The following is a 69,835-nucleotide window of genomic DNA, read 5'->3' as shown; positions in this document are numbered from 1 at the left end:
ACCAGAGCTATGTAGTATTGTGGTTGCACTATTTTACTGGCTGGTTCTCCATGTTCCAATTAATGCAATGATCTTAAAGTTATCACCATAACAGTATTCCAGAACATGAAGTAAAACAAGTGTAGCATAGTTTCCAAGTTATCCGACCATAAACTAAGTAGAAGCAACTAGCGTAGCCACAACATAAAGTAAACAATCCAGGTTTAATCGAGAAAGTTCAACAGAAAGCTAGGCATATCCTTAATTTGGGATCCATCATACTATAGACACATGCATGCACACAAAGTAAATCTGTGTATTTAGAAAGTTATTAGAACTGGAATATGATCAAGGACCACTTGCCTTCTTCAGAGCATTGATGCTGCTTAGGGGCGTCTTCGAAACCTTGCTCTTGCGGATCCTCGAACTGCGCACCGTCTATCGCCACACATAAGTACATACAAGCAAGCAAGTATAATAAATAAGAAACAATATACCAAACAATTTAAACAGAGCAAAACAACATTATAAAGCTACTGTACACGTTGCAAGGATCGCGTGAGCGCGAGAATCGATGAAAACAGAGTTAAAACAGAGAAGTTATGGCTAAAACATGATTCTAGGGGCTTATTTGTAAAAGATTTGAAACTAAAAGGGCTCAGAACAAACAAACCAACGGTAAAACATAAATAAATCTAAGATCTAGGGTTTAGATTGAGAAACCGAGGAGCACGGGTTGATTTCAGTAAAACTCACGGGCTAACGTGCAAAAGGGTCTAGGGTTGACTGGTACAGGGTTGTTTGACCATGGTTACACCGTGGGGTCTAGATTGAATGTCTAGGAAAGGCTGGCGGCTCGGGCTTGCGGCGCTGGACACCAGCGGCGAGCTGTGCGATGGCGGCAGCGGTGGAGCTCGTTGGAGTTGGCCGAAATCGGCGCTCCGGGGATGATTTCGCGCGGGGAAAAGCCGAGAAGAGAGAAAACGAGATGGGGAATGTGTTTAGGGACTTTGGATGGGGCGCCGGGGCTGGGGAAAGGCGGACGATGGCGAGACACGGCACGGTGGTGACGGAGAGCGATTGCGCGTGCGAGGAGACAGGGAAAAGAAGGAGGGAAAGTCGTCGGCAATGCTTACCACCGTGCGAAGCTCCTGCAGCACTGGCTCGACGGTGGAAGGCGGCGGAGTGACGGTGCAGCGGTGAACCTGAGCTCAAAGAAGGTGGCAGCATGAGCAAGCTAGGGTTTTGCGACGAGGGACGGCGGCTGCGGCTTTGATGGGATCCATGGCTGCGGGGGCGGTGCCTTAAATAGGGGCAACTACAGGGCCTCAACGTGTGGGCTCGAGGCGCGTGAGGAGGCAGGCCACGGCCAGACTCGGGCATGAGTCCGAGCCTGGTTCGAGCTTGAGGATGGGCCCGACAGGCGGGTCCTGCCTGGCGATGAGGAAGAGAGGGAGAGAAGAGAGGGGAGCGGGTTGGGCCGCTGGGCCGGGGCAGGGGGTGAAGCGGTCAGCTAGGCCGTGCGGGGGAGAAAGAAAAGAGAAGGGGGTTGGGCCGGCTGGGCCACTCAGGAAAAAAAGAAAAAGGAAGGGGGAGTTGGGCCGGGCCAAGAGGAGAAAGAATGAGAGAGAAAAAGAAATGCATTCAAATACATATTTAAATTCAAAATAAGCAATAAAACAATGCAATGTTGCATGAAATGCACAAGACCTATATTTCCTTATATTTCTTTTTATGGCTAATTAAATTATCTCTAATTTATGGTAAATGTTCTAAAATTAAAAGAAATTGAATGAAAACCTTATGGATCCTGCCAAACCTGGCAAAATTTACTTAGGGTTCCTAATTCAAAATTTAGGGTGTTACACTTGTTCGATCAGGATACAATGCTGCAGGATCTTGGTGTGACTCTGCTTGTAGAGCTCCCCCTCGATGATGATGAAGGACTTAGTGTGGCGTGCGAGCCGTCGGGCCTACATCTTGTCAGCCGGGAGCACCTCGCGGGGATAGGGCACGCTCCAGTCGGCCAGAGGGTCGGGCCCCGCTGCTGGTTCCACGTTAAGCTCCTTGACCTCAAGGTTGGAAAGGGTTGGCCTGTTCCGGCTCCTCGTAGCGGATCGAGGGCTTGTATTGATCGCTAGCAAAGATGCCGGACAGAACGAGCTGGCGGCTTAATGCCCTTTTCGCCAACGTGTCGGCTGCTTCGTTGAGCCGTCTTGGGATGTGGTTAAGTTAGAGACCGTCGAACTTGTCCTCTAGCCGACAAACCTCTTCGCAACATGCAGCCACCTTGGGGCTGAGGCAGCTTGACTCTTTCATGACTTGATCAACAATAAGTCATGAGTCACCCTGGACCTCAAGATGTCGGATGCCCAGCTCGATGGTGATGTGTAGGCCGTCAATGAGCACCTCGTACTCAGCCACATTATTTGAGGTAGGGATGGCCAACTCTTACAACTAAAGAAATGCAGGTGCAGCCAGCTCGGGAACGTAGACCTCCCAGCACGTGAGCTTCTGGCGGTGCCTAAACTCGTAGGCGGCCGGCCCGCCAAATATCATGAGGCAGCCGTCGCGGGCGGGAAAGCCGTCATCCTTCCCCTCGGCACCGTCTTCCTCTGGCTCGGGCTTCTTCCTCTGCTCCCCCATCTTGGAGCCCCCGGACAAGTATTTCTTCAGCAGGGTGCATTCCTTGCACAGGTGCTTAACGTGAAGGCGTGGTTCGAGCATGGCTTCTCCAGCATCTTCTCGAAATGATCGGGGGTTTCCCCAGCGGCTGCCTTACCTCCCTTACGGTCGGCAGTGGCTACCAGGGTACCCCCGTTGTTCCTCCTGTTCTTCTTCTTCCCTAGCCAGTTCAAGGCACCCTCACCGGCGTCTCGTCGCGCTTCACCTTCCCCTTGGCATGGTCGAAGATCGCTCCAACCGCCTCCTCGCCCGAGGTGTGGTCGTCGTGATGTCGAGGAGTTCCTTAGTGGTCCTACGAACGCCCCGATAATGTCAGTGCCAGCGACGTTGGGCAATGCGTTGCACTCCCTAGAGAAGTGCCGAATGTACTCATGGAGAGTCTCTCGCGGCTTCTACCGGTAGTTCTTGAGGTCCCATGGGTTACTGGGGTGTTTGTAGGTGCCCTGGAAATTCCCCATCAATATCTCCTTCAAGTTCGACTAGTTGAGGATCTGGTTGGAGGGGAGATTCGAGCCATGTTGGTGCCAAGTCGACCAGGAACACTAGCTGGTTGCGGATGATGATGTAGTCACTATCTGCCCCACCGGCCCGACAGGCGAGCCGGTAATCCTTGAGCCACAGGCAGGGGTTCATCTCCCCAGTGTACTTTGAGATGTTCGTCGGGGAACAGTACCATGGCGGGAACGCCGCGCTGCGGATGCATGAGCTAAAAATCCTAGGACCCGATGGATCGGGGCTCAGGCTTCGGTCCTCGGAGCTATCTTAGCGTCCGCCGCAGCGAGGGTGATATTCTCAGCTCGCAACCACTAGTTCATCCTCATTCCCGCGCTTGCGGGCGTTGAGAGTGAGGCACGCGTCGCGGTCAGTGCCGACGCGTCCCTGAACGGGGGCATTCGCTGGACCTTCTCCCCCGCGTGGGCCTTGATGGATGGACACGTCCCTGACACCCCACACCATAGGGGTTGCTGGCTGGCATTGGCCCGCATTACCGAGACATCGAGCTCTCTGCCTGTTGTCATGCCACGCGCTCAAGTAGCATACGCAGCTTGTGGTCGGCGCGATGCACCTTGGACGCCACAGGTTCTGGGAGTCCTTCAAGCAGAGCCACTGCGGCAGCGACGTTCTGGCTCACCTAGGCAAAGAGTGGGAGTCCCTCGCCATCCTCGAGGATCCTCCGATTGACACCACGGGCGTTGGCACATGCCGCCCACCGCCTCTGTGGTGTCCGATCTTGAGCTCGAGCTTGGCATATTCTTGCTCTAGCTGGAGGCGCGTCTCCTCGAGCTCCTTTTGCCGCTCCCGCAGCTGCTCCAGCCGCACGCGTGGTGAGGCTTGGTTTCTCTTCCGGGCTCACCGTCGAAGGCGTCCTGGGGAGTGTCCATCGTGGGCGCTTTCGACGTGCCCCTCAGGAGGGTCTGCCACGAAGCACTAGCGCGAGGGGTGATGGCTTCCCCCGCTGGAGTTGGAGTCAGAGATCACCTCCGATTGCCCCGCGAGGAGGTCGTGGAAGGATTCTAAGATATAATCTGTCATCCCCACGAACTCGCTATCCGTGGGGAGCGAATCAAAACGCAACGCTATGAGGCGTTGTATATCCTGGGCCGCGTTGTGCTAGTTGTTGGAACGCTCCCGATCAAGATCTCTAGGGAGAGAGGTTCTCCTCCGAAGAGCTGCACCATCACATTGGCGAGCGAGAAGAGAATACAGTACAAGTCATCCTGGGTCGATCGAGGACCCAGGAAGGTGTGGAGCTGTCGCCCCATCCTCTCGCAATCGAAATCGAAAGGCCCACTGCCCTCCGAGGCGCAATCCTCTGGGGTGCTCAGCCACAACCCCTCAAAAGCCTCAACGACGGGGTCGAGGTTGCTGGTGCGAGGGGGTTGGACCGGAACATGAACCAGCTCCAGCCCTCCTTCCATGGTGATGATAAAGTCCAGGCTCCTAAAGCGTGCGAGCGCGCCCGGGGCCCATCCTCCGGCGTGGTTGGCCATCCGCAGCCTAGTGGAATCGACGAGACGCGCAAAAGCTCCCTACCTGGCGCGCCAACTGTCAGTGTTTCGAACCGCTGACTAGTGAATTTGTGTTTGCGTGTTTGGCTCGGATGGTGTGCAAAGAAGACACAAGGGTTTATGCTGGTTCTGGCGGAATGTCCCTACGTCCAGTTCGGCTGCTTGTGTTCTTGCACTGGTTTGCAGTAGGGGTTACGAACGGTCGAGAGAGGGAACGGGCTCCCAAGTCTCTAGTTGCAAGGTGTCGTGTGTGCGCGTGAGTGTCTGAGACTTCAGTTCCCCCTACGGGGATCCTCCCTTTCCCTTTTAAAAGCCAAGGGGCAAGGGTCGGATACATGAGAGAGAGAGTAAAAAGAGGAGGGTCGACAGGATCTCGCTGCTCTCCTTCCCTTTACGTAGGCCCCATGGGCCCTATAGATGACGCCGGTGGTGTCCCTGCACCGGTCCCTGGCGAGACGTGCGACGTGTGCCTTAACAAGACAGGAGGCACGGGCCCCCAGCGTGCACGGCGGGCGATGTGCCTTTCTGACAAGATGGACGGCGTGAGCCCCTAGCGCGTTTTGCGGCTTAACCCCCAGCGTAGCGGGCGGCGGGGCTCGCCTTGATGGACTGTCACCTCCGGAGGTAATGTCGAGGCGTGCCTTCGCCTATTCCCGTGTTAGAGGCTTGACCTTTGACGTGAGCCTTTACTCTCGCGATGCCCTAAGGGTCCCACGTCCCTGAGATGGGTATGGCCACATCCGTACACTCGGGGTCGGGCGAGGCCGAGCTCGTGCCCCGGGGTCAGGTGAGATGGGGCCACGCCCTCGGGGTCGGGCGAGGCAGCTCACGCGCCGCGTCTGGGCCTGATGCTAGGCCGTCGACATTCCTTCAGCCGGTGGGCCGTCCTTGGCCGCGTGGCTGCCCGGTTAGGCCGTCCTGCACAGTTTAGGAGGACTAATCTGTGATTGGCTCCCTAAAGACCGTACTTTGGGGGATTCATGATGCTCGCCCCCTTTACTCATAGGGGTAGGGTTTGCTACGTACGTTCATAGGGGTGAGTGTACATCTGTTGTACTGTGTAATCGCAAAAGTATCCAGGTGAATAGTTTAGTCCACAAAGCGAACAAATAATTTAGCATCACTAGTAATAATTGTTCAAAAAGAAAAAAAAGCGCCCCACACACACAAACAATCTTTTCTATATGCATATCAGTATATGTCCGTATTGCGTAGAACAAACAAATAATTTTAAATGTAGAACAAACACTTCGAATAAATTATTCATATAATTGAAAAAATATATATATACGTAGTAAACAAGTGTGTACAAATAAAATAAAGAGAAAATAGAAAAATATACCTCTACTATTACTAAAGTAAGCAACGATTCCTTGTTTATCGATCAGAGTTTTGATTAGAATCAGAACCCGGATAATCAACACACGTTTCAGTTCTAATCGGAGTCTTATCTATAACTGCACTTTGCCTAATCGAGTTCCATCTAGGCACGAGTCCCTAGTGCGCCAGCTCCATATAAGCTTACACAGTACCAACCAAGCCTTGCATAGGTATGTACGGAACCGGTGAGACAAGAAGGTGCTTCAAAGCTGGCATATGAGCTGTTGATGGCAATTGGTGCTTAGTGACACACGAGAACTTCGAGAAAGGGTATCTCGTACTTGGGTGGGAGTGGTCGCTCCTCGTGCCATAATGTATATATTGTTCTTCGGTCATAGCAACATATGTGCATATTTGCTAGCATTCTCTAAAAGAGTAAAGAAGAGTAAAGAAAAAAGCAGGAGTAAATTGACATGGCCTAGCCATATATATAAAAGTTCCTATAATCAATAGTCATTCAATTTGGTAGGGGCAGTTGGCTATTTTCTCACTCAACAGGCTTGGGGTTCAAATCCTATTCTCTGAACTATTTCTATGGTTTTGCTGAAAAGAAAAGGGGAAAAAAGATAAACGTGGATCGAGCTGTATCAGCAATACGAAACACATATGGGCTAAATTCTTCCTTTCTTCACGCATGGATGATAGTTGGTCAATTTATAGCCTGAGTGATATATATAGTCCTATTCTTGTAGGCAGCACAACGAGGGTGCGGTTATATATCGCAAGAGCCAATAAAATTAACAATCTCGGTTCGGTGCATTAGTCCTGAGATATAGAGGAGCCGGTGCATGCATGCAAAAAAATAAAACTGATGGTGTCATCCCTCATGCAAGAAAGTTTAGATCTAAAAAAAAACTATAAATCTTAAACAATGTATCCAAATTAAATTTGAACTGCACCATTGAGCTTCTTGCAACAAAATCTACAAAATAAGACCCCACTTGACTATGTTTAATAATTTTTTAATAATAGTTTTTATTATATTTGAAAAATTTTACAAGATATGTACATCTGGACAAAATCTACAAGTTTACGCATTAAATAAATTATACAAACTCACAGAACAAAATATACAAACTTACAGAACAAATATATAAAAATCTGGAATAAATTATATGAACTCACCGAACAAATTAATTTTTATACATAACAAATTATATAAACTCATTGAACAAAAATATATATATAGAACAAAGAATTAACAGAATAAATATATGCAATATTTTGAACAAAATTATTATTAAAGACGACCAATTAGTCCACGATGCAAACAAATAGCTTAGACTTTAGAATAAATTAATTTACAATAAAAATAAATATGTATATATAATTAATATTTTTATTTTAGGTAAAAATATAGGTTGAATATGCAAGAAAAGGAAAATTAAAAAATAAAAAGAGAAAGACAACAATATAAAATTAGAAAGGAAAGAAGAGATAATAAATAGAGTAAAAAGAAATAAATATTGAAGGTAAAGAAAATGGAAATAAAAATTTACATAAACATAGCATATTAGTATTAAAAATAAAAATAAAAGATAAAGAAAAAATATAAGAAGAAAGAAAAGAAAATAATAGTAATAGCGAGAACTATAGAAAAGGAAATAAAAATGGATAGGAAAAAAAGAAAGAGAAAGAAAAAATAAGAATAAAGAGAGAAGGAAAAGGAAAGATAAAGAAAAAATAAAAAAAGGGAAAGAAGAGGAAAGATAAAGGAAAAAAAGAGAAAAGAGTGAAGATAACAGGAATTTCTTCCCTACGCATTTAGGGTGGACTAATCAACCCTATAAAAAAGAAAACAAAGGCCGACCAGTTTAGTCATGGATGCATGGTTGCGTTTCTCTTGGATGGCACATGGTTTTGTAAACAAAGGCAATCTTCAGACCTGCAAGATTAGATCTGACTTCTCACTTTCTTGATTAAACTAAGTACAAGTAGTGCATATGGAGGAGCATTAGAGGAAGCATGATCACGTGCAAAAGCAATACAAAAAGAAAACATTCAATAATTGCTCGAGTCAAATGATGGCATCTTATCCTACATTAATTTTTGTTGCTGGTGTCGAGGGTCAGACCCCATATTCTATATAGGTCCAACTCTACTACCTCTAGCTTTGTATCTTCAAAGATGTCCTTTAGCTTTATTAGTTGACGACCTGACCTGCCGGCCATTGGTATCCTAGTCGGTCTGCAAGTGGTTTTATAGTAGTATAAGATGCAGGCAGGCTGCTTTGACAAGACTTCCCTCTGAACTGAAGCCCAATAGCTGAATTCAATAATCTTCCCCGTTGATTATTCAGATCTCAGATGCTGTGGCTGTTGGTCGATCGTGTTGATGGTTGGCTCGAGTTGGAGGTGCTGGTTTGCCATTTGGAGTGCTCCCTCCGTTCCACTTTATAAGTATTTCTAGAATGCTGCACACCGAATAGCAGTAGGAAATATTCTATGTGCCCTCAAAAGTCTGACAATAGTACAAGTTCACTCCCTCAAAAGTCAGATAGTAGTACGTTGTCACTCAATTATCTATTCAGAGAATAATATTAAGTAATGGCCACCAGTATATGCATTAACTCCTACCAGTCCAACGTTTGTACATGCACCTCCTTTATTCGAGTGGCCGGTAACAAAAAGTTCTACACACATTTCAGTTGCCGCCAGTTTACAAATTTCAGTTCTAAACAAATTCATATTTACCAAAATTTTGATCCACTGGAGGCAACTACGGAGTAAAGTTTATAGCTTATAAATAAGACCACTTCATCTCTTTTTTCCTCACTCCATCTCGTATCTTGCTGAGAGCCATGTCATTTGATCTCAATAATCCCCCTTTCTTTGATGACAATGAAGATGGACCAGCAGCAGGAGCAAGTGGTGGTGGCCTCCCGGACCTAAACTTCCCAGCAAGATCAGAAGAGGGTGGGGTTACATTCTCAACTTTTGTACTTTTTTTCAGCTAATGAACAGAATCTTCCTTGTTACCTGTTGTCCTTTTGGTAAAAAGCTTTCTTCCTCCTTGTCCTAGATTTTGATGATGATGTGGACCCTTTCAATGTTTCTGCTAAAGCAGCATGTTTTAATTATTCAGGTATAATACATGCAAACTGTACTTAATTTTAAAACTACCTTAATCAGCACAATTCGAGTCTTACATTCATTTACTGCCACCATGAAGATGACGAAGATCCTGTGTATGGCGAAGATTTTCATGTCAACTTAGGGGAAGGCAGTCTCCAAGGACCCAGTGTTGAAGCACATGATCAGCATGCAAATACAAATATTGTGAGAAGAAGAAAGAATCTGACAGAAAAGAAAAGACATGATATTTATGAAGAATTGCTTCTAATGAGCAACAATGGCAAACTGAAAAAAAAACAAGCACCACAGTAGTGGCTCAGTTGTTTAATGTCAATAGATGTCAAGTGCAAACTATATGGAGGGAAGCAAAGAAATGTCGTGCTGCAGGTGTTCCAGTAAATCTTTGTTAAAAAAGAAAGCAAGCATGTGGCCGCCATAAGGTTCAAATTGATTTGTCTCAAATTTTGACAATACCTTTGAACATGAGAACCACACTCAAGTCTCTAGCTGAAGCATTAGGTGTGAAGAAGACTACCCTCTACCGCTTGTTCAAAGCAGGAAAACTACGCCGCCACACGAACACTATCAAGCTATGTTTGAGAGATGATAACAAAAGGGAGCGACTAAAATATTGTGTGGCAATGGTAGATGCTTTATCAGTTTCTAGTGAGCCAAAGTTTATTGATATGAAGAATATTATTCATATTGATGAGAAATGGTTCAACACAACAAAAAAAGCAAAGAAGTTTTACATGCTGCCGGAGGAAGAAGATCATTTGAGAACAATTCAAAACAAGAATTCTATTCCAAAATGTATGCTGCTATGTGCTGCAGCACCCCCAAGATACAATAGTGCAGGAGTGTGCTACTTTGATGGAAAAATTGGCATATGGCCATTTGTGCACAAGGTGTAGTCCTAGTCACAATTAGCAATAGAGTGTGTTTGTTTATTTCCAAGTACTTATTTTCTGTACAATATGTTATAGGAACCAGCACAAAGGGGTAGTCGAAATAGACCCAAAGGTACTTTAATCACAAAAACCATCAATGTTACTAGGGATGTCAGCAGAAGTTACCTGATTTGTAAGGTTCTTCCAGCTATTGTTGCATCTTGGCCGCGTGAGCATACAAGAGAGACAATCTTGATATAACAAGATAATGCGCGTGTTGGGTTTTATCCGGCTGCCCACCGAGGGGTATACCCAAGGTGGTAGGTTTTAGGTTGGGGTGCGCCGAGATCAGGAACTCGAAGGTGCAGACAACACAAGATTTAGACAGGTTTAGGCCGCAATGTGCGTAATGCCCTACGTCCTGTATGATGGTTTGTATTGCCTTGGGGTTGATCTGGTGATCTTCTGTTTTGAGGGGGTCCCTACCTGCTCTTATATATCTGGGGGGACATGGTTATATGAATCCTAACCTGATACTAGCTTAGGAATCGTACTCAAGTACAACTCGAGTAGTTTCCTTCTGTATCGACTAGTTCTACTCCGCATGCGGGTAGAATACAACATAAATAAGGTACAGGACACGTCCAATTCCCTAACCCAATATGGACTCCTTGATGTACACAGCCCCGTGGCCCCGGGTCTGACAAGCCCCCGAGCTCTTCGTAGCTGAGTACTGCAGGCTCTTCGAGTACTTCTGAAGTAGTCTTCGACTTCTTTTGAAGCTCTGTGTTGAAATCCTTCTTCGAGTACTCGTTTGGCTGCATCGAAGCTATGTGGTGCTCATGCCCCGAATTCCCTCTTTTACATGGGGTGCGATGAATAATCTCACTCCATATAGAGTAGCCCCTGAGCCTTAGGTTGAATCGAAGAATCAGGCTGAGGGTCAAATTAGTCTTGAGTCTTCTTTTCTTATTTTTCAAGTACTTTCGAAAAATAAGTAGTCGATGCCACATGTCTCACAGCCCCCGAGTCTTGAATCCAAATTTCTCAAATTTTGGAAAAAAGGATCCAAAAGTCGTGGCAAAAATGTTCCCTGTTAAGAAAATATAGTCCAAGATGATGTAATTGGCAGAAATTGAACTTGAAATTCGAAAAAACCTCTTTTTTCGGGACAATTAACCCTGAAAAAATGGTTAATCAAATAACTGCCCAAAAATTCACCAAAAAACCGCTCGTATTCCAAGTATTCCCCTTGTGCAACGCTTCAACTTTTGCACAGTAAACCACTGCCTGACCACTGGTTATTTAACCCCGCAGTTAGTTAGGGTTTTTTTCGTGCTCCCAGATCATACACCGCCGCCAGAGAAAAAATAAAACCCCATTTAGATCTCACCTTGCCATCGCCCCTCAACCGCCCTGCGTAGTCGAAGTCCTTCGAGCCTGCGACCGTAGCCCCCGAGCATTGTGCGAACAACTCGTGGCTTAACAGATTCAAAATGGCACCGAAAAAAACCAACCAGAAGGACTTGAAAGAAGCGCAAGCGGCAACCGGCGAGTGGACAATTAGTAAGTGTTCTCGCCACAATCTCGCAAATTTGGTGTTGGGGGGCCTTCTTCAGGAAAGGGATCTCATCAATTGGCGCCTTCCCTTTCGCGACCCCTTCCCCATGGAAAATGTCGACGAGATTGTCTCTTTTTGTTCTTTTTCTAAACGGGGATTGGCCCTCCCCACTTGTTCGTTCTTCCGTGGCCTTCTTTATTTCTATGGGATTGAGCTACAACACCTCAACCCTAACTCAATTTGCCACATCTCAATTTTCATCCACTTCTGTGAAGCCTTCCTTGGAATTGAGCCCCATTGGGCTCTTTTCCGCTATCTTTTCCGCATGAAGCCCCAGCCCACCTCAAAAGATCCATCTGCAATAGGGGGCGCTGGCATCCAGCTTAGGCAACATGCCAGCGAGAAATACATATCTTACAAATTCCCGTCCAATGTCCCCGGATGGAAACAGCAATGGTTCTACATTGCGAACCATGCCCCCCAACTCCCTGCGCGTTCAGGCAGATCTCCTGTTCAGCGCCCTGAATGGACCCTGGAGCCTGCTGAGGCAGAGATGGACCAGGTGAAGGAGCTGCTTGAGTTGATCACTGCACACAAGGAGGCGGGGGTAACCGAGGCATCTGTAATTATGTCATTCTTCAAACGCCGAATCCAACCCATCCAACAGCGCCACACATTAGGATTCGAGTACATGGGTACTGAAGACCCATCTCGTATGTGCGCAGAGGAGCTCGGAGACGACGCAGCGCTTGTTCGCGTCAAGCGAATTCTACTGGACGTGGAAACCGTCCCATACGTTCCAGCAGGATTTTCAGCCCAGAACCGGCCACCATCAGTAAGTAGTCGACCTCCCAACTTCTTCTTTGATGTTGTGAAGTATAATTGACTGATAAACTTGTCACAGGATCGAACGGCGTTATACCGGAATTACCCGCCGCAACCCGATCTGCCCCGACCCTATCACTTGTTGCCCAGCGCCGCGGCCGCAGCAGAAAAAGCGAAGACCGCTGGCAATGAGTCGACCGAGAGCGGCAGGGCAAACGAGAGAAGGGCGCAAGCAAACAACTTCTCCGGATCATCCGTGGAGTGGTCCGACGACGCGCCTCTGATCCCCCAGCGGCGTCGAGAGATGCAGAAACGCAAAGCTGGCGCCGCTGACCTCGCCAGGTAAGTGCCTATCAAGCTGTGAAGTTATCGAGTTGTTCTGATGAATACTGATAACACTGTTTTGTAGTCCTTCGTCTTCTTTGCCCAGCCCCCAGCGACGGAAGGTAGTCGAAATACCCTCAACCGGGGATGATGCACCAGTGGTCGTGTCTGCAGGAGCTGCTGGGGCGGACCCGTCGTCCTCTCCTGCAAACGACGTAACCATCACCGTGGCGGGTGCCGCGCCGGGGCAGCTCGCGCCCTCGGACAGGACAGCCCTGCTACCAGCAATGAGTGTCGTGGTCATCACCGCGGCGAGCGCCACGCCGGGGCCACTGGTGCCCTCGGCTGGTACGCCTACACCTCCGGCTGCAAGCGCCGTGGTGAAGAGGCCGTTGAAACTAATGTTGAGGAAACCAACGATAATCCGATCCCAAGTGTAAGTAATGCTCTGGATCTTGCCCTTAGCCATGTATGGTAATCACAGTAATGATGCTTTACTATTGTCTTGAACAGATCAGCAGCGGCAGTGATGCTGGACGAGCCAGAACTCGAGTTGGCTCCTCCAGCTCCCGAGCCCTCGCCCGAGCAAGCCGACGCACCGGAACCAGCAGAAGGTGCAGATGTGGCCTTGGCTGACTCACCGCCGCCTGAGCTCCAGCACGCGGAACTCGAAGCTGGTGGCGATGAGCAAGTCGAGGCCGCCGTTCCCGCGCCCGCTGAGGTTACAGGTAGATGACCCAGCTGCCTTCTGCCGTAATCGTCGCTGTGTTAAACACCTGTCCTTTGCAGAGACCACGCAGCCGTCAGTCTTGGAGGGTGCATGTACATCTGGCGAAGCAACCGTGTAACCAACCCCTGGAGGAGAGATCAACGACGCACTCCAAGTGACGCACCTCCCAGGGGACGACTTAAGCCGCGTGCGATAAATGATCAAGGCGATTAATGGCCGACACGGAGAAACAGTTCGTCGACTGCCTCCAGCAGATCAAGACTCTGGGCGAAGAGAAGGGGCAGCGCCAGAAGGAACTTGACGATTTAAAAGCAGCAGCCCAGGAACTCGTAGAGATGTTGGACCCTCGGGAAGACGGCGCTGAAGATGAGCCACCACTGCTGGATCGACTTCGCGGAGCACCGCAAAAGATCCTCAACTTCGTCACCGAGGCCACCACAACATACGTGGGTCATGCTTTAGGCCTTGTAAAATCCTTCTGGCCAAAGGCTCGGCTGGAAGTACTCGCAGGGGGCACAGCTGCTGATTGTACTGATGAAAACTTCCGCGAGTACTTGCTAGAGGTCTGGCCAGTAGCTGAAAAAATTGTAGAAAACATGGTCCAGGATTGAACCCTCAGTGTTTATGACTTTTGTAATATAAGAAACCACCTTTGTCCTCCTGTAGCCTTATATGAAGTCTGAGAGCCCCGTCTGCTCTGTAGTGGGGACATGCTACCTCTGAGTGCAGCGACTTAGAAAGTAATCGATATAGCTCTTCACGTGAGCTCATTGGGCAAGCTAGAGAAAATCCAACCAAGGGGATCCAACGTGCCTGGAATGTGCGGTTTGTGGCGCGACGACAAGGATGCCCGTAGCAAATAGTCGAAAACTACCCTGAGTGCGACGACTTCAGGAGTAGTCGATGTAGCCCATCATGTGGACATGTCAAATAAGTTAGATAGAACCCGAGCCAGACGAGCCTAACCAGTTTGAAAGAACACGATTGTCATCGCGACGACCCATATGCCTGTAGCAAGTGGTCGATTTGTATAAAACTTGAGCGTGGCCAAAGCCTCCGCATTGTATTCAAGAATTTACATTTCGGGTTATGTGGCACAGAGCCGCCATATTGACCCAGAAAAGAAAAATGTTCCTTTGGTGCGTACAGGAATTGACAACGAGTCTGCTTAGGGGTAGAACCGTCGCAGGTGTTGGATATTCCATGAATTGGGTACATCCTAACCGTCGGGGTATTGTAGTCGATAAGATCCTGGTCTTGTGACCCTCTTGATGATGAACGGTCCCTCCCATCTTGAACTAAGCTTGTGCAAACCCGACTCATCCTGAACGCGGCGAAGGACGAGGTCGCCTATGCTCAACGACCGTTCCTTAATGTTGCGATCATGATATCGCCGGATCCCCTGTAGGTAACGGGCTGACTGAACGAGAGCAGAGCAGCGAGCCTCTTCGAGAGAATCTAGCTCCAGTTGTCGTGCTTCGTCCACCTCGCCTTCGTTGTACATCTCGACCCTTGGGGATTTCCACATGATGTCTGCTGGAAGGATCGCCTCGGAGCCGTAGACAAGGAAGAACGCGGTCTGCCCTGTGGCTTTGGACGGTTGAGTCCTGAGCCCCCAGATGACATGTGGCAACTCGTGAATCCACTTCCCGCCTTCTTGCTATTGGCATCGTAGAGTCTTTTCTTGAGGCCGTCAATGAACAAGCTGTTTGCCCGCTCGACTTGCCCGTTTGCCCTTGGGTGTGCCACGGAAACGTACTTGACCTCGATGGATGAATTTTCACAGAATTTCCAGAATTGGTTGGCCGTGAAGTTTGAACCCAAATCAGTGATAATAGTGTTGGGGAAGCCGAAACGATGCAAGATATCAGAGATGAAGTCGACCACCCTGTCTGGAGTAAGTTTGGCGATCGGTTTGAACTCGATCCACTTGGTGAACTTGTCGATAGCCACCAAAACATGAGTAAAGCCTCCTGGCGCCATTGTGAAGGGCCCAATCATGTCGAGGCTCCAGCAAGCGAACGGCCAGGAAGGCGGTATAGTAATGAGGCTGTGGGTCGGGACATGAGTTTGCTTGCCAAAGAACTGGCAGTTCTGACATCTTCGCACCAGATCCTCGGCGTTGGACACGGCGGTGGGCCACCAGAAACCGGCTCTGTATGCTTTGCCGACCAGTGACTTTGACGCTGCGTGGTTGCCGCACACGCCCTCATGTATCTCCCGCAATATGTCCAGACCTTCTTCTGTTGTGACGCACTTCATGAGCACTCCAGATCGTGCGCCGCACCGATAAAGTTTGTCTTCGACTAGGACGAACCCCTTGCTCCGGCGCATGACACGGGCGGCAGCAGCGCTCTTGGGGTCCATCCCTGCCGGTAATACGAGATCTCGGATGAAGTCGATAAAGGGTCCTCTCCAGTCCTCGCCAACCAGCATAACCTCCCGTTCTGGCTGTACAGAGCCAGTGCCGGTGGAGACCTGTGGTGAAGGGCTGATGGACGGTTGCTTCAACTCTTGTACAAATACCCCTGCTGGGACTTGTGCTCGGGTTGACCCTAGCTTAGACAAGGCATCAGCGGCAACGTTGTGCTCCCGCAGCACATGATGAATTTCTAGGCTAGAAAATTTGTTTTCTAGCTTGCGTACCTCCTGTACATAGGCTTCCATGGTCTCCTTGTTGCAGTCCCACTCCTTGTTGACTTGCTGAACGACCAAAAGTGAATCGCCATATACAAGTAGTCGTTTGATCCCTAGTGATATCGCCAAACGAAGCCCGTGAAGCAAGGCTTCATACTAGGATTCATTGTTGGATGCCTCCCAGAGGATTTGGAGAACGTATTTGAGTTGTTCGCCTCTTGGAGAAATGAATAAAACTCCAGCGCTGCCGCCATCAAGCTTGAGAGAACCATCAAAGTACATGGTCCAATGCTCTGGCTTGTCCACTGGATTTGGAACTTGATTTTCCCTCCACTCCACCAAGAAGTCGACTAGAGCTTGGGACTTGATTGCAGTGCGTGGCTTGAAGTCGATCGACAAAGCCCCCAGTTCTACTGCCCACTTTGAAATACGACCCGTGGCGTCCTGGTTATGTACGATATCCGCCAGCGGGTAGTCTGTCATCACAGTGATCTGGTACTCTTCAAAGTAGTGGCGTAATTTCCTTGAAGTGATTAGTATGCCGTAGAGAAGCTTCTGGACTGCCGGGTACCGCACCTTAGACTCTGAGAGTACTTCACTGACAAAGTACACGGGCCTCTGCACGCCAAAAGCATGGCCCTCCTCGTAGCGTTCGACGACAATGGCACTGCTGATAACGTGGGTTGTCGCCGCAATATAAAGTAAGAGGGTCTCACCCGGCAATGGAGCTGTGAGGATCGGGGGCGACTGTAGGTGTTGCTTCAGGTCCTGCAGGGCTCGCTCGGCTTCCTCTGTCCAGTGAAACTTGTCCTGGCGCTTTAAGAGTTTGAAAAAAGGTAGTCCTCTCTCCCCGAGCCGGGAGATGAATCTGTTAAGAGCTGCCATGCACCCTGTAAGTTTCTGCACATCTTTGATTGTGGCAGGTGCCCCCATATCAGTGATGGCGGTGATCTTATCAGGGTTGGCCTCGATGCCCCGGTTACTGACTATGAACACGAGCAATTTACCCGATGGAACGCCGAAAACACACTTGGTCGGATTGAGCTTCCATCGGTACTTCCTTAGGCTGGCGAAAGTTTCCTCCAGATCCGCGATCAGGCCCTCGGGACTTCTGGTCTTCACGACCACGTCGTCCACGTAGGCCTCCATGTTCCGGTGTAACTGATCAGCGAAGCACATCTAAATTGCACGCTGATAGGTAGCGCCAACGTTCTTCAACCCGAAGGACATGGTTTTATATGCATAAGTTCCAAACGGGGTGATAAACACGGTCTTGATCTGATCTTCTTCCTTGAGTGCAATCTGATGGTACCCTGAATAACAATCAAGGAAACATAACAGTACGCAACCTGCGGTTGAGTCGACTACCTGATCGATGCGAGGGAGCCCAAAGTGATCCTTAGGGCAATGCTTATTGAGATCGGTATAATCGACACACATTCTCCATTCTTTATTCTTTTTCAACACAAGAACAGGGTTAGCTACCCACTCTGGGTGGATTACTTCTTTAATGAATCCAGCCGCGAGGACTTTAGCTATTTCCCATTTGATAGCCTCCCGTTTATCGGGGGCAAAATGACGAAGTCGTTGCTTCTTTGGTATAGCTTGTGGATACACATTAAGACTATGCTCGATCAGCTCCTTGGGCACCCCTGGCATATCCGATGGTTTCCATGCGAATATATCTCGGTTAGCCCATAGGAAATTGATGAGCGCGAGTTCCTATTTGTCACCCAAGCCCGCGCCGATGATGGCTGTCTTGGATGAGTCGCCTTCTTGGAGTTGGATCGAATTGAGGGCCACATCGCCTGTCGACTTGACGCCTAATTGGCTCGCCTTCTTCGTCGGGATGTCCAGCTCGGCTTGAGAAAGTTGCTGTGCGCCGCGAGTACTTCTCCGGAAGCATCTGGCACGCGGGAAGTCGATGCATACTGGATGGCCTCTTGGTTGCAATCATAGGACTTCTTCAAGTCGCCTCGGAGCGTGAGCACGCTGCTGCGTCCTGGCATCTTGAGAAGTAAGTAGACGTAATGCGGCACCGCCATGAACTTAGCGAGCGCCGGCCTCCCCAGTATAGCATGGTAGGAAGATTCGAAGTTGGCCACCTCGAACTTGATGAACTCGGTTCGGTAATTCTCCCTCGTCCCAAAAGTGACTGGGAGAACGACCGTTCCAAGCGGGTGCGCGGCATTGCCAAGGACAATACCGTAAAAAAGGAGCCTTGCTCGGAGTAAGCTTGTTGGTCAGATCCAGACCCATCTTCTTCAGCGTACTGGCGAAGATAAGATTAAGTCTGCTCCCACCATCGATGAGAACCCGAGTGAGCTTAACTTCTGCGACCACGGGGTCCAGCACCAGTGGAAACTTCTCAGGCTCAGAAAAGCTGGTCCACTGGTCGGCACGGGAAAATGATATGGGGACCTCCAACCATCGGAGTGGTCGTGGTACCGCCGGCTCGATGGATAGAATTTCCCGTAGCAGCAACTTCTGTTCTCGCTTGGAACAAAAATCTTCATCCCCACCAAAGATAACATTGACGGTCTTGGAGGCATCCTGAAATTTGGCCGTCTCAGACTTATCTTCTTGGTCCTTGTCTTCGGGCTCTTTGCCCGTCGACTTGTTCTTCTTGCCGTTTCCAGGGGAGCCAAAGGTGCGCTTGAGCTGAAAGCAGTCGATCGCTGCATGTTTGGAGTTGACGCACCATGGGCACTTCTTCTGCAAGAGTTTCTCAAACTGCTCCTGCGTGGTCGACTTCTTGCCCCGCAAAGGACGTTCCACAGCTGCGACGAGATCGTCTGGCTTGCGTTTTCAAGAAGAACCCGAAAAGTCCCGCTGGCCTTTGTCAGCCCGGTTGTCGTTGTTGCGCTTCTGGTTGAGGTCGGTGCATCTTGGAAACCTCTCACGCATCTTTTCTTCTTGTTAGGACCAGTCGTGCATCATGTCATGTAGTCCTATAACCGTCTTTGGCCTGTTACGTCCAAAATCACGATATATACCTGGGTCCGTTAAGTCGTTGTAGAACCAGTCGATGATGTCCTCCTCCGTGATGTTGGCGATGGTGGCCCGCACGTCGAAAAAACGGCGGGTGTAGGACCGGAGGAGTTCGTTACGCTCCTGGTTGCACTGAGCGAGGTCGTGCCGGGTTCCTGCACGGGTTATCGCCCCCTGGAAGTTGTCGATGAAAACCTTCTTGAGGACCTCCCAGGAGTCGATGGAGTCGTTGGGGAGGCTTTCCAGCCAGGTCAGCAGTGCAGGTTCCAAAGCCATCGGAAAGTAGATGACTTTGGTAGTGTTGGAGCCGCCGGTCACCTCAATGGCGGTGGAGTAACAGCGGAGCCATTGTTGAGGGGCCTGCTTACCGTCATACTTGGTGATGCCGATCGGCTTGAAGCCCTCCGGGTACTTGTAGCCATTGAATCTCGTAGTGAACGCAGGAAAATGATCGCTGCCGTCAGCATCGTCCCGCTCAGCTACCTCGCGTTCCCGTTGCCTCGAGTCGATGACTGACCGGACGTCGCGCCCGTCATTGATCTTCTGGCGAAGGTCCGGTTGTTGACGTGGGCGGTTGGGCTGCCTCAGGTTGTTCGCCGGAGGTGGCTGCCGCCTCCCTCCAGTGACCTGACTCCCACCCGCACCATCATTGTTATTGCTGCGTTGGGGTCGCGGGCGATTACGTGTTGTTCGACTTGGGGCCTGGCTCCGGCTATCTCCGACGTGCTCGTCCCCGACGCGTGATGCCGGGGCCTGCTGGTCCAGCTGGACCCATGCCCGTTGGGCGTAACGGAGCGCTTGTTGAACGTTGGGATTGTTACTTCGCTCGAGTAGCGCTGTTACCCGAGCGATATTGGCCACAGGAGTCCTGAAGCCTCGTTCATCTGCAGCGGCGAATTCAGCGTCGAGTTCGCGCTGTGCAGAACGTATGCGCTCGGTGGCCCGCCTTCTACGAACCGCACGAGCTCTGTTCCTGGCACGCGCGCGTCGCGCTCGGCGTCATTCTCGTCGACAGCATCGGCAGTGTCTTCGTCTTCTGATATCCCGTCAAGCGCGCCGATGGGGATGAGGGTGTCATCGTCCCCCTCCTCCGCCATCAGCACCTGGTGGGTTGCGATTTCTTCAGAGGGGGCTTCGACTAGTTCAGTCGAGCCCTCGGTAATGGTAGCCAACGCCCTGCCCTCCTGAAAAGGTAGAGGTTCAAGGTGGGCTACCAAGCGGTCTTCATGCCCGAGTAAATCGGACAGATCCATCGCCTTCCAATGAACGATTCGTCCTTCGGAGGTGGTGGTGATCATCAGCCCACAAGTGGCCAGGTGATCCTCCGCCTCCTGACATGCGGTGGCATCGGAACCCCCGGCCTGGAGCAGAGAGTCCAAGTCCTTCTCCAACGCGGAGAAAGGAACAGTAGTGACAGACTCTGCCTCGGTTTCCCTGGCAGAATCAAAAAATGGCAACTCGTCGAGATTATCGACGAAGTCATCGAGCCTTGAGGCGAGTGTTTTTAGCTTGATGGTGTCGTCGACGATGTGCCGACGGAATCCACCTGCGCCGTTGGCAACGCAGACCCACGAGCTAAAAACAAAAGTTGTGCCCTCAGGGAGCACGGGACTGGGGAACTTGAAAAGAGCCATCGAGTTCTCCAGCGGATCTCTGATGCGCTCCCCTACCTGGCGCGCCAGCTGTCGGGTTTTATCCGGCTGCCCACCGAGGGGTATACCCAAGGTGGTAGGTTTTAGGTTGGGGTGCGCCGAGATCAGGAACTCGAAGGTGCAGACAACACAAAATTTAGACAGGTTCAAGCCGCAATATGCGTAATGCCCTACGTCCTGTATGATGATTTGTATTGCCTTGGGGTTGATCTGGTGATCTTCTGTTTTGAGGGGGTCCCTACCCGCCCTTATATATCCGGGGGGACAGGGTTACATGAATCCTAGCCTGATACTAGCTTAGAAATCGTACTCAAGTACAACTCGAGTAGTTTCCTTCTGTATCGACTAGTTCTACTCCGCATGCGGGTAGAATACAACATAAATAAGGTACAGGACACGTCCTATCCCCTAGCCCAATATGGACTCCTTGATGTACACAGCCCCGTGGCCCCGGGTCTAACAGCGCGCGCACATATAGAGCAAAATGATGAAGCATTCCAACATGCTGTAGCACAAACAGGTCTAGACATTCGGATATTTAACGAGCCTCCTAACTCACCAGATTTGAATGTCCTAGACCTTGGTTTCTTTGCTTCCTTACAGTCCAAAATATTTCTTACAAATTCTAGGAATATGGACGAGCTGATTCAGAATGTGCAAAATGAGTATGCCAGTTATGATGCATCGCTGCTTCGAAGGGTTTATCTCACTCTACAAAGTTGCACGATAGAAATCATGAAAGTTACCGGAGCAAATGGCTACAAGATTCCTCAAATCAACAAGGATGGGCTAGAGATGGCAGAAGCACTTCCTGCTGCCCTCAATGTTGACCACGAGCTATACCAAAATGTAATGCAAAGTTTATCATAAGTCTGGAAGTGGAAGGTTTCGATCATTTTGTGTACTCAGAAATATCTTTTGTGTAATCAAGTATGTAATCACTCATATCAACTGTACTGCTGTTTTCTGTACAGAATCATTAATATTGAGATGAGCATCATAGAATAATTGATATTGAGATGAGCATCATAGAATCATTAATATTGCAGGATTAGATCCTTGCAAACTTGCCACAATTACTACTACTACGAGTACTAGCAAAGCACACATTTATGAACATATTACTACAACTTAAACATGACGCATAGACACTGGCACTATTAGTACTAGCACATCGCACGGTCATAGTCCTAGTCTAATCTCTTTTACGCTTGAAATGTTGCTTCTCACCTACTTCATCGTCTGGCACTGGCTTGTCACTGGCTTCATCTCCCGGCGCCGGCTTCTGGACGTCCGACTTCTCACCGTCTTCGTCGCCTTGCACCGGCTTCTCACCGCCTTCGTCGCCTTGCACTGGCTTCTTGACGCCCAGCAGCAACCTTTCAGCACGTGGTGGCGAGGAAGGCGCCCGTGAGCCACCTATAACCTCATCCCAGAACGCGCCGTTCCCAGTCGGCACTAGCTCTGGCTCCTGGGGGAGGAACTTGAGCCCTGCCACGATTCTTCCCAGTGCCGCGGACGCGGCTCTCTTCGACGGCACGCCATCTTCCTCCACGGCCGGAGGTGCGTCTGCATCTCCGGGCTTAGAGGCCATGAATCTCGCCCAAAGCGCCTTCTCTCTTGACACGGAGCCCACAGATCTCGAGCTACGCACCCACTCCTGATGGAGTCGCTGCTCCACCCTCCGCCCTCACGCCCTCATCTACCATCGACGTTGCCATTCCAGCTCTTGAGCAGTAGGTGGATCCTCCTCGGAGGAGGGGCCATCCTCCATGGTGCGCTCCTGGTGCTTCCCTGGCAGCGGAGTGGCATGGAGTGGAGGGAAGCCGGCAAGGTGCGGAGGTAGCCCCTAGATTCGGTAGAGACAGAGCAGCAAAATGGGGAGGAGTCGTGGAGACGGGCAAGCAAGGAAGAAGACGGAGATTTTTTCTCCCATAGAAACTTGTGGCCGTGGCTGGAGAGAGAAAAAAGGTGGGTGGGTGAGATAAGCCTGTGGGGTCCACGGAATCCTAGAAATGCTTATCTTCTGGAACAACCGTTCAAAGCTAGAAATGCTTATAAAGTGGAACGGAGGGAGTAGTTAGAAAATTTACTAAGGGACGACACCTGTTTAATTGCAAGCTCCTTTTGCTGGAAGTAGAATAATGCTGACGTGGACAACAGGTCACGCCAAATTTGTTTTTGGTACATCTAACCCGGAATCCCAAGTCGTCAAATTTCAAAAATAAAAGTCGGTAAACTTGTTTCATATGTTGGACCAGAATTTCTGAATTTCAGCAACTTAAGCCAGTTACACAGTCCAGGTAGAATAATGCTGACGTGGACAACAGGTTAATGTGGGGAGCAGGCTGTGAATTCAACAACGAATCTCAAGTCGAGCATCTAGTTCGCATTTCATTCAGAAACAGAAGACGACCTAGTTCAGATGCTTTGGCTCACTGCCCTGCACTGTCTGGAATCTGTCTGCAACTCCGGAGAGCAGAATAGCAGTAGCCAATGCAAATAGTGCTGAAAAAAGAAAACACGGAGCAGAGAACGATTGACCGCTTCTGAACTAGGTCAACAGCGCCCGGCGCGTGACGACTAACAGGGAGGTCTACGTCTCTACGCGCCTGTAATGTATACACGCAGGCTGCAAGTGCAGGAACACTTCCTAGCAGCCATGCATGGTCACGGACGGACCCGTTCAAATACGTCTCCTGTTGTAACTGAAGCTGAAGGTAACCTTCAGGCTGATGTGCTTCGTCTCTGTTTTTTTCCCTTTAATTAGCATATTATAAGAGAAAGAGGAAGGATAAAAAAAAAGACCCCGAAGAGAATCAGAGCGTGGATTAATAATCAACTTTAAGATAATTACATAGGCCGACTAATTGAATCATGTCGTGGCTGCTATGTGTTCCTGACTTGGATCCCACATGGTTTTCTAAACAAATAAGAGCAAGTTGGGCTGCAAGATTAGAGCTGACTTTCTCCTTTCGCTAATTATATCAATAATGAGCTGCTACTGCTAGTGGAAATGGAGTAGCGGTAGACGAAAAATAGGAAGGGAAATTTTTTATCTGATTTAAATGCTCAGGTCAGACGACACCAACTTATCTGATTCTAATTATAAGACGTTGGCTTTGGAAGAAATAAAGTGCAATCGAGTGGTTGAACGGTTCAGCTGTACTTCATAGAGCAGTATTATGTGATGTACGTGAGCATCCATTTTCCATGCATGGACAGTTCACACGCAATAGAACAAAAGCGAGGGATCGAGCTGATGTTTCATACATGAACAATTAATTGAGAACATGGTGGAGGTTTCTTTTCAGGAAAAAAAAAAGAAGAAAAAAATAGAAAAATGGAAAAGAAACTTGATGCACGCACGGAGCAAGAGACCGAGTACTCGGAGTAGAACTATTGACCGGTTCAGCAAAGCTGCAAAGGTAACGACACGCAGCTAGCCTGCAGATGCAAGCTTAGCATTTTCTATGGACGCACTGAGACCGTTGGATGCAAAAGGCCAAAGAGGCAAGACAGCGCTGGAAGCTACTGTTCTCTTTTGGCGCCGTTGACTTGCGCTCTTCACCAAGGCCTCCTGAATAGATTCCTCATCATCAGGCTATACAGATTGTCAACGTGCTAAACTGAACGGGAGCTAAGCAATGGCGTGTGGCAGCTGGAAAGGGCTAGCTTCAACAGCTAGCTAGCTAGGGATCCAAGAAGACTAATAATCAAAATTAGCTGGAGGGGAAGACTAAGATAGTCATGGTACTTAAGCTGTATAGGTCCTTTCTAATCATGCTCGCCACAAGTTCTAGGAACCTCGATCGCTCCATTTTTTTTCCAGTGGGTTGACTTCAAAGCCAAGCTTGCTCCACGTTACAAAAGTCTGCCCTTTCTCTACCATAATCTAGAAAAGAGCTCAATACAAAATGGTCGCATCCGTATCGTTATTTCCAAAGTGTCCGGACTCTCTTGGTCGATTTGGCGATGTTTTACACGGGGCCCCTAATGTTTTGCCGTAATTTGAACCATGTATATATGGACAATTTATGGCAGGAGGGTTCAAGAAAACGTAAAAAGGGTACACAAAGACCTTAATACTCTAGAAAAATGTGTTGCCTTCAACAAAGTTTAAGTTTGGGCTTTTGGCCACTACTATTTATTTGAACATGCTAACGCAATGATATATAACCCGTGTCATTATGAAACCATTTATACCCGCAAAAATTATTATGAAACCATTTAACTATCAAAATGAATCAGTACATACAATTTTCATGCTCTTGATCTGTAAAATATTTCCAAAGATATTGATAGTCAAAGTGTTTAAAAGTTTGATCAAACCTTGTTCAGAGTGTATGCCTATTTGTGATAGGCGGGAACTACTTGCCATCCAAAGCTCCGAAGATTACGGAAATGGAATACAAACATAATAAGCTGTTACTATTGTTTTTGTCAAGGAGGAGGGCCCCATTGTATATAGGTCCAACTCTACGACCACCTTTAGCTGCATTTTCTAAGAAGCTTTTAGCTTAGATCAGGAGCCTTGTTTCCATCTTTTATCTTGAAAAGATCAGCTTCAGTTGACCACTTGACTCTGCTATCCCAGTCAGTCCGCAACAGGTTTTTTTAATAAGCAGGTAGGCTGGTAAGGCAAAGACTACATATGAAGCCTACTAATGAATTCAATAATCTTTGCTGGATCGTGTTGGTTGGTTCAGTTCCAGGGTGCTGGTTTGCCATTTGGAGAATACCTGTTGGTTAACTGTAGTAGTAATAAGCTCTTGACTAGGAGTTTAAATGGCTGAGCCCTTCAGATGCGTGGGACTAGTACGCAAGCACTTCAGGCAAAAGGGCAAAGGCCGGGAAAGAGCCAGAGTGGAGTAACTGAGATCAAGATAAAGGAAGGTATTATAGTACAATCGCGACGGCATCCACCGTTCGATCTTCATCTGACGGCCAGCATCTTTTGATCAACCTTCTGACCCACTCCCGCAGCGTCATGGTCAATGTCTGAATTAGATTTGAGCAAAATAAGTCCGACCGGCCTGACTACCCGAGCCTTAATTATTTAGGATTGCGCTTGGAGCTATTTTTGGTGACTCGGAAACCTAGAATAATAATTTGAATTTCTTTCACACAGAAAAATAGCAGATGGCTTGCATTGGCACGATGTGTGCCTGATTTTACGATTCCAATAAAATAAATAGCAACTTTGTGCACTGATTTTAGGCTCAAAACAACTCGGGTTTTTTTTTTATCGGCAGCCCGTTCCACAAAATGACAAGATCTAGTTGGAATCACTGTCTTAGTTCTTGTTGCTGGGGCGCCACCTTCGGATCATGTCCGAAGGGCCAAGACCGAAGGGAGACGCCGAAGGGCCAAAACCGAAGGGTGCTGAGGAGATCAAGGAAATATGCAAGCTCACGTGGCCCAAGGGTGTCACCGGGAGGAACTGAAGGTGTGAGCTGGACGTTCGCCGAAGGCTCGGAAAGTAGCCCTCCGGAGTGTCGAAGGCTTTGGACACGAGCTGAACTGTAAAGTTGTAACCTCTATAATATAGTTGTTGAAGGGGTAAAAAAATGTAATCTTCCGATATTTAGTGGTTGAGGAAATAAGGAGACTATAAATATCCCTATAACTGTAACTGACGAAACGGCTGGTCCGAAGAAGAATTAATACCAGTATCTTCGGCATTTAGAGTTCGTGTGGTTTTATCTTATCATTATCATTTTAACCGCGGGCTGTTGCGATACTTCTTTGTTCGGAAAGGTATTATCCACCAACATTTGAGTCCACGCCCCTTCATCCACCATCACCAACCATATCCGCGCTAAATAACACGTCCGTTTGTTGTATTTGTCAGTAACACTAACCATCGCCTTCTTATCAGTTATCACACTGCGCCAGCGCACCATACCCTTCATGGTATGTTGATACCAGATGCAAAAGTGGAATTAGATCCATGGCCCGAATTCGCTGCGCAGTGAGGAATGATTTTAGAATCGAAATAAAAACCTTCCAAAAAATGATCATACATGCGTTCAAGCATCTCATGAGCATCAGCCTTGCCAGTGGCGTCCCGGTATTTCCGGAGGCCCTGTGCAAAATAACTAAAATAGACCTAATCTATTAAAGAAAAATACTAAAAAATATTGTATTATATATAATATGTAATTGTATACACTAAGCGGTACTTTTACATATATTTTATTTGAAAAGTATTATTCTATGGGTGTTCTTGGAAATAAAATCTTCAATGATGTACTCATAATCAATCTTCTCTAACATTTCACTCTCAATTGCTATTGTAGCCAATGAATTCAGCCTTTCTTGTGTCATTGTAGAGCGTAAGTAGGACTTCAATAGCTTCAGTTTAGAAAAACTCCGCTCAGCCGATGCAACAGTCACAGGAATGGTTAGCAGAACTCTGTATGCAATAGTTGCATTGGGAAAATAATCATGTTGTTTCAAAAAATTGAGAATATCAAGAGGACCCATATTTTCCTGTGGAATAAAATCTTGAAGAAAACTCAACTCCACAAACAGATCATTTGCATCAATATCAGACTGTCCATCCCTTTTAAGTGCAGTCTCAAGATAGTGACAACAAGTTTTCAGGCTCTTTTTATCCAATGATCGCAATGCATTGGAAGTAAACAAGAAACCAAATATTTTCTCATAACCTTGATACTGCTCAAATCTCCTTGTCAGTGAGGCGATAGCTTGATCTACAACAGGAATAAAGTAGTTGATTCGAAATGATTCCTCTGCAGATTGTATTTCAATATTTGTGTCATTTGGATTCTCATCAAAATTTCTCTTTCTTTTAGTTTGCCTCTTTTTTTGAAATGTTGTACCAATATCCATCTCAAGTGCAATTTCTTTGGCTGCCTCCAATGCATTTAGAAAACCTGTTTCTCTGTACTGTTTGAAGAAAGAAATAAGATCCTGAACTTTCTCAATGGCAACGTCAATAAGCATATCCTTTGACAGCAAGTTTTTGCTTACTACATTGACAGCATATAAAATCTCATACCAAATGACTATTGCCACTAAAAATTCAAAATCTCCAAGTTCATTATTTGCCAAAGATTTAGCCTCACTGCTTGCCACTGGATCGTTATCACTATCTGATACTTGAAGTAGAGCTTCCCGAATATTTGCACACTGAAATCTAATAGCCTTAACACTATCAATACGGCTTTTCCCAACATGTAGCTGACACTGACTTGAGAGTCAATCCAGTTAAGTTATCTTTCAGAATCTGCCATTTCTTTGTAGATTTAGCAAAAGTCATGTAGATACGTTGGATAATTCCAAAAAAATCTTTAGCTTTAGCACAACTCTTGGCCATATCACAAAGTGTTAAATTAAAGCTATGGCAACTACAAGCAGAATAGAAAGTTCTAGGATTTATGTCCAAAAGTTTCTTTTGTACCCCTTAATGTTTTCCTTTCATATTAGAGCCATTATCATATTCTTGACCTCTGACGTCATCTATATTGAGACCGAGATGCTTTAGTTCTCCTTCTAGAACATCAAAAAGTCCTTTTCCTGATGTATCATTTACCTCCAAAAATCCCATGAAAGATTCCTCAATGCGAACATGATTGGAAGATGAATCCACATACCTTATAATTAAAGACATTTGTTCTTGGTGGCTTGCATCAGGGGTACAATCAAGTATGACCGAGAAATATTTAGCTTGCTTTATTTTCTTAATAATCTTAGAATTAATAGCAGAACCAAGCAGATATATCAGCTCATTTTGAACCCGTGGACCAAGATAGTGAACTTGAGTTTCATTGTTTGTAATTCGACGAACATGCTCCTGAATAACTGGATCAAATTCAGCCAACATTTCTATCAAGCCCAAGAAATTCCTATTGCTATCTTCATATAGTTTGCAGTTATGACCACGGAATGCAAGATTATATTTGCCCAGGAATTTTACAATGGCCACAATTCTAAACAGAACTTTTCTCCAATGCTCCTTCTCTTTCTCAAGCTGTTGTTGAGCAACTTTATCGATAGTTTGTTCCTTTTGCAATCTGTTATGCAACTCATACCAAGTGGTCATATTTATGATATGATCTACACTTGTTTCATATTCTTTAAGCTTTTCACTAAGATGTGTCCAATAATTGAATCCGTCATTGGCCAACTGACCTTTTCTCACGTGGCCCTTGCTATCACCGTTTTATTATCCCGCGTACTGTTATTCGGAGAGGACGCTCGAACTGACAACCTCGTTGAGATTCTCCTTCCACAGAACAGGACACTGATCCAGCTGAGACCCTTTGGCCGCAGCTGCCCCGGACTGTCCGTGTCTGGCCGGCCGGCGCGTTGCTGACGACGACCAGCACCAGCGACCGGGTTAGCCGGAGAGCACCAACAGAGCTGACCGCTTCAGCAACGGTGTCGATTTGATTTGGAGCCTTGTACGTTACCTCTCCACTGTACATGCAGCAGCAACATTTTTTTGTATGCATGCACTGATGGACATGGACCGCTAGCTCAAATGGGAGCGGCCGGCCAAAGACTGAAGCTGAAGCTAACGTCCTTTCAGTTCAGGCTTCCAGCCAGCCTTTTACTCCTTCAAACCTGAAAGCTCTCTCTCTCTCTCTCACGCAGCCATCGTGCACCTTCTTTTAACTTTTTAGCCCCGTTGACTTTCTCTCTCCCGCACCCTCTCTCTGCTAAACGGAGAAGTCCATTACAGATCTACCAGCACGCCTACATCAGGTGCAATGAGCCATGTGACAGATTGTCAACGGGCTAAACAAAAGAGGAGGACAATGGCGTGTGGAAACAAGAGATGGAGGAAGAAGAACCCAAAAGCTTTTGACCCCTTGCCTATCAGCCTATCGCGATTATCTAGGAACGTCGCCACCATTTTTCCAAGGGTTGACTTTCGAGCCTAGCTCCCGCGTTCAAAGTCTCCCTCTACCAAATCTGGAAAAGGGCCCGACATAAAAAATTTGTTGCGCCGTTGCTTCAAAAGTGGCCCCCAACTACTTCATGACGAGGATCCCAAAGCCACATATGAGGCCAGTGAAGAACCTACCACAAGGAGCTAAGAGAAAAAAATAATAATAATAAAAGGAAGATAGTTAAGTTTTCTGGAGTCATATCTGGAATGTTGAAAGTACAGTAACAGCCCTTTAAAACTTCAAAACTCAGATTTCAGCTGATTTTGTACCATATACACATACTGCCGACAAGTATCATGTGCGAAAATTGTAGAAGAAAAGGGTTGTGTGGCGATACAGAAATTACATGGGGGAAACTATTTATCGGGCAAACAGAGAAAAAGAGAGAAACTACACTAAACTTCTCTGTCGAAATCAAATATGTCAAATTTGATTTCAGCTCGAGTGGAAGAGTTTTGCACTCTTTATGTAAGAAGTCCTGTGGTAATTTTCTTGCACAGCCCTTTGCTATTCAGTCCCGCCAAATAATGGGTTCTTTTTCAATGAAAGAAGTCCACAGCCACTCATTTTATTCCGCTAGAATAAGTGAGAAACCCAAGGTGGTATATGAAAAAAAGGCCAAGGCTGATCTCTGACTTAGAACTTCAGAATTGTCTAGTGCTAGAGAGAGAGAATGGAAAAGAGGAAAAAAGAAAAAAAAATCAGAGAGAGAACCAAGGCTTTGACTTTGCACCTCCCCTGCTTGGGTCGGGTCCTCCCTCTCCCCACCCATTTCCACCTATAAAACCCACCCCACACCACCTCTGTTCCCACCTCGCAATCCAACAAGCCAAGAAACCACCACCACAACCGGCACCGGCGAGCAACGAGCCAGGCAAGGCTTCGCTTCCGTCGCTCGCTCCGTTCATCTCTCTCCGATTCAGCGCCGGCAGGGAGGCAGCCGAGCACCCAAGGCCATGGCGGTGGACCTCATGTCCTGCGGCAGCGGCGGCGGCGGCGCGTACGAGCACCTCGCGTTCCAGGAGGCCGCCGCGGCGGGGCTCCGCAGCCTGGAGCTGCTAGCGTCCTCGCTCTCGCCCCGAGCCGCCGGGCGCGCGGAGTCCCCGCCGTTGGGCCAGATCGCCGACCAGGCGGTGTCCCGGTTCCGCCGCGTGATCAACCTGCTCGACCGCACGGGCCACGCCCGCTTCCGCCGCGCGCCGGCCGCACCGCCCGCGACGGAGACGCCTCCCGAGTCTCCTCGCCCCGCGCCCGTCTCGCAGCCGGCGGCGGCCGCGCCGCAGACGAAGAGCCTGACGCTGGACTTCACCAAGCCGACCCTGGAGGCCAAGGCGTCCGCGCCGGCGGCATCCGCGACGTCGACGTCGTTCCTGTCGTCCGTGACGGCGGGCGGCGAGGGCAGCGTGTCCAAGGGGTGCAGCCTGGCGGCCGTGTCCTCCGGCAAGCCTCCCCTGCCGAAGCGCAAGCACCCCGCCTCCGGCGCCGCTGCCGCGGCCGCCGCCGCCCCCACCGCGCACCACCACCACGGCGAGCCCGGCGCCGCGCGGTGCCACTGCTCGAGGAAGCCGAAGCGCAGCCGTCACGGGCTGTCTCGCCGCACGGTGCGCGTGCCCGCCGCCGCGGGGGCGCCGGGGCCCCAGTCGTCCCACGCGCCGGCGTCCTCCGACATCCCCGCCGACGAGTACTCGTGGCGCAAGTACGGGCAGAAGCCCATCAAGGGGTCCCCCTACCCGCGCGGGTACTACCGGTGCAGCAGCGCCAAGGGGTGCCCCGCGCGGAAGCACGTGGAGCGCGCCGCCGACGACCCCGCCACGCTCGTCGTCACCTACGAGGGCGACCACCACCACGACGCCCCCGCCGGCGCCGCCCGCGCGCCGTGAACGAAGATCATTAGTCCTAGCAGAGTAGCTGCTGTAGCACGCTTGTTCGATTTGTTCTTTGGGTTAGCGGTAGATGATCAAGCTCGTGCTTCTTCCTGTAAAGAAAACCATCAATCAAAGAGAGCCTCTCCAATTGCATCCCCAATCCGCAATTTTCATGACAATTCCAAGCTATCATCTTTCTCAATTCCATTTCTCCTCAACTTTTATCTACAGATTAGTAAATCACATATCCATAAATAAAATTTCCGAGCAAGAAAAGGATTGAGCAAGAAAATTTGAGGCGGTCGTCGCAGCAAAGCAAAGTTGGCCTCTTTCGCACAAGTCAAGAAGTGGATGGGGGCGCATCAATACGCGCTTTAAGGCTGGTGTCGGGCCCACTTGCAAAGCCGGTCAAAAGCGGGCGATGAGGGGTCGCTTTCAATCGGGGGTGGTGGGGATGGGGTCGCCGCTGGATCGTACGGCTCGCATTCAACGGGAGCCGGTGCCCAAGAGTTGACCACACCAGCCGGAGCGCGTGGGAAGGAACCGAGGGCCGAGGGCGACGCGGGGGCCCACCTGTCGGGTGGCGCACTGGGGCTCGCCTTTGTTGGGCGGCACGGCCTCGCTCGGTGCTCCAGCTTTTTCCACCCGTTGACTTCTAGGCCTTGGCAGGTACAACTGTACAAGTGGTGTTGGTTTTTGGATCTCGAAATTGTTATCAATGGAGTACTGTAGTCTCGTCTGCAAATGGAAGAGTTGGTTTCTCATGAAATTCATATTTCGAATAAAGAGCTTTTCCCCCCTTTTAATACGTGCCATCAAATCTCTGATCGTTTTCCGTGGCTTATTGATGGAAGAGATACGAGGAAAGGAGAGGATCGCCACGAGGGATCGATGATATATTATACAATGTATCTGGAACCCAAGACCTAGCTAGGTAAAATGATAAATTTCATCAGAATCGTAGAAATAAGGCTCAACAAAGAAGAGTTGGCGGATCCGGACCGGCCGGATATACTCCCTCTCTCCTATAATATAACTACTTCTGGAGTTTTTCTAGACAGATTAAGAATGGAGAGTAAAAATCTATATTACCCTTCTTTAGTTACCGTGCACTAATTAAGAGAATTTCTATCTAGCTTGCACGTAGATCTGCATGCCATAATTAATTTGCATGCTTGCTGGATCCATTGTGTTCTACATATGGCCCTACTCCTACACCTTAGTTAATCGATCACCACTTGCTGGAAATGAATGACACGGCAAAGCACCGGCTATTATGATGCATGCCGCTTTCACGTGAAGCTAAACACACTTTTCTTCCACCTCTTTTCTTTTTCATTCTCATTGTCATGGTGGAGAGCAAAGTTGGACAAGTTGCATATTTTTGGTATGGATGCAATCCGAAGCCTAATCCGCGTGCAACGACCCGCTCCAGCGGTTTCGTCAACAGGTATGATATAGGTGGTGGAGTTTTTGGTGGGTCTTCTCTTCCCTGCTTCCCAGTTAAGCTTCTCCTGGTCAACTACTATCTATCCCTGGTGCTGGACTGCTGGTGCATTGGACTTTGACTTTTGGCTCTGGCGCCAAAAGGAAAGAACGTGGCGCGTGCATCCACACTAGCTCTGCACGGCCTGATGAACACACGGATCGTGACGGAATTCATTTAGTTTCTTTCCCTTGGGATCTGACTGACTGACTGTCTAGCAAATTAAACAAACGGTCGCGCCATCACACGTGCGATGACTGATGAAGAAGGTGTCCTCGGTCAACGGTTTACAATTAAATTCCTCCGGCGGTGGACGAGAATGCTTTAGACGAGGCGCGTACAAGTGTCTCAGCTCCGTTCACTCGTTTCTCCGACACGCATGAAATGGAGACCGATCCCAGCTAAGGTCAACCTTAATTGGCCACAACTTCAAACAGCTATGGCTGCTACGTGTTGGCACGCCAGACACTCGAGAAGCAGTCTACCCTGGCCGGCGGGCAATCTCGCTGCCTGATCACTCTACCGGTCCTTCCTTCGAGATGTTTTGGAGGCTTTTGACGATGGAGACCACACGCATGCACGATCGACGAGGATCGGACAACCCCACGGCATCCGCTGATTCGTCGTCGTCGTCAGTGATGGAGGCAGAAGCCAGGGCAGGGAGGTGGCGGATTTGCAGTGGTCAACTTGGTGGATGGGGACGTGACGTACGCATGCAACTGCCTGGCTGGTAGCAGTGCCAGCTCCCAACCGAACAGGAGTAGTAAAGTTGTTTCAGCTTTCAGTAGCTTGAATGAATGGAGACGACGACGACGACCACCGGACAGAGCAGTGCAGTGCAGGTCATCGATCAGCTGCTGCTGTGGGAGTAGGCTCTGCGGCGCATGCTTTAATGGTGGGAGACTGGATGAAGGCCAGCCGACCTTGGCAGCCGGCAGTAATGGCGGCGGACTGACCGCCGGAGGCTATGCGCAGGGGCCGGGGTGGTTGGACGTTGAGGACGACGACCATCGAGCTGCCGCCGTGGGTACCTTGGCTCATTGATGGCAGCAGCGAAAATGGCGACGAGGACGTCTCTGCTGACCGTACATGTACTACCTGCGTTCGTCGCCACGCTCCGTCGCTCTCGAGATGGTTGGATGTTTTTCCATCGAGAAGCATGTTTCCGTGCTTGTTTGCCGGAGAAGTACTACCCCGATGCAGTGGTCACCAAACCTGCATGGCCTCCATTTCCCGGGCTGAATTTTTTTTTCTTAGATAATGTATAGTCAGTCGTATAGAAGAAACTTTCAGCCTCTATGTCGTGAGATGCAACATCGTACCAACTCTTTGCCGGATCAATGAGGTGAAAAAAATTCCCTTCATAGTCAAAATTGTGATTTGTAGTAATGAACAAGTGCCTGTTAGCCAAATGGATTTTCAAACTTGAAAGCGGGCAGGGTAATCTATGTTGCAAGCTACTTCGCAAAAAGTATCTTGGGCAGAAGGGTTTCTTCAGTTGTACCTACAGAGGGTCGTCACAGTTCTGGAAAGGGCTCCAAGAGGCTGGAGAGAGTTGTCTAAGAGGGCTGAGTTACATTGTAAACAACAGGAAAAAAAGATTTTGGAGGGATGTGTGGCTGGGTGAGTGTCTCTTGAAAATCCAGTTCCCTGACCTATACTCAATCTCAAACCAGCAGGGCTGCTCAGTTTCCTGTAAGATGCTGTGTGGTCTTGTAGAGTCGACTGACCATATTCTCTTCAGATGTGCGACGGCACAATTCATCTGGTGTGTCTTCAGAGACACACAAGGTTGGCCTTTGCTGAAGAGTATCTCGGACTTTCAGGAGAGGGTGGTAGAGGGGGCTTGCAAGAAGGATAGGAAATTTTCCACCTTCATTTTGGGTTGCATCACTTGGAGTCTATGGCTCGTTACGAACGACTTCGTCTTCAATAAAATTAAGAGATACGACAAATGACTTCAACTGCTGCATCGACAAACTCACCAACAAAATTATCTCTATTCAATCAAATGTCTGGAATAAAAACATGGATGGACACCAGAGTTACGACTTGCTGCAATTCACTTGATGTGTTTTGTTTTGGTATGCAGTTGACTTAGAATATTAAACCTTCGTTAGTTTTTTTTTTGGACTGCTTGATGCATAACTGGTTAGAGCAACAAGTAAGCATATGGTACGATCAGGCAAATCGATTCAACTGTAAGTAGTAAGAGATGCATGCATTGATATTTATCTACATATGTTTTTAAATTGAACTCGATAGTAAAAGTGCAAATATAATGTCTTCACTACATTTTGAAACAAACAAGCACAACTCTGTCGTAGTGAACCATGGTATCACTAATCTTTTCTAAAAAGAATGGGCATAAAAAATAAACAAGTAAGCAGAAAGTGATAACAGGCCGTAGCCATTAACTATGGCCATTCTAAATTTAGGGAAGTTCAGAGCTTAGCCAACACATCAGTCATTTTGCCATAGAATGCTGTTATTCCCAAATCTCATCATTTGCAAGCTGGAATGGTATCAGTAGGAAGTGATAATGTGTTCCTCTTTTCAGTCCACCACCACAACACCGATATCAAAAAAGACATCCCAGAGTCTGTTTAGGTTCCTTTGGCCGAATAAACTTAATCTACAGGACTGGATGCTTATTTCTTGAAGACGTTGTACTGCTTTCTCCTGAAACCTTACAGCTTCCAAGTTGGGTAATCCTACAAGCTCCAGCCGCTGGAGCCCTCTAAATGTTCCTGAGTAAAACACAAGCTCCTCGTCGACATAGGAACTATCTAGAAGAGCAAGAGTAATCAAGCTGTGCATTCCCTCCAGGGTCCTCATATTATTCTGCTGGAGCCTAGTTCTGTGTAGTTTTACCACTGAAAGTGTCAACGAATGAGAAATCCATTCTGGCATTGTCCCTATATGGCCATCCAGCTTTATGGTTTCGAGGCGTGGGAACTCCAGTGATCCCTTGTCCGTGGGCAGGCAGCAGAGTGTTCCATTTTTCCGACATGCTGCAAGATAAAGATATATCAACGAAGGGGAGAGCTTTCTCAGGGCATCAGAGACTTCTTCACTGTTCTTCTTTGTAAGGCCAGTCAATCCCAGGTATTTCAACCGAGTTAACTTCCCCAAATCTTTGACCGTCGAGTGAGTGCTGCCCTTAACATCCAGAACTTCTAACCCTTCTATGTTCTCAAGGTTTTCGATACCTTTAGGTACAGTTACACCTTCTGAATTACAAGAGCAGTGTCTGTTTCTGTAGTGACAAGAGTACTCAATTTTTCTACTAGCACTGAGGATCTGCAGCCTCTCAAGTCGAGTGATCTCGCTAGGAAGGCTTCTGATCTGCGTCTTCCTCACGTTTAGCAATTGTAGAAATGGTAGCATACCAATTGAAGAAGGAAGTTCACAAATACTTGACTCGGAAAGATTCAAGTACCTTAAATGACACAATTCTCCAATGTGATGTATGTCTTGCTGAGTAATTGGAAAGCTGGCATTTGAGAAATCTAAAACTCGCACCGTCTTCAAGGAGCAAATAAGTGAAGCAATCGATTCCGAAGGTTCACTAAACACTGTCAACGACCTAATGCCCGAAATATCCACAGATTTAATTAACGCCCTGTCATTCCGACCATCCAGTGTTACATGGCGAAACCGCTTTGCTGGAAGAATGGTACTTATATTTTTTCCAACTGTAGTCGAGAATTTCTCCTCTTGTGCAATCATGACCAGGATATCTCGCATCATAGGATGGATCCAGCATGTTTTACATGATCTATTCCTTGTTAATTTGGTCGCCTTTATCAGGTTTCGATCAAAGAGCTCAAACAAATACCTTACCGCAACAGCCTCAGGACTCATCCCAGTCATCTCCCTCACAAGGCCTTCAGCCACCCATCGGCGCAGAACAGTTGCCACATTGATGTTGGAATCTTCTGGGAATATACTGAGGTATAAGAAGCATGGCTTAAGATAAGGTGGTAAACATTTGTAGCTCCGAGTCATCACTCTCTTTATCTTTTTGAGCCTTGGGTCATTGTAGAGCAACGAAGGAAGATGCTCACATAGTTGTCCCCATTTATGCGGGGGCTCTGAGGTAAGTAATTGTGCAACAGTTTTTATGGCTAATTTGAGCCCCCCACATTTCTGCAGTACTTTTGCAATTGTTTCAAACGGTGGTTCAGGTACCTTAAGGCTGTCTAGGTCCAGATCTTGAAAGTCTTCTTTGTCTTCGGGACTCATCTCTCCATTTTCTGATTTAAGAAACAAATCTTTTAAAAACTCCAATGATTTCCATTCTGGTAATAGCGGAACGAAATAAACATGATTAGCTGACTTTGTGCAGTCCTCTGCAACATGAAGGATTTCCGTTGTCACGATGATCATACTTCCACTTCTGCTAATATCAGGCAGTGCCCTTTTGATGCGATCCCATGCGCGCAATGTCCATAAACCATCAAAAACAATGAAGAACAGTTTGTCTTTTAGCTTTTCTTGAATATGATGGGCTAGCTGCTCTTCCTCCCCAATATATCCAGTTTGGCTTGAAGAATCAAGAGAGAGCTGCACAATCATATCCCTGAAAACTTTTGTGACATTCACATTCTGAGATAATTCAATCCATGCATGGCAAGAAAAATGATGACATTTCTCATTATATATCTCATGAGCAAGATTAGTCTTGCCTGATCCACACATGCCCGCTATTGCAGCCACTTTGGGAGCTCCTCTGCTGGTTTCTTTGGGTGATGCAGATGCCCATGAATCCACCTCTTTCTTCGGATCACCAGAGGTATCATTTTGAGTAGTTCCTTTCAAGAAGCGAGACCGCATATGGTCCAGCACCACCGTAATAGTCATATAACTAGAGGTAGATTCATAGGGAGCAACAAGATCATAGCGCCTATTTCTCTCACTCACCTCAACAATCCTGGACCTAACATAGCTTAACTTGGCAGCAAACTGACGGAGAGCATTGTTATTACTGAGTATCCTCTTTGACCAACTTGAATTATGGGTGCGGGCAATGCTATGTTCCTCGAGGCAGTCCTCTATGTCATATACCAAATCTTTCACTTGCTCTGCCCAAGGTTTCACCATTTGATATTTTGGGTAACCCTCTTGCAAATCTTCAACAACACCAAGGAATGCTCCAATTGTTTCCAGCTCATCCTTTATGTACCTGCCAGTGGAGATTGGAAAGTGCATTTTTAAGGTTACCTTAGTAGAACATTCTGTTGTATCGTAGGCTAACGGGAAGCATAGTGTAAATCAAAACCAAGACATATTAAACCTAAAATAAATGCAACTTCATACTGTACTACAAATACCACTGTGTCTGGGACAACTAAAAGAAGCAACTTGCTTAACATTCTAGCTAGGATTCCATGGCTATGCCAAAAGTAGAGTTGTTTACTTGAGATGGAGAAAATGCCATCATTGATTCCACCTTATTAGCTGCTGTGTAAAGTAGATAAGCTTCAGATCTTGCCCATTTCTTTCTAATTCCCAGAAGATGAAAAACAAAACTGATGGATATATATCTGAACTTGGCAGAATTAGAGTCATGGGTTGGGAAACGAGAAAATAAGAAGAGGGCGTAAGGTGAAAAGTTATCGGCGAAACTTAGGCATACTTCCTTATAGGTTGGTCCAGTTTTCAATAGGTGTACTCGTACAATAATCTTGATCAGTAGATGGTACAAGTCACCTAACCCAAAATGCCATGGTTAATAAGTCTGTCATATCAAGATATATTGGTAGTTTTGAACTGGACATAGTCAAATTGGTAATCAAAGTTTTTTCTAATAAAAAAATGGTGGTAGCCAAGGGTTGTTACAAAGAGCTTGACATATAGTTCACAGGAATAGCAATGGAATAAGCAACAATAAAGGAAAAACTAACTAGCATTGACTAGTTTCCATAGAGTGGGTCAAGGATTAATTGAAGCTTAAAATTTCCAGTTCAGCAGACGAGGACTGCAGATTGGGGTTTGGATCTGGTCAAATCAGTTGTGTATATTAGACATGTGCAGGAAATCCTTTTTCTATTTTGCTCAATCGTAAACTTCTCTGGAAATGTACTAAGCACAATCAGTCTTACACATGGATTACACTGAGTTATATGTGACTAAAGCCCCTTAATTATGCTTCCATGAAGCTTTAAAGCAAAGATGTATATGCATGTCGTCTCATGTGATCCTGGTAGGTTGCTGCCTCAAGATGGCTCTTGCTACAAGATTCCAGCAATGGTAGAACTCAAGTGAACTACACGGACTGAAGCGGAAAAAAGGATATGCCTACACACCAAACAATTTCACACCATACATTGGTTTGGTAAATCCCTTTTGCTGATATGCTATAGAGCGCCTTCCTGATATAGACAAACTACATGCTCAGAACACTGAACTGGTGTTTTAACGACTCCTTCAGCAGCCACTGATGCCACCAAACAAGATTCAGCGCACATTTAGAACGCGGATATTTTGCAGGTATTTCGCAGGATCTTGATATGGAGCCGTTAGACACCATTAAGAACAGGAAAAAAAAATCAATGTGGGCGTGTTCTTTCCATCTTAAGTTTTGCTCGAGCAATTCCACAAGCACCTCCTGAACAAAGCGATGAGAGATGGGGTGTAGTACCTGATGTTCCCCGGCACGCTCCGCAGCAAGGCGGCGTCCTTCTCCGCCAGCACGGAGGCATCGAGGAGCAAGCGCGCGGAGATCTCCTGAACCAAGCGCATCACCAAACTGAGGGCAATCTCCGCCATCTCCGCCTGCTCCAAGCTCTCGCAACGACGAAGAGGCTTCGAGAAGGAGAGTACTGACTGGTGACTGCTTCCCCTTGGCACCTGCTTTTAATTTAGGCTCCAAACTGAACTTTCGCCTAAGACTGTTTCAATTCACAAACTACATACGGAAGTATGTCAGGGAGATGAAAATCTTGTGTGTAATTCTTGACATAGTGAGGTAAGGCATTGAACTCCTTGCTGCGCTGCATGAAACAAAATTAGATCAAATTCAAGATAAGGGCTTTGATTGCATCTTTTGGTTCCTTGTCGGCAGCGTTTCCTTTCATGCACATTACAAAACATCTTTTGGTCAAGTTGTGGCATAATCACCAATTTCTAAGTAATGTCAAAGTCAAGTGACCAGTAATCGACAAGGATGTAGCTATATATATATATATATATATATATATATATATATATATATATATATATATATATATATATATATATATATATATATATATTCGGTTTGCAATCATTTCGACAGTATTTATAGCCTCTATGACAAAACAAAAAAAACAATCGCTCAGCAGGTACAACTCAACTTGCCACTTTGCCAGTTTTATAAACAGCTGGCAACACATTTCTTGCATTGACCGAAAAACTGCAAAAGATTCGTTGCATAGCATACATGATACTATAGAGGTAGCTTTCTTTGATACACTACAGGAGGAACCAGTGCACTGTTGCGCAGAGTAAATACAAAGATGAAATTACTGAATAAAATCTTTTGGTTTGACTTTGTGGTTGCAAACAATGCAGCCACAATCAAAACCGACGTGTACCACAAAATGGACTCTTCACTATGTCAAATTATTGATGGTACCAAAATTAGTAACAACTCAATCGAACTGCAAAGCAGCATTTACCACCACCCAGTGAACGAAACATGTGCTGGATCTGTATGACGAACTGCAACTGACAAAAACTAAGAAACATGACGAAACGACAGCATACACAACCATCTCAAGAAAGAACAGCAAAATAAACTGGCACAAGTCTACATTCTGTTTGGAACAGCAAAATCCTATTGGAAGTCTCACTGAAAGAGCAAGTCTACATTCTGTTTGGAATGCCAAAATTGCACATCCATCATGATCCAGCATCAACTCCCTAGAGTATAACTTCTCAGACATTGAAATCATTCTCACAGGATACAAGAACCTAGTTCATCCTCTTGATGAGCTCGTTGATGTAGTTCTCACGGTTACCAGCATCACCACCCTCAACGTAGTGGTTCCTCTTCTTCTTCAGGCCACCAAGCGGTGCCTTCAGCTTGAATGGCCAGAGGAAGTTGTTGGCCTCCTTGAAGTGTGGGCCAACAGTCATGATCTCATGGACAAGATCCTCAATGCAGATGATGTTGTGCTTCCCAAGGCCCTAATAACAGCAAGTAGACAACATTTAGACTCAAATTGAAATGTGTTGTAATCAGAGTTAGCACAATAGTTGTAGATGGCAAACCTCCTCAATGACACTGTTGTTGCTCAGAGGAATCCTCTGCTTGTTCAGCTTCCCATAACCTCTCTTGTAGATCAATTCCCTAACACTCTTCAGGTTTGGGTATCTGAAGAAAGAATAGATGTTTCAGACTTCAGAACATCACAATAATAGGAATCAAGCATTACTTTTGTCTTAAGAAATTAAGAACACCAAGTTGGGACTAGATGTGGGCCCAACTGTGTTGATCACATCAACATGCAGGTTACAGACAGGAAGGTAACAGATAATCTGAAGTGGCTAAACAAATTGACCTATATATGTTCCCTTCTTTGAATCTAGAAACAACTGAATAAATAAGCACAACAATAAGATATGACAAATATTTAAAACTTTTCCTCCAGAATTTCTATAGTAAGTCTAAAACATTTCTACCAGCATATTTATGAAACCAAAACACAATGTGTGAAATGATAAAATCAATAGAAATTATAGCATTTTGCACCTCTCATGAGAGTTTATGATACATTACATATACCCAGCAGTCACACCATTCTAGCAGAAGAAACTGAATTAATTCTGATGTGTGAGGATAGCAACATAACTGCTTCAACAGCCTTAAGCACATTCCTAACTGGAATTTTATTCAAAATGTACTCATGGTAGCTAAACACATGCAAAACTTACCCATATGCAACATATGGCTCAACCCTGCGCAGCATGTTAATGGTAGCCTTGTTAACCTTGAGGAAGACACCATTGAAGATCTGCCTCAAACGCAGAAGCTGCAAGATCTTGCGGGTCTTGGGGTGCATGGCATTGATACTGCACAACAAATTTGACACCAATTAACATTTCAGCATGCCAAAAAGAATCAGCAAGCAGAACGAGACAGTGCCCTACCCACGGATGCGGACGACAAACAGAAGCTTGGCCTCAGGGCTGACATAGAACCCACCCTTCAACCGGGCCTCACGCTTGAGCTGCACAAGCTCCTTCTCCTGCACAATGCACAAATTCAATAAGAACAGATAACCTATGCACCTACATCCATCCAAAAGACACATAATACATCTAAAGTAGCATTTTTTTCAGTTATCAATCCATTATGAACACAAGAACCATTGCAACAATCAGCTATCTTATCAGCATCAGTGTTTTTAAGGCGTTGCCTAGGCGACAAGGCAGTGGTGGCTCGCCTCGCCTAAGGTGTCGCCTTAGTCCGCTTTAGCCCGCCTAGGCGATAAGGCGGTGGTGGCTTGCCTCGCCTCACCTCAACGCTTTAAAAACCATGATCAGCATTTAATCGCACTACTTTGAACATCATCCTAAATTACATCGAGAACGAAGAAGCATTTACCATTCAAACTAGTGAGGTCCTAGCTAGCACAAATAGACAATGGCCAACTCATAAAATTCAAAGAAAGTCTACGAACATGCCCATGGTTTCCAGAGACCCCTATTTCAAATAGCCATCAGAGACCGGTACTTCCATTTTAAGCATCCAGTGTTATGCGCACAACAAACTCCAACGAGCACAATCCTGGATGGCAAATGGTTTTCGCGCCAGATCGCAGGCAGACGCTAGACAATCGGGACAAACCACTCGTCTAACAAGATATCCTAAAAACCAAGGTACATCCAGTCAGATGGAGACGTGGAACCGCTGGGGTCACTGACCTGGGCGTCGTACTCCTGCGCGTACTGCTTGGCGCGCGCGAAGATGATCTTGCGGCTCTCGAGCGCCTTCTTCCTGTCGACGAGCGCCTTCTCCTTCTTGTCCGCCGCCCACTGCTCCTCGCGCTTGCGCTTCCGCAGCACCGACTCCGGCACCGCCGCCGCCTTCGCCTCCGCCGCCGACATCTGCGCGGGGAGTCACCAGCCTCAGATCCAGCGCGCGCGGGGGGGTCGAGAGGGGAGGGGCGCGGGCGCGGGCCCGCGGGCTTACCTCGCTGACCTGCGTGCGCGTGGGAAGAAGGCCGCCGGGGGGTGGGAGGGAAGGAATTGGCGGCGGGGCGGCAGGAGGAGGGTACTTATGGGAGGCCGAGGGTTTTGCTCCGGCTAGGGTTTCGGCGCTCCCCCGCGTGGATGGATCGGACGGCTGCGGCTGGCTGGGGTCCTGCATCCGACGGAGGAGACGGAGGCGAGAAGGAAATGTGGAAGAGAAAATGGAGGCGAGAAGGAAATGCTGGGCCTAGTCTGGCTGGTGCTGTTGGGAGCGCAAACTGGGCCTGCTGCATGCAATTTACTACTCGGCCACTCGTTGGGCTTTTAGTTCGTTGTTTAGTTGGGCCTTGATCCGTCGTGGGCCTGTTTAGTTTGATGATAAAGATTCATGGTTGCAGTTTCGGCTTGATCGACAGAATAATATGATCATGATGCCAAGTTGCCAACCTAAAAGGTCTTCCGTATCTAAACAAAAAAAACCTAAGAGGCTTCCATTCCATTTTTTCAAACTGCATACATTTGTTTTAAGAGTTGTAAAAAATTCATGTTGGCAGTCCAGTTACGAAATGTGAAATGGAATCTAAATATCGCCCGGCTACATATTTGTGTAGGATGCTTTTGTAGGTTTTGTGAAGTGAGGTGTGATGTTGATTTGTTCAAGCCCTTGTGGTGGGCTGTTTTTGTATTGTTTACGCAGTCCACTATACTTATTTGTGGCCCACAATGTGGTCGAGCATTCCAATCAGGCGATTTGTTTTGGAAAGCAAAGTGTAAGAGATATTTCCCTCTCTATTTTTTACGATCGGATGTACTCCCTCCGTTCTAAAGAAAATACAACTCTTCCTTTCCAACAAGTCAAATAATTTTAAATTTGATCAAATTTATATAAAATAATATTAATATTTATGTTACAAAATAAGTATCATTAGATTAACCATGCAATATATTTTCACACTAAATCTATTTGGAGACATAAATGTTAGTATTTTTTATAAATTCAATCAAATTTAAAATTATTTGACTTATCGCTATCTGGTTCTATATGATATTATATCTTAGGTGCAGTTTCATGCACCACAAATTGGCTCGTACTTGTTTTCAGCACTATCCCGATCAAACAAACATTTATCTTGATCATCTCTCCTTGATTTGTAAATTCTTTGGTTATCCACGAGCATTGATAAATCATAAAAATAATCCCTACTTCCAATCAGATTTTAGAGAAATTACTGATTTTGTAAACATGATAGCCCCTTCTACACCACCAATCTAGTTTTCTTGTCCTGTGACACTCACCATGGTAGGTCCCTCATGCATTATCAACCTTCTTCTCTTCTTGTAACATAGAGGTTGATATAGGTAGCACACCTAGAAAGGGAAAAATAAGATAAAGGATCGGAACCTCGAATATTTGGTTGACTACACTAGATGATGAAGTGACCGCGCACATGTGGATGGAATGATCATGTGATTTGTGATCCATCTGAAGGTATTTAGGTTGTCTGAATGAGTGGATGCAGTGACCTTCACCTTATGCTCCGTCCTGTGTAGCGAGCATGCTTGTCCTAAAATAAATTTATTATCTTCACTACAAGAAACCTATTAACTATGATGTTTTCAGAGAATGTTATTAACGGTGCTCCATCTACGACGATTTGTGAATTTTCATCACATGTCTGCAAATGGCTCATACGGGCTCAAATTCGGGCCCGATTTCTGTGGGGATCCTCAATAATTTTCATGGATTGAAAATAAAAACTTTTCATGGATTCTATACTATACTCAACCACAATTTTAACAAAACAAATACATTATTTACTTTCTACCTATTTTTCTTCAAAAACCCTAGGTGCACTGCTAGGGAGGAAAAAAAGTATGGCTCCTTTGGCAAAAAAAAATCAAAAGAAAAAAATACAAGAGGGAATGAACCTAGGGACTTTCAATTTTCAAGTGTCTTCCGAACTTGAGACATGTTAAGTGTAAGGAGGAATCGAACATGAGACCTGCCGCACTAGTTGAGCCAGCTTTACCACGGCTGTTGGTGTTCCTTATGCCCAATAGAATATGTATTCCGCAAGCGCATAGAATCCACCACTGTAGCACTTCACCTTGGAGTATTCCAGGGTATGTAAATTTCCACGGGGAAGCACTATGGTTCTAAAGAGTATCGAATGAACGAGTGATAAAATCTTACTAGATATATCAACTGACTAATTTAGTGGGGGTAAGCAAGATATGATAAGATAGGATAAATGACCAGGCAATGACCGTTTGACACAGGAGACTCTAAACCTTAGAGCAGTAAGCAGCTGGGAGGACAACGAGCGAGAAAAACTCCTAAAACACTTCTAGACTAACGAGTTAGCCTCTCTAGACTAAACCTTGCTTCTAACTAGTTATCGGGAACCTAGAGCTTACTTCGGCGGCTAGAAGAGAAAGGATTGTAGAAAGGGATGAGAGGAGAGTCCAACAGTAACCTGCTACTACTACTATAAAAACACCCGAACGTGGTGGACTATAGGGACGGACAGGTCTATCACCACCTGCCGTCTACCATATTGTTCCGTGGTGGGAACACACTTTCTAGCTAACAACTGAGCCAGACACCACGTCTGCACTCAGTGTTAGGATTTCTCTTGAGGCCTTTAAGAGAAATCCCCTCAACCTAGGGACCTGACTTAAGCTCCCTAGTCCGGGCAAGAAAAACCGTAAGGTAAGATCCTGATAAAACAAGAAAGATAACAAAGCCTAAGCTAGAGGACACAACTTCCGCACACAAGCTGAATAACTTAGAAAGATAAATAAATACGGAAAGTAAACCTGACTCGATAAGATAAAGAAGATAACTTATATTGATAAATGTCAAAGGAAAAGATACAAGAGCTTATAACAGACTTCCGATGATGACTCCGGAATCCCAAGACAAGTTTGACTCCCAGACTACTAAACCTAATTCTAGAAAGTAAAATAAGTGAGAACTCCTTGGTGTGTGTTACAAGTGATGGGTGACCCTCTATTTATAGCTCTTGCAGGTCGGTGCTGAGGCTGATGCTTAGCTTGGATGCAACTTCATCGGTTGAGGTAACTTTCACGCGAAGTTGAGCTCGAGAGATTGCAAAGTGGGGCCGGCCAGCCTCTCCCAGGCCAGCCGGCCTGGGATTTGTGCCATTTGGCACCGCCCTTCTCCTGGATGTCCTGGAGGTCTCCTGATGGCGGTGGCAGTTGCATTGGTCTTATGGTCTCGTGATGTCAATGGCAGTTGCGTTGGTCCAAGGTTTGACAGTTAGGGGCTGGCCAGCCGGGTCAAGGCCGGCCGGCCTGACCTCAGCGTGTTTCGTCCCACCGTTTTACCAACTTGATGATCAACACTTGTGCTTTGTCCAGGGAGGCAAATCTTAGAATTTTGCCCAAGTCTTGCATGCAGGTGAGCCCTTCGATCCATGGGTGAAGCCTTTTGGGTCATCTGATCAAACCGACTTAAAGTGCACGACACAGGATCAAGGTAAGTGTGTTTTCTTGCCCTTGGATCGATGAGTGGTGATTGGATCCCATGCCAGGCCGGCCGGCCTACGTGAGGCCGGTCGGCCTGGGATTTTTTCCATTTTGCCTCATTTTTGATGCACTTGTCCCTACATTCACAACTCATCCAAAACTTGTAGAACTTTATTAGAATAAATAAAATATTTATAGAATATGATGCAAAGCTCATTTAGTCCCGAGAAGTTGATGGACAAAGTGTGATTTAATGATCGTCAACAACAATTTCTATATTTGTGTCATAGAGTAGCCACCGGCTCTCTTTAGATTCTTCGGCCCATGTCAAATAATGAAGATAGTGCACCTAGGTCTTTAGGCTTCGGAAAGCAAGTGTTACCACTGCACTGTGGCTCTGTTTGTGACTCTTTGTGGTATTGCAATATTTTATATAACAATTGGGAAAATAGATCTGCTGGATTGAGATGAAGAACACATGAATAGTTCATCTTTCTCTTTTTAATCTGGATTTAAAACTTATAGATGATTTTCCTCCCTCATAATAACTCCAAATTTGATAGTTTTTTCCAATTTTTTCTAAAATTATTCTATTTATTTAATGGCAATTTTAGTTAATTACTATATTTTATTGGATCTTTTTCTTAAGGCTTGTTTTCTCCACAAAGTAGAAAATAGAATAAACAAATTTTTTGCATAGGAAGTGGCAATGTAAATCCATAAATGGTAATATGAGAGTAAAGGTAAGAGTGTCTCCAAATTTGAGGCGTATATGACCAAGAAAAGATTTTAGGGTGTATAAATCTCAAAGTTTAACTTGAGTTGTATGAAACAATGTGAGGGATCTATCCATTCTATGAACAATGTATACTTCAATCTTTGTAAAATATTTTGAAACTTTAATGTCAAGCTTATAAACCCATAAACTACTTCTATGCCAATTTATATAATTTTCGGAGAAGTTTTAAGTATTATTATTATTATTATTTTATAATAAGGTTTTGAATAGAAATTTGAACTATCCCTAAGAAACATTTGAAATTTTCATCTATTTTTAGCATATGAGCTATAATTGAACAAACATACTTAAAATATATTTTTTGGAATTTTCTAATTAGTATTTGAAATAAAATTAGTTCAAATTGTAATTATTTTCTATAAACACGCAGAAATTCATTTAAACTATTGAAAATAGTAAACGAGTTCAAAAGTTTTTGAAACTTCTAAAAAACATCTTATATGTATTCTAATATATATATATAAATGAATTGATATACAGAAGAAAAGTGTTTTTGCACATTGCTTCGCAAGGTCCTTTCTCCATTTGTCTAAAAATGAAAACGGAAAAAATGCCTAGTATTGGGCTGAAACTACTTCGGATTCACATCTCATATTTGGCCCGTTTTAGCCCAGATTGAATTGCAGCATAGCTTAGACTGTCGGATCATGTGGATGGTTGAGATGCACCAAGCGTCGAATAAATGTACAAATCCCTCTTAGCTGAAACCCTAATCCTCCGTCACCTCGCCTCTCTCTCCCTGGCTCCCCTCCCTCCTTCAGATCTGCACGCCACTCCCCTTCCCAGGCCTATGGCTACTAGGCCTCCGTCGCCTACTACCAGGCCGCCGACCATAGGAGCGCGTGCCCGCATGTGCCCTGCACATGTGCGAAGGCCGACTGCCTCTTCATCACCTTGCGTCCACGTGCCGAAGCTCAAGGCGTGCCGCCTGCTCATTGTGGAGGAGATGGACAGCGGGGGCGGCTAAGGAGCTCCACGCCCACCTAACACGGGGGAGATCTGGCGGCGGCGGATCTCCCCACCTGGTGGCCACCGAGCGACCCTGCGACCAACGTGGTCCTCACCCCGCCCCCTCTCGCAATGCGTGTTAGGGGCCGAGCCGCCGAGGGGGCGCACGGGCGCTGCCAGCCTCGTAGACGCGCCCCTCTTTAGCAAGGCACGGTGCCGTGGCCGTGGGCTCCGCCGCTTCCGGTGTCGAGGCCTTCGAGCGCGTTCTTCGTATTCATGTGATGCTAGATTCATGTTGCGTTGTGGTTTTCTTCCCGCATCATTTCGGTTTTGTTCTGATAGATTGGTGTGATTGGTTCCCCAGGGAGGAGTTCAGTAGGAGTACAAGGAGAAGCAGCCTAATGTGAAGCAAGTTTCTATGGTAAGCGTTGGTTCCTCCGGGAATTCGATGCTGTGAGTTTGGTTTCTCACTTTTGAACCCTGTGCACTGTGTAGTTAGTTTTGATGCGCTCTCTGGTAGTTAGTTTCGATGGCATTATTTTGTACTGCAGTTCGGTCCTTATTTAATTATTTGTAGTAGTGTTTTAGATGCTCACATCTTTTGTCAGGTATGGAATTTCTGCTAATCATGTTAACTTCAATTCAGTAGCAGTAAGCTCTCTAGATCTATGGAATAAATGGCATCTTGAATAAATCTGTCCAGCTCTCTAGTTTAGTTCAGTTCATGGAATAAATGCCATCTTGTGACTTGGAAAACCTGTCAATTATTCATAGGAGATAAAACATATGGTTAATTTTTAACCAAATTCTGAAAAAAGATTGAACAACTTGCAGACTTTACATATTTTAATTTACTATCACATGTTATTTTCATGCAACTATATTTCTTCTAATGCCTTCCGCTTACTGAAGATTTGGATTTTGGAAGCATGTGGATTTTGGAAGTGCCATAGGGGTAGTGTCGTGGGGTTAGATCTGCCTATTGATCTCTGGATTCTGATTTGGATTTACTCTGGATTCTGATTTGGATTTAGGAACCACATCATTAAGTCTGAATTTGCTACTTTGTCCCAAAATTTCAGGGATGCATTTCAATAAAATATTTTTTAAATTATCGTGATGTTTTGTTAATTCTATTTCAACTATTTGCTTACTGAAGAGTGAAACTAAAGTTTCTTGATTTTGTATATTGACAATTGAAACTTTTGTGCATAAGTTTTCTGAACTTGTACCTAGACAGCTAGACGACCTTGATGTAAAATTGCAATTTCATCTGAATATTTGATTACCGGTTATCTACTGGTGCCTGCTGCTAGATGACCTTGTCTAATGTATCTTCTTCAAATTAATTTTCAGGTGTGGCAGGGACATTTGGTGTTCCGGACCCAGGGTCAGGTCAAGTCCATCTCAATTTTTTTACTTATTTGTTACTGTTTAAGAATGATACTAGGTTAATAGAGTGAAATCTTAAATATGCAAGTTGTAGTTCTACTGTTCACTAATGTCATATTGATTGCATTGGGCTACTCTGATGTTTTTATTGTGTTTTGATAGAACAAATAATTGAAACTGCTATGAGTAATTTTGTTATTGTATAATCTTTTTCGTTCAATGCCTACTTCCTAGTGTTTATGTCGTTGTTACCTTACAAAATCTCAAACCACTCAAGCTACATAGATGTTACCTTGTCTCTAACGTGGCCTCGATCATATTATTCTGTTGTATCGTCAACTTTGCATTCTTACAAACTTTACAAAATCTCAAACCACTCATTTTGACGTGTCCAGTTCTCTTCTCACTCTTGGGCTTTGGCTTTTGAATTTCAGGTTCAGATTTATTTGCCTCACGATCAACAGCTGATTCTTATTGCCAAAGTGGGCCTTAGGTGTCCGTGCTTCCTGTGCACAAATGTCTATGTCTTATGAAATGTTGAACCGAAAGCTTATGATGTTGTATGTATGTGATGTCATGCTAGTTCAGCACTTCTGTTCATTCTATCATCAAAGTAGTAGCTCTGTACATTCTGTTGATTCTGGAACTTTTGGGAGTAGAGTACATTTCAGTTGAGTTGATAAATTTTGTATGTCTTGTGGGCTGAATTGATCATTCTGATAAAATGGACTGAATTTCTCGTGGGCTTGTATGATGGGCTGTGTAGTTGGTTTCAATCTGAGTGGAAATATAGTGGCCTGAAAATGGCCCATCTTAGTTGCCCAGTTCTAAAATGGGCTCATTAACAAGTGAGCCACACTCTCTCAAAAAAGTGTGCCACGTCAGCTGCCACATCAGCTCCCACATTGGCATCCACATCAGCAAAAGTTGCCATATCAGCATCCATGTCACCATCCATGTCAGCAGCCACATCACCTGATTATTCAATCCGTGATGAAATTTGTGACGTTTATTTTCGTCACAAACACTGGACCCGGGCTGGGCTGCGTGGGCTCAAAGCCAATCTATGACAGTTAAGAAACGTCACGGATTGCATCAATTTGCGATGATTATAGAAAAACATCGATCGATTTAATCTGTGACGCTCAATCCATGATGTTTTCTGAAACCGTCTTAGACACTGTTTTATGATAAATTTTCAGTGATCTATGATAAAATTGTTCTGTCATAGATTAAATGATTTTTTGTAATTCTTGCTAATAAAGTCATGAAAACTGCAGGAGGAATGACACACAAGCTCGACCTCCACTGCTCCATAACACGCACCACCTCCAGGTAGCGCTAGTGTCCACACCACAGCGTTGCCCCATCTATCACCAAGGGGGCGCCATCGCACGCACCGCCAATAGCTAAAAGGTCGCTTATTATTATCAGTTACATACGGCAATGCATGTCACTCTCTATGTGTTTTTGGTTCTACTCTCTTGACTGGTTCATGAGCTGTAAGTATATAGTGATTGTTTGCCTGGTTGCCGGTCCAATTATAGGCAAAGAAAAGGACCAGGATTTTGGCTAGCTAGCTACTGATGTGCATCTTCTGACCTTTTTCCAGATTTCTAACCATACAAACACCTCCTGTACTTGTCTGGTTTGTTCATCTTTATTTCTATCAACCGAGTTATATATATATATATATATATATATATATATATATATATATATATATATATATATATGTATAAAGTTATCACTCAATGCAAAAGATTGTGACAAAATTCTCATAATAAGCTAGGCAAAGTATATGTGGCGATCAGTCATCACAAATCTTGCATAGACTTTGCAAAGGAAAAATGCTATATACCTATCGTCCCAACAAGATGACACTAGAACAGGATTGGGGTCGATGAGCTACTGCATCCATTGATTTAACTTTATCAGTCCACTGAACAGGTTCTGTGTTACTTTTGGGTCATCTCACCAATCATTTGGCTTCTATTCCAATGGTTTTTTTCATGACTGTCATCACCAGTGATAGTTGTCGGTGTCTCCCAGTTCGTTCGTTGGTATATCTTCTTCCTCTCCCATCCTGTTTACCGGGTCGGTTGCCCTGGCCTGATCTGGTTGGTTGGTTAGTTGAGCTCTCAAGGGAGAGGAGGGGTGGAGAGAGAGAGAGAGTCTCCTCGGGGGTTTCTAATTCAGACGGCTCCTGGCAATCGATCAGACAACCCCCGCTGTCCCACTTTTCCTTTCCTATCTCTTTTGTCGTTTTCCGTTATACTAGCCGGTTCCCCTCCTGTCCGCACGCTTGACCCCTCACGCAGTAACGCATCTGAGTGCTCCGTGCTGCCGCACACTGTCTACGTGGACACCGTGATCCCATTCTCTTTTATCATTCAATGCAAAAAGCTATATGAACAAAATATAACACAAACTTATATAAACATAAATTATATGCAAAGTATTTGTGAAAAACATTTTAAAAGTTGTACAGCAAAAGAGATTTTATTTTTTTGAAATAAAAAAAGATTGTATATAAACTTATATACAATATCTATATAACCGCATAATTTATGTTCCAAATTTCTCTTCATAAGTTGTGCATAAAAGGCAAAACATTATGTGCATAAAATGTGTGACAAAAACATTATGTGCATAAGTTGTACGATAACAAAATTTAGGCTCATAAGCTGTGCATAAATGTTTGGACAAAAGATTATGATAAAAAGTTATGAGAAAAAATTTAAGATAGAAAGATTCGGATAAAATAAAAAATAAAAAACATGCTTGCGGCCGGGGAATCCGTTCGCGCACCCACGTCCAGGATGCCGGAGTCAACGACTTCCTTTCATCTTGAAAACAATTCGAACTTTTCAAATTGAATCTCAAACTAAGGGCATGTTCCAATCCACTAAAACTAATAATTAGCTGCTAATTTTAGCTGAGAAAATTAGAACGGGCCAACTAATAGCCTAGCTAATTATTAGTTGGATACCAGCTAACCATTAGTTTATTAGCTGGTCCAACCTAGCTAAAACCAACTAAAAACGCACTAATGACCCAAATACCCTTCCACCTCCTCTTTCCCGAAACCTTTCTGGCCCTCACTCCCGACGCCCGCGCGTACAGAACCGCCGCCACCGATCCCGCCCGGCCAACTTTGGCTTCTGATCCCTCACGTCGCGCGCCGCCGGAGCCCTAGGTCTGTCCTGCCGGTGTTCGCGTTCGCGCGGTAGGGATCCGCGCTCGGCTGGCCGGCATCCGCACTCGCCCGCCGCCGGGCCCTCTTGCTCGGCCGTTCTTCGGTCCTTGGCAGGCGTCCGCGGCCGCCCGGCATCGGTGGTCTCCCGTCCGCTTGCCCGCACGTCCCTAGTCGCGCCTCCTCCGGTGCTGGGAGGTAGCCCCGGCCCTTTGCCTCGCTGGCTGCCTGCTGCAGCGCCGCTGTACCTGCTGCTCCCTGCTATTACTTCAAGGTGAGCCCAGAAATGTGCGGTAGTCAAGCTGGAAGCTTTTGCATCTAGATTAATTGTTGAATGGCTGTTCGATTATTAATCTGGAGGTTTCTAGGCTGGTTGGTAGTTTCTCCCTCACCATTCTTTTATTGGTTTTGAGCTCCATATGTGCATGGTGATGGAGAGTAGGGGTCGTCTGAATTTTAGTAGTGCATATAAACTGAAATTATGATACTGTTCTAGGTCACTTGTCTAACTTGTACTGTACTTGTCTTATTTATATATGCTGATTACATGTTTGACCTCCACCAGATCGACATGGAGTTCTTCCAGAACGACGACGATGAGTACCGCACAAGTCCTATCACGCCCTCCTCCACCCGCATCAATAGAGACCTCTTCTCGGATGATGCACCATCAGATCTTCGATTCCCTTCACCGCGATCTGGCCGAGTGGAGCGATTCGACCTCAACTCTGACGGCACCGAGTTCCCCAACATTGCATCATACCAAGAGCTTCTTCAGTCGCAGCCTAATGCAAACAATAGTCTTGATACTTCAGTTGCTAATGGTGGTAGGGGCCGTGGTCGTTCTCGGTCAGTCGACACAGGGCGTGGCACAGCAGGCAGAGGGTTCCGTGTTCCACGAATGGCCAGTGCAGTTCCTAGAGGTGGTGGTGGAGCACGTGGTGGCTCCTCCTCTCGTGGACATGGTGTACCTCGTCCTCCTACAGGCTCCTTGGCGTTGGATATTATTGATAAAATGATGAAAATAAATAATAAACCAGCAGGGGTAAGAAGGATATTTACCTCTTGAAAACAAACTATTAGCTACAAGTTTCAAACACCCCTCAGCTAATAGTTAGCCAGCTTATAATTAGTCAGCTAATCCAGCTAACAATTTATTAGCCAGCTAACTATTAGCTCTAATGGATTGGAACAGGCCCTAAATAAATACCTCAACAGTTTTGGGGATAATTTGAAACCAGAGGCGGTTCTAACGAGAGTTCTACCCGTAGCATCATCTACATTCACTATCCAAAGATAAGTAAAATGTTGTCAGCAAAATGAGCACCGAAACGCCATAGCATTGTAGCTTGGTGGAAACATCATCAATTCGAGACAAGAAAACAGTGCAAGCAACCTAGTGTCACTTTAAGCACTTTCGGCAAAAAGGGATGCACTCGCTTTATCCACATGAAAAAAAGGAGAGATTGGCAAGGCCTACACAAGGAAAAGGGAGGAAGTCTAAGATAGGTAATGCACTCCTCATCCAAGAAGCAGTCACAAGTATGGCTAGCTTAGCCAATGAATATGTTTCCAAGGAAGAGGGGAAAATTTTATCGACCAACAAGTGATGTAGCTTATGATTGCTTGTGGTGCCGGTTATGAGACCAATGAACACTACATTGTCTATTTGTCTCTAAATTGTTTGTGAAGGAGGAGCAACTGGAGATGTTTATGACCTTACCTAGTAACAAGGTAAGGTTCAATCGGCTGAGGAGGAATATAAAGACAAATATGCAAAGTAGAATTGAATCTCAGTGACTATGCACTCACTAGTACAGAAACAGCCTCTTGTTCTCGTTGGGAACCCATTTTAGTCCCAGTTTCTCAACCGGGGACTAAGGGGTCACTAACGCTAAAAAAATTATATGGTGTGTGAGACTTGAACCTGAGACCTCTCATCTTAAGCATACCTTACTTATCACCCCACCTACACAGTGACACAGTGCATGTAACTCTAATTAAGATGCTTTTCTTTTGAACTAACCCGTAAATGACCCTTTAGTCCCGGTTTGTGACACCAACCGGGACTAAAGACTAAAGATCCCTCCCGCCCCTAGCCGTTGAACCTGCGACTAATGTCTACATTAGTCCCGAGTCCAACATTGGCCGGGACATATATCAAAGATGAAAGACCCATTCTGTATTAGTGACTACTACCACTTGTATCCTGCAGTAGTTTCATTTCCTATGTTTCATTTCTTTTTTTATTTGTTTTGATTCAAAGCTCATTTGTGAGCATGCACTGTTTTGGATTGTAACCCATATTTATTTTATTTAAGGACCATTTGGAACCAATTCGTTATGTTGTATGCATGTTATCTCATTGTGCACTTTCAAACTTATTTGTGTACAGATGTTTTCATAATTTCATACATGAGCATGCAAGTGATGATGTGGACTTTGCTAATTTCAATCGAGATCCTAAGTATGTGCCTACTAGTGTCCCGGAAAGGTACAAATATGATGTGTCTCAACATGCCTCCGATGGATCAACTTTGGAATCAAGCTTTATGACTATGGACACATTCCATAATAATATGTTCGTATTTTAATATTTTTGTGGTCATTTTATTTCATATGTATGGTGAAAATAGTTGTAATTATTTCACTTCTCTCAATAATGGTACAGTTAATCAAACCCAAGGGCAAGAATGATAATCCACTCTTAAAACCCTCTTCTCTGGTGATGGAGGCACCCTTCTAGCTTAACATCCCATCCAAACAACTCTAATTCCATTTGAAACATGCTGCATGCTCCAGCTGGAGTTTTGGAGTGGAGCATAAAAAGATGGAGTGATGGTAAACAGGGCCTAGATTGGCAGGTACACGCTTGTAGTCCTTTGTTTTTCTCTCTCTCTGCCGTTAATACAATGTTAAATCAGTACTAAACTCACTAAAAAAATCAGTTCCTAGGTTTCCTAGATCATGCATATAGAATCCATTATGATCACGTGGGTCAATCTAAACCGTTCATATACCTACTCTATACCATTGCCAATTTGCCCCCACCAATCTAAAATGGATTGGCTCTACTCCCTGGCCATGTAATGAAAAAGGCTTTCAATAATAACCTGAGGGTATGATTTGGGTCTTGTGTCTTTACAAAGATAATGGCTTTCTTTCATCTTGTAAATATTTCGAATTTTTCAAATGAATTCAAAATAACTGAATATCTATGCAATTTTGCGGATCAATTTGAAACCATTGTCGGTTCCACCGAAAAGTCCACCCTCAGTATCATCTACAATTCTACATTCAGTATGCGAACGTAAGTAAAATGTCGTCGTCAAAAAAAAAAAGAGACATCGGAGCATTGTAGCTTGAGGGAAACATGGTCAATTTGAGGCAAGAAAGCAGTGCAAGCAACCTAATCATGTAACTCTAAGCGCTTTCGACAAAAATGGAAATGAATGTTCGGTCACGCACTTTATCCACATGGAAAAAGGAGAGGGAAGAAAAGGACGGCCATGATGAAACCATGAGAAAGTACATGAATGGAACTAACATATCAAAACAGAAGAGCAAAGAGAAACTAGAAAGCTAATTTAAACATGAAGATCGACTCAAGATCAACAGATGGATTGCACAGCTACTCCTAATCTAGTACTGATGATTTGCCCTTCTAATTAGGACAAGCTCGCTAGGTAATCTCGGCATGGGGATGGGAGTAGGTGGAGCTAGGCGTGGGTGGAGAGCGCGGCGAGGCTGCGGCGGCAGCGCGCGCAGGAGAACTTGCGCTTGTTCTTGACGCACAGCGGCAGGCAGCAGAGCACCCGGCGCACGCTCTCCACGTCCGTGGCCACCACCGCGCCGCCGCACCGCGGGCACGCCCCCGGCGCCTTCTGCTCCCCCATCACCGTCTCCTCCTCCAGCCCGCAGCACGCCGCCGCCATTGCCGCCGCCATCCTTGCTACCCTCTGTATCTCTCTCAACTAGCAAGTTCGTTTCTTGAGGTGGATGCTGGGAGAGAGGAGGTGTTCAGGGAAGAAGATGAGATAGATTTTAGCTGGGAGAAGAGAACGAAGAGGCGAATGTGCCGAGCGAGCTGAGGACAAGTAGCCAGGCACAAGCAGGAAGACAAGCAAGATCGCAGGAAGGAGGCGCTGGTCATGTGAGGAGGTGTGCAGCGTGTGTTGCCGCCCCCTTCTTACTACCCGGCCGCTACTCTCCAACCCTTTTTGTTGGTTTGACCCTGCTCGACCGGCGTGTCGCTGCCTCGCACAGCACGCGCGCGCTACAGTGCTTGCAGATTCGTGGCATCCAGGTGTAGGATATATCCACAAATGGATAGGCCCATGGATGAATGGATCAGCGGTGAGTACTTTTTGGGTTTGGGGAAAGCCATATGGGGAACATCCTATGTACTATATATATATTAGTGCACTTGCCACCACTTGGAAAGGGTAGTAGGTGATTTGTGTTTGATTATTGGACCAGTAGTGGCCCTTTGTTTTGCCTAAAAAAGCAGTTTTTATGTGTATATGCATGACCTCTAGGTAGGATAATGGCAAAGCTCAATGACTTTTCTGCAACAACCTGCCTGCTTTATTAGTTTGTGTTGTACTCGATCCATGTATGGTTGTTAAAGCAGTGCTTGATTTGGCCAGACATTGATTTCTGTTCAACAATATGGTTGGAACGTCTCGATGGTATAATTGACTATTTAATTTAGTTTGTTGGTTTGCTTACAAAAGGAAGAGGGAGGTTTGGGTGTAATTGATTATCTGAGAGTGCAAAATGAGGCCCTTCTTCTTAAGCATCTACACAAATTCTCCAACAAGGAAGACTTACCTTGGGTCAATTTAGTTTGGGAAAACTATTACAGGAATGGCAAGTTACCTAACTCGACAAAGAAAGGTTTTTTTTGGTGGCGTGATATTCGGAAACTTTTAGATTCTTACAAGGCATGGCTTGCCCATCTATAAAATCAGGCTCTTCAACCTATCGCTGGGATGATTTGTGGAATGGCAGGATTCCAAAGCTACACTTCCCTGAACTCTATTCTTTCACAAGAGCCAAAAGCATCACTCTACAGAAAGCCAGGTTTTTGCCACACCTGCATACAATCTTTCACATCCCTTTATCAGATGAAGCTTTCCCACAATTCTTGCAGTTACAGAATTTGTTGGCAAACTTAACCTCCACTGATGAAAATGACCATTGGACATATATCTGGGGTCAGACTTCTCATGCTGTAAAGCTTATAAGCATATGAAAGGTCACTTTGAAGTACATGCTCCATATTCAAGAGATCTTCTCAGGCGCAGAAACATGGTCCTCGATGACTATACCTGTGCTGTCTGTAAATCAGGTTCCATGGAAACTCTGAATCATCTCTTTTTGCAATGCAACTTTGCTGCACAATGCTGGGCAACACTGAATCTAGTCCGTAATGTGGAATCGGACCCCTTCAATATTCTGGAAACCTTCAAAACAAGACTGCATGTCCCATTCTTCATGGAGATAATAATCTTGATGCGTTGGAGTATATGGATGGCTAGGAATGGCCTTATTTTTGAAGATTAGAGTGCCAACAATTCAGAGTACTTTAGACTTCTTCAGGACAAATTTTGCAATGGTTATCCATCGTGCAAAATCAAATTATGTTCAAACAATGTCTATTTGGCTAGAAAATTTCGCTCCTTAACTAGTACCTCTTGTACTGCTTGTAAACTCTTTTTATTAATATAACATATCCAGTAGGGGATCCCCTCCTGTTTCATAAAAAAAAGCAACCAACCGTTCTTCTACTAAGCAAGCATGCGCCTTCAACTAACTGAAGAAGCACATGGTTGATTTCTTGGATTTAAGAAAAAATGATTGCGTTGATACATGTTCATCTTACCTAATTGCTCCATCCTAAATTATAGATCGTTTTGAATTTTCTAAATATATAGTTTTAACGATGTATTTATACGTAATTTATATTTAGATGCGTATCGAATTCTATGTATCTAGCTACAAAAACCAAGACGATCTATAATTTGAAATGGAGGGAGTAGCTGTTAGTTTAATTTGTACTATAGATATCCCCAGTTGTCCACAGGTGTCTAGTGTTTATGGTTTGAAAGCAACAGCTAACTAAACTTTTGGTGGATTTCCTTGCTCTTTCCACCAGTCAAATCAGTACAGTAGGCTTTATTTGGATAAAATGGGTATGCCTGCATTTCCTTCTTTTTCATATTGCAAGTTTTTTTGGGGATGTGAAAACGATAGGAGGTAGGGGAATATGTGCAAATCAGCCGAGGTCTAGCTGCATGTATGGAATATTCACACAAGGTGCCAGCGCTGTGTGCGTTTTGTGGGTTTTCTGCGGGTGAAAGGGAGAGGAGAAAGGGAAATCTTTATCCTCATCTACTGATCGGTTGATGATTATTGGAACTAAGCTAGCTTGGAGGCAGCAACACGCAAGACTTAAATCTTTATCCTCATCATTAATTATTGTGACTTGAATAGATTTCAGTAAACTTGAAGCTGCCAAAAGGCAAGATTCAAGCTAAAGTAAGCAAAGATTAAATCATGGTGTAAGGTTAAAAAAAAAGGTTGACAAATCATAGTTTGGAGGAACAGTTCAAAACAGGCTTTAAGAATTGTCTCCAAAATCTCAACTGAATTTTGCACCTCAAGCCGCGGTTCCCATTTGCTTGCTGCCACCAAGTGCAAATTTGCTGTCATTTTGGCTGTGGGCATTACTATTTACATGTTCGTGAGCCTACCTCTATGAAATGTGGTATGGCTATCTAATACACCCTCTGCTCTTAAATAAATTAGCTTGTTCGAAATATTATTAATATTTAAGAATGAAAGGAGTATATATACTATCAGATTCATGTTCGTCTTATGAGTCACCTATTAAATGATCAGCTCATGCTCCGGTCCACGTCACTATCATCACGAAAGTCATTTGTTTATCCATTGGTGGAACAATTTCAAAGGCTCTGCCTGTAGAGATTGGTTTCCTTGTGGAAAGAGAAATTTGATAATGTGACGGTATATAGGATAGCATTGCTAGCTAACATTATTATCCTTTTTTTTGGCTCTCTTATAGATAGCTTGTATACTATAGTGAAAAAAAAATCAGAAATGTAGCCGGTAACCGCATCCAACAAGAAGATTTGAGCTAGCTATTTGATGGCTGACTAGGCTCGGTACCTGACGTGAGAGAGAGAGCAGCAAAAAATTAACTCACTAGCGCTTTGTTCGTCGCTAGAGAGAAGCTCAAGAATCGAGGATGCATGTACCGAGCAGCTTGCATGCAGTTGTGGGGAGTGTAGATGGAGAGTAAATTTATAGATCCTATAGAAGGAGTGAGAATATATAAGGATAAAAGAAATCTTGTTATTTAGATGACGTGGAATCCTTGTAGCTAGAACTATTGGAGGCGCCTGCTACGCGATGAAGCTACGCCATTGGACCATCTGACAGTCAGGGTCCAGATGGCAGGTTGCGACCAGCGACGGCCTGCAGCGCCGTACCGCTCCTCGAGATTCGGACCTAGGCACGAGGTCCCCCACACGTGCTCTCGCTACTCTCGCAGCGGCTGTTCAGTCAGTCGGCACGTGCCTAGGCCGGGCCTAGGCTGTCCATGGGTTGCTGTACAGCAGGAGCGGAGAGCTCACGGGCCGCAAGATGATCGCAAGCCTGCAGAAACTAGGCCCGCATGCCGTCGTGCAGGTGGCAGTTCGAAACAGGGTAGTTGTAGAGCCTGTAGGAATGATGGCGCAACGGAGCAGGGGGAAAAAAATGTCAGGAATCACTGAAACGTATAGAGATGCTTGACATGAGAGTAACCAATGATTTTAGAACTTCCATCCTTGAGGAGGTACGGCATCTCGTCTTCTTGAACTTTGGCGTGCCCCACGTAAGGCCTTGTCTAGATGCCTTCAAAATTCCAACTTTTTACACTCTCTCTCCATCACATCAATTTTAGGACACATACATGGAGCAGTAAATATATGTAAAAAAATAACTAATTGCACAGTTTAATTGTACATCACGAGACGAATCTTTTAAACCTAGTTAGTCCATAATTAGATAAAATTTGTCAAATACAAACGAAAGTGCTACAGTAGTACTGTTGCAAGTTGCTTGCAATCTAAACAGACCCTAAGTTTCGTGGATTCAAACTTCAGCTACAACTAAACGATTCAAGAAATCAACGCAACTAACAAACGTCTGCCACTTCAGCATTGCTTGTACCTTTAACTTCCCAAGTGTTGCCACTTGCATCGGAGGTCACTACATATTTTACACTGTTCAGAAGGTAGCCAAAGCAAAAATCTCTCTCGACATACAAACGTTGCATCTGTATCAGTCCTGGCATAACACAAAATACAGAGAGCATATGCTTTCCTGCTAGTACACATGTCCAAGTTGGTGGTCATATAGCATGACCTAGCTGTAATTCTACACACATGAAAATGGAAATAGCATACGGCAAAATAAATCTCTGCTATAATGTAAAAACCAGAGACTCCGCATTTCTGTACTTTACTGTGCCACAAGGTCACCATCCAAACTATACCACCAAATTCTACCTCTAGTTTCATCCAGACCTGTGCCCTGATGCTGCCAAAGTGTGACATTCGCCATTTCAATCCTGAACTTCCATCAAGGCGGATCTCCTTTGTCGTGCCGGTATAGATCAGATGGCATGAGCAAAAGCCCTGTACTTTGCACTAGTTGAATTCTATTCAGGTTTTCCATGCTTCCTTCCAAGTGGCTGGATCACATAGTCAGCGATATCCTTACCTTCTGCATCACCCGAACTGCCCTCATTGCCATGTCTTGTGACTATTTTCAGTGGGTGGGCTTCAGTGTTGAAGACCCACTCATCGAAGGAGATAAAAGATGGCGGGGAGAACAGCAAGTACAGATACTTGAGTGTCTCTGCCAGGAAGAAGCTCTGCATCATGTCATCTTTTGTACCAGTATTCACCTAAAGACCCAAATATTTCAACAAGGTTTATATAAAGTTAGAACATTTGATATGATGGAAACTATATTGGTGATGATGAGAACTCACATCTTTCAGACCAACATATCCAGATTCTATACGGGAGTTCTTCTCAAATGCTTGGAATATGTCCCAGCCCCAATCTTGGTATGTTTTATTCCCAGTTAGGCGCCACAAATACATGAGTGACTCAATAGTCTCTGGTCTAAGGATGTTCCATGATGTGCCCACGACCATGTCCTACGGTAGGAAAACCAATAGCATCCTATTATGTGAAGTGCACAGGGCAAGATAAACATAAAAGAATTATGCAGGCTGTAAGGAAACCTGTCCGCCATGGAAATAATAGTTTTCTCCAGCCAATTTTGTTGGAGTTGATTGGTAGAAGTTATAACAGGTCCATGCAAGCTACATCAAAGAGAGTATGAAGAAAAGGCAAATAAGAACATGAAATTCGGAGAGAATAAAGTCTGTAAAAGAAACAAGTTCTGCATAAAATGGGAATCTTACTAGCCACCTCAGGTAATTTTGCCTAATATGGGCCTCACTGGTTTGTGGTCACTGTTTTCTGGTAAATAATTTGTCCAGTATAATCATCGTGCAATTATCATGGTAGTATACTTTGAGCAGTAGAATACAGTATATACACTACTAACATCTTTAGCAGGCTAACTCAGTATAAAGCTGACAGCAGTAGTTGCATTGCATTACATTCATCTAAAAAATAAAAAAAATTTGGTGAACCCTCTAAGGTCTAAGCTCAAGGCACTGCATCGTCCTAGATCAATTTTAGGAGCTTTTTTACAGGTAGAAGTAAACTGATACTGACAGGAGTTGCAGTAACAGAATGATTAGGAACAGTGATATGAAGAGGCAAAAGGCTCCTATGGCAAAAAGAAGAAAAGCAGAGAGAAATATGTCGGATTGTATGGCAAAATTTGTAGTATAATATGCAAAGTTCCAATTAGAACCGTTCCAAATATGCCAATAAAAATTCAGGATAAAATGCATATAGTGATGAAAGCAAGATCACCTCTTCTGCAAGATTCATAATTTTCTCTGCTTTTTCCGGGCTATAGCCTGATGCTCCCAATGCCAGCATACCAGGCACAAAGCATGCAAGTTCATCCATCTGTTCTAGTTATATAGGCTGAACAAATCAGAATTTCAGAGACACATAAGATAACTATTAAGAACAACCCAGACACCCAGTGACTAGGAGACTCTTAACCTTCTCAGATAATGAATCACCATTCTTCTCACACACATAGTAGAAGTTAGAAGAAGTTTTCCTTGTCAAACCTAACAGGCCTTCCATTGATGTTTCCCACATTTGCCTATGATAGCAATGGTACAAAACATGGTTGCACAAGTCAGAATTTGTAAAACTTCGACCAACATAACTGATAATAAACTATCTGAATCCAGGATGATCATATAAATATTAAACCTGTAATGTTTGACACTTTCAGTTTTGTTACCCTGTATCCAGACCTTGAGCAAGTATTCATAAAAACTGCGACATGCATAAGGTAGTTAGATATAAAACCAACTCCACACTAATCTAGTTAGAAAATGTGAAACTGCCTAGATATAAAAGAAATATGCAAAGCAGAAGTTCAAGTTTTTCAAAATATATAGAACGATAACAAGGAGTTGAGACAAATGATTATATACCTATCCCCCATAGCACCAAATGTGATCTTTGAGTACGATTTCACAGCCCCTGAATGAGGATTTATATTAATAGGAAGCAAGCCATCACTGGGGAATATTTTCTGAAATTGCCTGATTACATTCTCCACCTAAAGTTTGAAAAAGCTCCCAATGAAATTTCCATAATAAGATTAATAAGAGCCGTGATGATTATTAGGCATATCGACCGAATTACAATAAATGAAAAACGTAGGTCACATAAACACTAGTTGAGAACCATCATCAGTTAGTGTTTACACTATGCACGGAGTAACTGTACTGTTTGTTGTACAATTCAATGAAATGATGGCAGTGGCATGCGTATCTAGCCAAGTGTTACAAAACTGTGTAGATGGAAAATATAGCCTGAGAAACTTCCATGTATAAATATGATTGTTGGTATACAATCGGTAAGCTAAAGCTGAAACAACATAAAACATATGATCGTGCCATCTTTTGTTGTTTGGTGTGCTTGATACAGATGTCAATGTTCATTGGCTGCTTAGGGCTTAGGCCTGAGAGTTGTTGCATAACCAGTAATTGGAAAAAGGGTAATGGGGCAGAGGATGGCTGTACTAGAATTTTGAAGAGTACAAGAAAACAGTTTCTTACTGGCTTGATTCAATCTATTGCACAGCTGACACTTGTATATAGTACTAAATGACCAATACGTTCAGAGGCCAACATAACTTAATTGACCCCTAATTTAACTTGAATTAATTGGACTCATCCTCTTTCCAAATGTACTAGCCAAACTGGCTTGCACTCCAGCTCCATCTGTACCAATTCCTGATGTGAGTAACACTCAGCAATACAAGACCATGAATACAGTATCTGACCACAATGTCTATCATCATGTCCTTCATAATAGGTATTAGTACTTTTACTGCAACTAGCAAGAACAAAATGAAGAAACTAAGCACGATTCTTATGCTTTGCCTGTACAAAACAGATGTCATGGCAGTGTAAAAAACCTTTTGCTGATACTTTTGATCTCCAGTCCTCTGAGATAAGGCTATAAATTCAAGTTGTTCTGTGCCTGAATCTGCAAGTATACTGTTGCCCTGTAAAATAGGTGAAATTAATTTATCCACCTAAAATCCAAAAAGGTAAGATGAAATTCCATAACTAAATGATAACATCAGTTACTAATAAGATTGGTACAACAAGTAAATTTGAATAAATGAAAATATTTACAATAAAGAGAAACTCAGAAAGAAAAGCATTAACTTACACCAGGTATGAAAAAGCATATTTAAAGCAATGGTGAAAAAACAATTATAATTGCTATTTTTTCTCGAACGAACAATTATAATTGCTATTACAATGCAGTTCTTATAAACTACTACAGCAGTGGGAAAATGGAAAAGTAGTGCCTTACACCATTCCATCCTGGATTACTAGCTTTGCCTTCAGCTAGGTTGATTCTATTGTATGGGATACCAGATGATGTATCCCAGGCAGGTAACAGTCGATCAGTGATGTCTCTTGCCTTCTCAAGAAATATTTTATCAGCTGACAAATCATACGCACTGAGGAGACCTCCAACAACTCTGAATATAAATCAACAAGGGTACAAGCTTCGACAAATTAATAACACAAGTTAGTCACCCCAAAATAAATATACAATCACACTAAGATCCAAAGGCAAAAGATTATGGAGACAAATTTGCTTCGTAATCCTTGTTGTTTCAAACACATCACCTTATTGTTGTTTCAAACACACTTGCTTCGTAATCCTTGTCGAATTCTAATGATTCAGCAACCCAGCTGTCATCACCAAGAGATCCTGGTTAGACTAGAAATATGTGATAACTGATAAGTAACATAACATGCGAGTGTTGCCTACTTTCAATAATCAATGCATGCACATACTGGCAGGGGACATTGACATATGCCCATATGTACTTATTTTAGAGTTATGCCCATAATTACTGACCATTATAGAAGTGAATAATGGTAACATTTGGCCCAATACTAAATTAAATGCAAGGATGCATAACACAATAGAGTACTGCAGCATTTAGAGTGTCCTGTTCCGTGAAGGGAGATTTATGCGTGGCCTGCAAAGGTCACAATCCATAAGAATACTACTGAAAAACTATAAGGCAGTAGGACCCTAAGATTGATATCATTTACATAATTAGTTTTATCAAATAGTGCAAAAAGAAGCATAATACTTTGCACCATGTGAACAGTTGGTCAAGAGGCTGATAACTTTCTAGATGTTTGTGAATATAATGGCCTGGAATGTTTGTGATCACACTTTGCACTACAGCAATCTGATATGCCTAAAACAAGCAACAGAGTTAGACTACTGAATAAAAATGAAAGAGATGGTAAAAAAAAAAACTCAGCCCCCTGGGGGAAAAGACCTCCCCGGCTCCCCCTGATGCATTGGACATAGGAGAAGACCCACTACAAGGGCTGAGAAAGGTCCCAAAGGCCAGCAGCCCAGAACGCGATCGTGTATAACTCTGAAAGCCATTACACAGTGAGGGACCTCTTTTTATGCGAAAACTGAGGGTTCAAGAGCTGGTCGGTAGCCTCCCAACTGGAGGATCAACCACCGTGCTATGCGCACATTCACAATGAAAGAGATGATATACCAGATCAAAACTCAACAAGAAATTATTTGTCCAGTCCAAGGAAGATGCAGAAAGTGCATACATTAATCCACTTTGCAAAATCTGTATTCTTGAATCCTGCAGTTAAAATTCAATCGGAATGCAATGCAGCAGCTGTAGAGTAAATGACTAGGTCTTAAAATCTTCACGCACAGTACCACATACAATATTGGTTGTCTTACCCATCCAAGCAAGTGATAACCAATAACCCCTAATGTTGGCAAGGTTATGTGTTGGGAACTTGGATACCCCTAAAGACATTGTTTGCATGGAGAACTCTCGAACAAGCAGAGAAAGTATTTCCAGTGAGCAGAACTTGCTTAGCTGTACCACATGTTGGGCCAGCAAAAAACTTATATTCTAGTATAATTCATGGGTAAAATGACAATGTTGTACCAAAAAGACGAAGCGTAACATACTTAGCCATGCTGAAAAGATTAAAACCCAATCTAATTTCCTGTCCATGGACGAGATGAAGGTGTGTTCTGTTTATAGTTATAAATGGCAGGAATAAAAGGAGCTTACTCTCTAGCCTTCTTGAATTCCTCTTTCAATCCCATTATATATAATGTATCAAGTGAGTCCACAAGAGTAGCTCCAAGACCACCAAAAGTATTGACACCATTCTTTGATTGCGGCTGGACAATTGAGGAGTACAAAAAGGAAAAAAAAAAGGAAAATTAGAATAATTTAAAAAGCTCATTTGAGTAGAACATAAAAGGAAGCAGATATCCGAGTAAGTACAAATGAAAAAAAAACCTGGAGCTCATCCTGTCCCCACGCATACTTTACATATGAGTTCCAAGCGTGAAGCATAGCTTCCTTAACCTTTTCTCTCCTCGCATTATTGACAGGGTCAACTTCTAGATGATGTTTCTTGATGATGTTTTCAATATTTGGATTTTCATCCAGATAGATTCCCGCCATTCTTAACTACATAAAAGTGGCATCAGACTAAAAGGGTTGAACTCACAACAAAAGAGTTGATATAATTCACTCATAAAGCGCACGTCAATTTGTAACTAAATGCGCACACATATGTACCTGGTCATACAACCGATTTACCTCCTCATCCAACCGGGATATCTCAGCCTGAAAGCAAACTAAAAGACCATAACTATCATTCCAAATAGACATTGGCAAGTTCACATGTTTCTACATTTCACTGCATAATGGGAAGAAATGGTAACACAGGACTATGCATTACTTCACTCCAAAGCACCATGTATAAAAATAATGCAACTGTACAACCGCTGATGAAACAGAAGATCATGCTAATTGAAATTATGATCAGTCAATGCCAAATATACACCCTAGTGAGTCTCCAACCAACAAAAGTCCAATCTTTAACCAATGCCTTCACCTATCAGTAAGCCTTTCGCGTTTCAGGTACCATAGAGCTAGGCTGGTTCCCGTGCTAGCTGAGCTAGCACGGGAACCAGCCAGATCCCCACCGGTAAAGCTCGGATCGGGTTGGGCGCGGGCATCATCCGCACCTCGTAGTCGCGGACGAGGGAGAGGCGGTTCCAGGAGGCGAAAGTGGCGGCGACGAAGCCGACGATGAGGAGGGCGAGGCGCGTCGGCCGCTTGAGGTAGTACCACGGGCTCAGATGGCGCCACGCCCTGGACGACGACGACGACGACTGCGACCGCCGGCCCATGGGTGGGCCGGTCCACGGGGATCGCCGGGACGCTGCCTTGCCGCCTCCGGCGAAATTGGGAGCCGAAAGGTGCCGGACTTCCTCCGCCTGGACGGAAAATCGTGATGCGATAATGATGTACTAAGTAATTTCCGCTCAAATTACTGCAATAGCTACGAAAAGAAAATGAGAAAATGAAATAAAATTAGTTGATGACACTGCTCACTTGAGAGTGATAGTGGCAAAATATACTGGAAGGAAGGGAAGAAACAATTTGGGACCAAAACAACAGGAGGACAATGGTCAATATTGAGAGAGATTTTATCCGTTCGCTCTTCAATAGGTATACTTTTCTTGCCAATTTTCAAATTAGGTTTGCAGTTAATTTATTCACCCGATTATCCTTGCTAATGAAAATACTTTAACAATAGTATAAAAAATGACATGTCATAGCAAATCTGGGCATCATGGGCCTAACCATGGGGCATGGGCCGAGGATTAGGAGTGCTCTGTTCAACGGACTAAAGGTGGTATCCAATCTTCGGATGCTAATTAGGAGGACTAAATATAAAATAATTATAAAACTAATTATATAGATGGAGGCTAAGCCGCGATATCCTCGTAATCCATCATTAGCATATATCTTTAGTGTAGCACCATATTATCAAATTATGATGCTTAATAGATTCGTCTCACAAATTAGTCTCCATCTATGCAATTAGTTTTGTAATTACAAATTAATCTCCATTTATACAATTAATTTTGTAATTAGTTTATATTTAATACTTCTAACTAGTAATCAAATATTTAATATAACAGGAATCAAAGTTTAGTTTCTGTGACCAAACACCCATTAGCTGCTTAGGCCAAGCCCTCCCTGCCAAGTAGACTAAGCATGATATAGCATCTCGAAAACCCTTCCTGTTACCCAAAGAGCTGAAAGTCTCAAACTTTGACAAGATTTGAAGTCAAGCTAGACAGAACACTCAGCATCTAGCTACTATCTAGTAACGGTGAAGAAGATCAATTTGGCCAAGCAAGCACCTGCTGTAACATCTGTTACAGTACCTTTGCTTGATTGATGAGCATACCAGTGTGAGAGAAAGTTCAGTAATGCCTGGCTTCTCTGCAAGACATGTGATTCTGCTTGCTTGATAACAACGTTTGGTCAGTGACTGTAAACTCTGTTTTTGTCAGTATATTCAAGTACGGGGTTTCTGGTGCTGAGGGAATTGGACTTGTAAAACAGATTGGTCAGGATTGGCTTGTAAAACAGACATGTTTCTGAACCTGGGAGTGGGAGGTTAAAGAGAGGGTGATGTCTGATTGACCGTGTGCTGCCTCATCAGTCTTTGTGATAAGAGCAGAAGGAAATGCCGTCCTCAGATGGAGATGAAAGCTTCGTTATCACAAGGGCATCAAGCCATCAACGCCATGCCCCACGCCTCCCTCTAGAAACAAGAAATCTGTCCCATCCCCACTGGCTGCCACCGGAACGCGCCAAATTCCGCCAAATTATTTCCTCCTCCAAACTAAAACCATCGCCATCAGATTTCAAGCTCAATTTAGAAGGAATGGCAGAGTCATGTACTGACACCGGCGAGCATAACACCTCACCTTACAATTCTAGCACCAAAGAATTCTACGAATTCTAGAATTGGTTGGCACGTGAAACTCAATTAGGTACCTAAATATCAACTTTTATATGTGTTCGTGGAATTTTTGAATATGATAAGAGTATAAGACTAAATGCGGAACATCATTCAATCAGCAAGATCTAACAAGAAGATTAACTACAATTAGGAACCTTATTATTCTTCTGAAAACAACCAATTAGCATGTGGACATTTTGTT

At 45.0% G+C, this 69,835-nt stretch overlaps 6 protein-coding genes across 9 annotated transcripts; 1 reads left to right on the top strand and 5 right to left on the bottom strand.

Annotated features, from left to right (window-relative positions):
- Positions 1 to 9,201: 9,201 nt before the first annotated feature.
- Positions 9,202 to 22,423, bottom strand: LOC112897815. The gene is made up of 3 exons (XM_025966208.1): positions 21,968 to 22,423; positions 10,204 to 10,268; positions 9,202 to 9,290 (listed from the first exon to the last, which is right to left on the bottom strand). The coding sequence occupies exons 1-3, from the start codon at positions 22,329 to 22,331 to the stop codon at positions 9,261 to 9,263; spliced, it is 459 nt and encodes a 152-aa protein (XP_025821993.1). The 5' UTR covers positions 22,332 to 22,423; the 3' UTR covers positions 9,202 to 9,260.
- An 8,038-nt stretch (positions 22,424 to 30,461) lies between these two features.
- Positions 30,462 to 31,728, top strand: LOC112897954 (WRKY transcription factor WRKY51-like). Its single transcript, XM_025966360.1, has one exon. It carries the CDS (start codon positions 30,618 to 30,620, stop codon positions 31,539 to 31,541), a length of 924 nt encoding a protein of 307 aa, XP_025822145.1. The 5' UTR covers positions 30,462 to 30,617; the 3' UTR covers positions 31,542 to 31,728.
- A 3,509-nt stretch (positions 31,729 to 35,237) lies between these two features.
- LOC112897953 (disease resistance protein RPM1-like) lies at positions 35,238 to 39,886 on the bottom strand. The gene is made up of 2 exons (XM_025966358.1): positions 39,659 to 39,886; positions 35,238 to 38,200 (listed from the first exon to the last, which is right to left on the bottom strand). The coding sequence occupies exons 1-2, from the start codon at positions 39,784 to 39,786 to the stop codon at positions 35,569 to 35,571; spliced, it is 2,760 nt and encodes a 919-aa protein (XP_025822143.1). The 5' UTR covers positions 39,787 to 39,886; the 3' UTR covers positions 35,238 to 35,568.
- Positions 39,887 to 40,649: 763 nt separating this feature from the next.
- LOC112898043 (60S ribosomal protein L7-3-like) lies at positions 40,650 to 43,387 on the bottom strand. Its single transcript, XM_025966457.1, has 6 exons — positions 43,196 to 43,387; positions 42,928 to 43,110; positions 42,151 to 42,248; positions 41,935 to 42,072; positions 41,272 to 41,374; positions 40,650 to 41,187 (listed from the first exon to the last, which is right to left on the bottom strand). Exons 1-6 carry the CDS (start codon positions 43,370 to 43,372, stop codon positions 40,972 to 40,974), a joined length of 915 nt encoding a protein of 304 aa, XP_025822242.1. The 5' UTR covers positions 43,373 to 43,387; the 3' UTR covers positions 40,650 to 40,971.
- Positions 43,388 to 56,514: 13,127 nt separating this feature from the next.
- Positions 56,515 to 57,263, bottom strand: LOC112897921. The gene has a single exon (XM_025966325.1). The coding sequence runs from the start codon at positions 56,966 to 56,968 to the stop codon at positions 56,741 to 56,743; it is 228 nt and encodes a 75-aa protein (XP_025822110.1). The 5' UTR covers positions 56,969 to 57,263; the 3' UTR covers positions 56,515 to 56,740.
- A 4,062-nt stretch (positions 57,264 to 61,325) lies between these two features.
- On the bottom strand, positions 61,326 to 68,318 carry LOC112896693 (mannosyl-oligosaccharide 1,2-alpha-mannosidase MNS1-like). Of its 4 annotated transcripts, none has more exons than XM_025964786.1 (16): positions 68,208 to 68,318; positions 67,838 to 68,089; positions 67,386 to 67,433; positions 67,101 to 67,274; positions 66,867 to 66,979; positions 65,419 to 65,484; positions 65,096 to 65,267; positions 64,689 to 64,778; positions 63,697 to 63,824; positions 63,470 to 63,535; positions 63,251 to 63,356; positions 63,053 to 63,151; positions 62,347 to 62,427; positions 62,089 to 62,259; positions 61,815 to 62,001; positions 61,326 to 61,741 (listed from the first exon to the last, which is right to left on the bottom strand). In XM_025964786.1, exons 2-16 carry the CDS (start codon positions 68,000 to 68,002, stop codon positions 61,674 to 61,676), a joined length of 1,734 nt encoding a protein of 577 aa, XP_025820571.1. In that variant the 5' UTR covers positions 68,003 to 68,089; positions 68,208 to 68,318; the 3' UTR covers positions 61,326 to 61,673. The 4 variants fall into 4 exon arrangements, with proteins under 4 accessions (XP_025820571.1, XP_025820572.1, XP_025820573.1 ...); XM_025964787.1 differs by having other exon boundaries at positions 61,326 to 61,729; XM_025964788.1 differs by lacking the exon at positions 68,208 to 68,318 and having other exon boundaries at positions 67,101 to 67,269; positions 67,386 to 67,444; positions 67,838 to 67,975.
- Positions 68,319 to 69,835: the final 1,517 nt, after the last annotated feature.

Source organism: Panicum hallii, chromosome 6, assembly GCF_002211085.1.
Source record: "Panicum hallii strain FIL2 chromosome 6, PHallii_v3.1, whole genome shotgun sequence".
Classification (NCBI taxonomy): Eukaryota; Viridiplantae; Streptophyta; class Magnoliopsida; order Poales; family Poaceae; genus Panicum; species Panicum hallii.
Note: the sequence above shows the minus strand (reverse complement) of the source record. Positions and strands in the feature narration are given on the sequence as shown.

What these genes read in the sequence shown, in the direction of transcription:
- LOC112897815 (XM_025966208.1), bottom strand. Translation starts at nt 22,331, where the DNA reads ATGGCCTCTAAGCCCGGAGATGCAGACGCACCTCCGGCCGTGGAGGAA. An exon ending in AGTGCCAGACGATGAAGTAG is followed by an intron (nt 10,269 to 21,967) that starts GTGAGAAGCAAC and finishes TGTTATATCAAG; the next exon opens with ATTGTCTCTCTTGTATGCTC. An exon ending in GGAAGAACCTTACAAATCAG is followed by an intron (nt 9,291 to 10,203) that starts GTAACTTCTGCT and finishes CTTCAACACTGG; the next exon opens with GTCCTTGGAGACTGCCTTCC.
- LOC112897954 (XM_025966360.1), top strand. Translation starts at nt 30,618, where the DNA reads ATGGCGGTGGACCTCATGTCCTGCGGCAGCGGCGGCGGCGGCGCGTAC.
- LOC112897953 (XM_025966358.1), bottom strand. Translation starts at nt 39,786, where the DNA reads ATGGCGGAGATTGCCCTCAGTTTGGTGATGCGCTTGGTTCAGGAGATC. An exon ending in AGCGTGCCGGGGAACATCAG is followed by an intron (nt 38,201 to 39,658) that starts GTACTACACCCC and finishes CTCCACTGGCAG; the next exon opens with GTACATAAAGGATGAGCTGG.
- LOC112898043 (XM_025966457.1), bottom strand. Translation starts at nt 43,372, where the DNA reads ATGCAGGACCCCAGCCAGCCGCAGCCGTCCGATCCATCCACGCGGGGG. An exon ending in CGCGCACGCAGGTCAGCGAG is followed by an intron (nt 43,111 to 43,195) that starts GTAAGCCCGCGG and finishes CTCCCCGCGCAG; the next exon opens with ATGTCGGCGGCGGAGGCGAA. An exon ending in CGCAGGAGTACGACGCCCAG is followed by an intron (nt 42,249 to 42,927) that starts GTCAGTGACCCC and finishes TGCATTGTGCAG; the next exon opens with GAGAAGGAGCTTGTGCAGCT.
- LOC112897921 (XM_025966325.1), bottom strand. Translation starts at nt 56,968, where the DNA reads ATGGCGGCGGCAATGGCGGCGGCGTGCTGCGGGCTGGAGGAGGAGACG.
- LOC112896693 (XM_025964786.1), bottom strand. Translation starts at nt 68,002, where the DNA reads ATGGGCCGGCGGTCGCAGTCGTCGTCGTCGTCGTCCAGGGCGTGGCGC. An exon ending in GAATTCAAGAAGGCTAGAGA is followed by an intron (nt 65,485 to 66,866) that starts GTAAGCTCCTTT and finishes TGGTGATGACAG; the next exon opens with CTGGGTTGCTGAATCATTAG. An exon ending in GAAAGTGTCAAACATTACAG is followed by an intron (nt 63,357 to 63,469) that starts GTTTAATATTTA and finishes TTGCTATCATAG; the next exon opens with GCAAATGTGGGAAACATCAA.